General features: G+C 42.4%; 2 protein-coding genes across 20 annotated transcripts; one reads left to right on the top strand and one right to left on the bottom strand.

The window, feature by feature from the left end:
- Nucleotides 1–3,539: 3,539 nt before the first annotated feature.
- On the bottom strand, nt 3,540–30,366 carry TMEM31 (transmembrane protein 31). 6 transcript variants are annotated; one of them, XM_054676933.2, is made up of 6 exons: nt 29,979–30,283; nt 27,984–28,171; nt 7,924–8,005; nt 6,856–7,007; nt 5,200–5,324; nt 3,540–3,978 (listed from the first exon to the last, which is right to left on the bottom strand). In XM_054676933.2, exons 2-6 carry the CDS (start codon nt 28,087–28,089, stop codon nt 3,574–3,576), a joined length of 870 nt encoding a protein of 289 aa, XP_054532908.1. In that variant the 5' UTR covers nt 28,090–28,171; nt 29,979–30,283; the 3' UTR covers nt 3,540–3,573. The 6 variants fall into 6 exon arrangements, 2 of the variants coding, with proteins under 2 accessions (XP_054532908.1, XP_063659972.1); XR_010154643.1 differs by lacking the exons at nt 6,856–7,007; nt 7,924–8,005; nt 27,984–28,171 and adding an exon at nt 15,388–15,540 and having other exon boundaries at nt 3,854–3,981; nt 29,979–30,366; XR_010154644.1 differs by lacking the exons at nt 6,856–7,007; nt 7,924–8,005; nt 27,984–28,171 and adding an exon at nt 15,388–15,540 and having other exon boundaries at nt 3,854–3,981; nt 30,132–30,366.
- MORF4L2 (mortality factor 4 like 2) lies at nt 29,335–41,941 on the top strand. 14 transcript variants are annotated; one of them, XM_009439406.4, is made up of 5 exons: nt 29,335–29,476; nt 32,201–32,290; nt 32,732–32,780; nt 38,844–38,945; nt 40,390–41,941. In XM_009439406.4, exon 5 carries the CDS (start codon nt 40,414–40,416, stop codon nt 41,278–41,280), a length of 867 nt encoding a protein of 288 aa, XP_009437681.1. In that variant the 5' UTR covers nt 29,335–29,476; nt 32,201–32,290; nt 32,732–32,780; nt 38,844–38,945; nt 40,390–40,413; the 3' UTR covers nt 41,281–41,941.
- Nucleotides 41,942–58,863: the final 16,922 nt, after the last annotated feature.

Genomic DNA, 58,863 nt, shown 5'->3' with positions numbered 1-58,863 from the left:
GCACATAATAACTGCTCAATAAATGTTAACTATTGTTATAATTATCAGGTGTCAACGTTGAAAAAACTGAGTGATGAATCTCGGGCTAAAGCAGCTGGTGTTGTCCCTAATTATTTTTGAGTTGTCAGAAACCCTTTGAGGTGATCCAAAACCCTATAGGGATAAATGGTAACAAAACTCAGATCAGAATCACATGTCCCAGGAAACGTTGTTAGAGATCATTTTCTGTAAATGTGTTTCCTAGATGGACAGGGATATTGGCAAGGCTCTGAGAGGCAGGCTGGACTTAGGCAAGGGCTACACGGCCAGACCAGGCTGTGATGGTCATGTTTTGATAATGATGTTGTAAGGAGACCAGAAGCAGAAAAGTAGTTCAGACCTAAGAACCCTGCCCTAGTTTATTGCCTCTGCCATGCAAGGTGATTCATCTCTAAAGCAGGGAGGTACCGCAATTTATGCCTTATTCTTGCCAAGAGAACTTCCTTTTCTGGTTCCCTCCTGTGAGTGAACATAATCCATCTGCTCCCAGGAATCACTTAGTTTCCTTATTTGGAAAAAAAAAAAAGTCTCTGTTTGAGGGTTGTTTGCAGCATTTGGTACCTTCTTGTCAGATTTTAATGACTTCTTCATGGCCTCATTGGCCAGTAAGCAAAATATCCAGGCCTGCACCCTGAACTAAATAGCCTCATTAACCAGCCCCTCAGAGCAAGGGACTCAGTAAGCCAGGGACTGTCTGCTCACTCTTGAGTTTGTGCAACATTAAGTTTGGTGGGTGCCCATGAGGTCAGGCCAGGGGCTTCCAAAAGTCACACCAGTCTCACACCCCTAATACAACTCTAGTGTCCAGAATGAGAGTGGTAGAGGCTTACTTTGTAAGGGAACTAGATTGGAGTGGCCATTCCTCATGTTCCCAGGAAACAACTGTTACTTTGCCTTTATGGTGCCACCAAAGGCACTGATTACCATCTCTTTGCCAGGACTTTGATCCCCTCAACTGCAGGGAGCTCAAAGCAGAATGGAAGGACTAAATGGAAATTTATTCCAGAGGCTAGGAGATTAGACCTAAAGTTGCAGCAGGGAAGGAGCCACTTCTATCTAGATCCTATCATCTAAATGGCCTACAGCTATTGGGGCAGGTAGTGGAAAGGAGGGTAGAGAGCAAGCAGAAGCCAGCAGATATACACATCACATGTTGCTAAACCATCTATCTGTTCATTCATTCAAAAAAATATTTACTATAATCCAGAAACTCAGCTAGGCATTGGAAGCAGAACGGTGATCGAGATAGAAACAGTCCGTGCCATCGAAGAGCTCACAGTCTAGTGGAGGGAATGGCCAGGTATGTGATGGATGCTAAGAAGTTGTAGGTAACCTGAGCACATACAGCAGGACAACCAACACAGACTGGGATGATTAGGGAAGGCTTCCCAGGGGATGTGGTATCTAAAATGAGAGCTGAAGGATGAGTAAAAGTTATCCAGGTAAATGAGAGAAAGGTTAGAGGAGATTGGCTCTTTGGGAAACTACACCACAGCAGATTACAAGGGGAGTAATGAAACTGAACAGGTAGGCAAAGGCTAGATATCATGATAAGGGGAGCAAAGACTGTATCGTAAGGGTAATGGAGAACCACTGAAGGATCATAAAGGGGAGTGATATAATCAGATTTACATTTTGAAAACAACTCTGGCTACTGTTTGGAGAACAGATTGGAGGTGGCAAGAGTAGATGCAAGGAGACCATTCAGAAAACTTGCAACCCTTCAGATGTGCTAGGATAGCAAGTGGACAGATTCCTGAGTTTTTGTTTTTGTTTTTTTGTTTGTTTGTTTGGTTTTGTTTTTTAGACAGAGTCTTGCTCTGTCACCCAGGCTGGAGTGCAGTGACACGATCTCAGCTCATTGCAACCTCTGCCTCCCAGGTTCAAGCAATTCTCCCACCTCAGCCTCCCTAGTAGCTGGGATGACAAGCATGCGCCGCCACCACACCCAGCTAATTTTTTGTGTTTTTAGTAGAGACAGGGTTTGGCTATGTTGGCCAGGCTGATCTCGAACCCCTGGGCTCAAGTGATCTGCCTCTTGGACTCCCAAAGTGCTGGGATTACAGGCATGAGCCACGGCGCCCGGCCGAGATTTTTAAGATGTATTATTGACACACTTATCATTAACAGGACTTTCTTCCTAGTGCTTAAAGTGTCTTTTTCTTTGATGGTCTAAGGACCTTCATGGCCATCTCTTTATAATAATGAGTAATTACCTCATTATTGATCTTGATAGCAGGTATTTGATATCCTTGGGAGCACTGTGGGACTGAGGGATGGTGAATGAAATAGGATGCCCTCTTAGTAAGTGGCAAAGTAGAGACACCAAAGGATGCTTCATCAGGGTTGTCTAGTAACCCACTGCCACCATCTCAGTGACATTGCCCTAAAAGAGTTAGAGCAGGGTTTTTCACCCTTAGCACTCTTGCCATTTGGGGCCAGATAATTCTTTGTTGTGTGTGTGCATGTGTGTGTGTGTGTGCATGTCTGTATGTGTGTCTGTGTGTGTCTGTATGTGTCTGTATGTGTGTTTGTGTGTGCGTGTCTGTGTGTTGAAGGCCAGGCAGGGAGCTGTGTACTGTAGGATGTTTAGCAGCATCCCTGGCCTCTACCCATTAGATGTCTGTAGCCACCTCCTCCCTCAAAATTGTGCCACCAAAAATGTCTCCAAATATTACCCAATGTCCCTGGTGGGGGACAGAGTTGTCCCCAGTTAAGAATCATTGAAGCAGAGGATTTATTTATCCAGTGAAACTTGCTCCTTACCTGGGGTCTGCAGCACCCTCACTTCCCATCATAGCAGCGGCTGATGAAAGAAGTGGCCTGTCCGAAATTCTGTTCTTGCTGGGGTGCGCTATGTGGTAAGCTCAGCAGCTCAAAACTAAGTAGCAGGTAATTTGGTTGAGAAGATGAAAAGGTCTAAACCTGAGCTCTGTCCCCCACTCCTGGCCCCATCCAGCTGCAATGCCTGGAAGAGGCCAGAAAGTGGGAGACAAAAGTACTTAGAGGCTGCCAAGGAAAGCAGTGAGAGGAGAGTACAAGGGACTGGATAGGTGGATGCCAACCACATCTTGCAACTAGCAAAGCATCCTTAAAGGGGTGGGTGGTGTTCCCTCAGTATCCCTGCCCTGTTCTCTCCAGGGTGAGAGATGAGGCCCCAGCTTACTACTGAGCTAAATTTATCAGCAGATCCTTTCCAAAAGAGCAACAAGGAAAACCACAGGACCAAGGGAAGAACAGGGGTGGAGGAGGGAAAGGAAGGAACTCCTAGTTTGTCAGTGAGACCACAGCCTAAGTAAATGGCAATGCCACTGAATTGAAAGCCCAGAACCCTCAGGTCCTAGTGCCACCTTCTCACTGGGTAATCTTGGCTAAGACCATCTGCTCTGGGCCTTAAGTGTCCTCATGTGTCTCACATCGGAATTGTGAACGCTGCCTGACCAATTACCACTGAGGCTGTGAGGACCCTAGGAGATAACAGAGGGAAGACAAATGCAGTGTTCATGCTCATTGCTGTTTATTGAAACAAAAGAATCAGAAGAAGATCAGAATGAAGACAATAATAAAAAGCAGAAGCAGAAGTACAAGAAGAATAAAGAAAGAAAGGGAAAGAATTGTAGGAAGGAAAAACTTGTAGAAGTAGAGGGTGGAGAGTGCGAAGAGGTGGAGTATGATGGGCAGTCCGATCTTTTCCATCTGGGCTTTCAGACAATGGGATATGTCGTGGAAGGCTTCTTTAAACACCAGAAGAAATTCAGGATAAAGCTCAAAAAGAGCAGGCAATCGATAGGGGTTGAAAATCCACTCAGTAGGCCACGGAAGGACTTCAAGAAGGTTGATCGTTCTGTCGCTGGATGTTGTAGGTGTCCTACGTGAAGGCAATCGACATCTGGATGGCTGTGTGTCTGCTCTTTGTGTTCGCTGCCTTGCTGGAGTATGCTGCTGTAAATTTTGTTTCTCGTCAGCATAAAGAATTCATACGACTTCGAAGAAGACAGAGGCGCCAACGCTTGGTGAGTACAACTAGGGAGCGGCCCACTGCCTTTCTCCTTTGGACTCCTTCCTCCCTACTCCACCTCCCCACAAACCAAGACCCACCCCAGGGCTGCAAGGACTAGATAGGCAATCAGAAACCCTGGATTCATACGGGCGCAGTGGCTCATGCCTGTAATCCCAGCACTTTGGGAGGCCGAGGTGGGTGGATCACCTGTGGGCGGGAGTTCGAGACCTGCTTGATCAACATGGAGAAGCCCTGTCTCTACTAAAAATACAAAATTAGCCGGGCATGGTAGCGCATGCCTCTAATCCCAGCTACTTGTCAGGCTGAGGCAGGAGAATCGCTTGAACCCAGGAGGCGGAGTTTGCGGTGAGCCGAGATTGAGCCATTGCACTCCAGCCTGGTCAACAAGAGCAAAACTCCTTCTCATAAAAAAAAAAAAAAAAAAAAAGAAAGAAAGAAACCTGGATTCTAGTACTAAGCTGGTCACTGTTAAGCTAAGTACTTTAATCTCTTTGATTAATTTAATCTCTTTGATTACTTTAATCTCTTTGATTACTTTAATCTCTTTGATTCTGTAAGTCAGTATAGTAGATTGATTAAGGGCATGGGCACACTGCTTGACATAGAATAAGCACTGAAGATATGTTAGCTAGTAGTAGAACCTTACCAAGTTAGCTAATAAGAGATTGCTTTGCCAGGCACGGGGGCTCACGCCTGTAATCCCAGCACTTTGGGAGGCCAAGGCGGGTGGATCACAAGGTTAGGAGTTCGAGACCAGCCTGACCAACATGGTGAAACCCTGTCTCTACTAAAAATACAAAAATTAGCCGGTGTGGTGGTGGGCACCTGTAATCCCAGCTACTCAGGAGGCTGAGGCAGGAGAATCACTTGAACCTGGCAGTGAGCTGAGATCACACCACTGCACTCCAGCCTGGGCAACAGAGTGAGACTCCATCTCAAAAAATAAGTAAATAAATAAATAAATAAAAAGAGATTGCTTTGAGTAGTAATTGCTCCCCCACAACCGGGAGGAAGGTAGCCCAGGTTGTCATACACTAATTGGTGGTTAAGAATTCAACAATCAGGCATTGGTGTCTTTCTAGGGGAGCATTATAAGAGGACCCCCATAACTAAGTTGGAATTGAGAAACCACCACTTGCCTGTTCTGACTGTTGGATTTCTTCTTCTTGATCTTCATTGGGTGCATTAGAGTTGTTGGGCTTGAGTTGTTGTTCTCCCTCACTCTTTTCTGTTAACCTCATTTCTTCTACAGTAAAGTGATCACCTGGGGAAATATAAAAGAAATCTTGTCGTCATGACAACAGAGGCAGTTTACCCCCAATTGCCCAGACAATAGGTGCTAGGTAAGTTGTCATGACAACAGAGGTGCCTGGGCCAGCCTCACAGAAGCAAGTGTCCAATTATGAGCAAAGCTGAAAGGCTTAGCTGAGCTACATACTGGTTGCTTAACCATTAGAGACACAGAGTTCTGGTCTGTCTTCAGCTCTGACTCCATGTTTTCTGTCTAATCTGGAGGCTCTAAAGCCAGAGAGGCAAGAGCATAATGACCTCTGGTGGATGGGAAACAATGCTGTGAACCCACTCTTAAAATCCTGACTCTAGCTTGTCTGGGCCACACTAGCACAAGGAATGTTCTCTCCTCTTAACACACCACCTCCCACCTCAGCTGCTCCAGGGGCACCCCTACCATATGTCCGCACTAAAAATATCTCACAAACTACCTCCTTGGTTTCATGTCCCTTGCTAAGGTCCCTTTCTGCTGAGGGCAGGGCTCCTGTCTCATCTAGTGGTTTGAATTTATCAGTCCCTACCCTTTAGTCCTTTAGTTGGTCCCTGGGCAGTACGCCCTCTAGTGGACTAATCCACAACTACATGTCCTCGAGTAGGACTCATTCTTCAAGAAACCTAAAAGCATTTCCTAACCCATACCAAGGGTTAGAAAAATATGTGTATACACCTAGCAGAAGGGCAAGAAAAAAGGACACTCCATTTTCTTTTTTCTTTTTTTTTTTTTTTTGAGACGGAGTCTCGCTCTGTCGCCCAGGCTGTAGTGCAGTGGCGTGATCTGGGCTCACTGCAAGCTCCGCCTCCCGGGTTCACGCCATTCTCCTGCCTCAGCCTCCTGAGTAGCTGGGACTACAGGCGCCCGCCACCACGCCCGGCTAATTTTCTGTATTTTTAGTAGAGACAGGGTTTCACCGTGTTAGCCAGGATGGTCTCGATATCCTGACCTCGTGATCCGCCCGCCTCGGCCTCGCAAAGTGCTGAGATTACAGGCGTGAGCCACCGCGCCCGGCCAGGACACTCCATTTTCTAAGCTAACTGTCCCCACCCCCTCTTTAGCTGTGTCGAACAAAACTGCCTGCAGGTACCAAAATCTTATCTTTATAGGAGTTTTGATCTTGGTGCCTTCTCAATGCCTACCTTGGAAAAAAAAAGCAGACTGCCAACCAATCCAGAGTCCTTTCACCAGCTAAGTTGCCTGTATGGATGTCCCAGCAACAAAAAGGCTGCCATTGTTACTGTAGAGCTATTACAGGTTGACTCTAGTCCCACCTCCTTTCCTGAACTCCTGCAACCGGCAACTGCCTGCAGCCTGTCCCCTCCTGCTCATATATATAGGCTGATCCTGAGCTCATAATGGAGTCTGTCATGACCAGTGCTCAATTATTACAAAGTTACAACAGCAGCCTGGGCCTTGCTTAGGACTCTGGGGCCTGCCTAAAAGTGGGCTGAGGCTTTTTTTTAACGTGAATTATTATTATTATTAACGTGAATAAAACTGAAAATCAAACCCGTGCCATTCGTCATGTCCTTTTTTGAGTCTTCTAAAGTCACTGTTATCCCAGGACCTGTAGCAGGTATTTTGGAGGCACCAAGCAGGCTGAAAAAATTGTTGGAGAGTTCATCCATTTCTAGAACCTCTGTCCGGGCCCTACTGCTCCAGCTAGGGAAAAAGAATTCTTCAGTCTGAGAGGGCAGGGAGAAAATCCATGTGATCTCCAGGGAACCCTTAGCCAAGAGTCAGTTAGGAGTGTTCTAGGAACCAGCCAGCCATTCACATCTTTTCTTCTCAACTCTCTCCTCAACCAACAACTCCATAGCATGGTGGCCCCCTTTCATGTCACTGCCTAAAGTGGTTTACTTTTTACCCATGCAATCCTACACTGTCTTCCCGGCTAGTCCATAAGCTTCCCCAGGAAAGGGAAGCTCTTTTTCATCTCCTCAGCAGGCCTTAGCACCAGGCTCTGGCCACAGCAGTCATGTAACCCAGCTCACCAACTTTTACAGGCTGATTGGAGAGGACTGTCTTTCAAACTGGACAGAGCAAAAGCTTTGCCATGATCAATAGAATAACTTGATAACTGGAAGAAATTTCAAAATACTGCCCAGTCCTCTCAAGGGCTTGGTCCCAGAACCCTGCCCACCTCTCTTCATCCTCCAGCACCCTCTTCATTCCCCATTCTCTAATCCCTTTTTTTCTAGCCCCTCTCACTTCAATACAAATCACTCTTTCCCATCTCCACACTTTACCTCCTACACTGTGCATTCCCTCCTTAGCGTGGTTTTGAGATATCTTCCCTCTCTAGCTTCTCAGTCCTTCTCCCCTATAGATAGCCAGGGGAAAAAAAGTTCTATTTTAATAGGCATGTAAGCCACAAAGTGGTATTTAAGGCTCCAATGTTCCTTTCCAGCACACACACACACACACCCCACACACAAACACCCCTCAGAATTTGGCCTAAATAGAGAATACCCAAATGCAGGATGCCCCACCCCTGGATTTCAAGCCACTCATCTTTGCTCCTCCAGGTACAACAGATGCAGTATGTTAAAGTCACAAAAAGCCAAGACCAGCTTACTCTGTTGGCCATATTTTCTCTCCTGTGTGAAATGGCTTTTTCCAGCCTGGGAAATGTGTCCAAATAACTCCCTTTAGATTTACTATGATTGGAGAAAAGGGAAAATAATTAGATCTATAGAAACAGAAATAGCAGTTGGATCCAACTTTCCCCCTCAGAGCTTTTTTGCCAACATCCTTTGCTTACATCCTCTAGCCAGGGTAGGGCTCAGGGGATCAGGGTGAGTACTGGGCAACAGGGTCATCTGAGGGACCCTGAACTGGAAATCAAGGGAGAAAACCATTTTACTTACTCCCCTCATTTTAAAATTATTGCAAAATATTTTGTTTGCCTCTGGTTCTTCACCTCAAAAATGGGTCCAGCACAACCTCCTTTGTCAGAATAGTGTAAAAATGAATTACAGAGTACATGTGAGGTGAACCAAGGCCTGTCTTTATGATGACAGGTCAGTTTCTAGTCATGTCATTATCAAGGGTTACTAGGACCTACAACACCAACATCTCATACACAAAGTCACTTTTCTTTTTTTTTTTCTTTTTCTTTTTTTTTTTTTTGAGATGGAGTCTCGCTCTGTCACCCAGGCTAGAGTGCAATAGCGCAATCTCTGCTCACTGCAACCTCCACCTCGCGGGTTCAAGCGATTCTCCTGCCTCAGCCTACTGAGTAGCTGGGATTACAGGTGCCCGCCACCATGCCTGGCTAATTTTTGTATTTTTAGTAGAGAAGAGGTTTCACCATATTAGTCAGGCTGGTCTCGAACTCCTGACTTCGTGATCCGCCAGCTTCAGCCTCTCAAAGTGTTGGGATTACAGGTGTGAGCCACCGTGTCTGGCAAAGCCACTTTTCAGTGTGTTGCCATAGCTGCAGAGGTCCCACGATAAAGACCCTGTGGTGTCCCTCTAACTGAGAGAGACAGAGTGTTTAAAATCTACTTTATCCACATTTTGTATATATCTATGTCATACCTATACAATATACACATATTTTTTTCTTATAACTTATAATAAATACCTCAGGTAGCCACAGGATGACCAACTCTTCCTGATTTGCCTTGCACTTCCCCAGTTTCAGCCCTGAAAGACCCAAGTCTTAGGAACACCTTCCGTTCTGGACAAACCGAGATGACAGTTTGCATCGTCCTCCAAGAGGCCATTGCACTTCAGGTGATTTCTTAGATACCTGAAACTTTGACTCTAAAACCATGAATACTTTAAGAAATTACCACCATCTTTGAAGGAAGCATTTCTCAACCCTGTCCTTTAGAAGTAAATAAAATTAGGCTTGTTAGGGTTGCATATAAAATAAGACTAAATAGGCTGTGAATGGGGGCCTGAGGGCCTCATATAAGTAAAGCTCTCTCTATTGACACTCAGAGGTTTTGGTTCTCTCTCTCTCTCTCTCTCTCGCTCTCTTTCTCTCTCAACTTTATCTTTCTGTCCCTACTTCCTGGCTCCTAGCTGCGTTTAGCTACTAAAGGTTGTCAGCTAACTATTGGAAAATGGACTTTTGGCAGTCTGCCGCGTTACTTAGTGCTTATATAAAATTTACCCCTCACTGGGCATGTGTTTATCCTAATTTGGATAACTCATTGGGTTATTTAAAACTTTTGGAATTTTCAGTTTTAAGTTGAGATAAATTTTAAAAGATACGATTCAAAAGGGGAATGAATTCTGAAGCTTTTGAAAGTCATTAAAGTCAAGTTTACTAAGACTGAATATCTCAACTTCACTATCTAATAGTTTTGTTGTTTTGTTTATTACCAGTCAGAGATAACTTGACATTGAGATGTCCTCTCACAGTGGCCGGCACTTCACTGGATTTTAGATAGCTCTAAATGATGTTTTGCATTTTACATGGGTAGCTTAGAGCCTATCTGCCATGGAATCATGACATACACTATATAAAGCACGTAGAGCTGCTTAGCATACATCTATCTCATGAGTAGTGTTGTGACCATAAAAAGCATGCAATGGGCCTGTGTACCCAAGGCACCTTGTCTGCATAACATTCCCTATGAGATATTGATGGGTGGTCTGTTCTCTATCCCTCTGCCTTTGAGCTTTGACCTCAAATTCTGCCTTTTCTTCCTTGTAATTCCAGGAGGAAGATATCATCCAAGAAAGTCGTTTCTATTTCCGTGGCTATGGCTTGGGCCACTGCCTGCAGGCAAGAGATGGAGGTCCAATGGAAGGTTCTGGCATTTATAGTCCCCAACCTCCAGCCCCTCTTCTAAGGGAAGGAGAAACCACGCGGAAACTCTACATGGACCGAGCCAAGAGAATTGACACCATCTCCCGGGCTGTCTTCCCTTTCACTTTCCTCATCTTCAATATCTTCTACTGGGTTGTCTATAAAGTGCTACGGTCAGAAGATATCCACCAGGCTCTGTGAATAGGGTGGGAGCTATAGAGTCCTGCTGCTGGCCTCCTGCTTCCTCCTGGGTGGGCTTTCTCCCTCAGTTAGACTCCATTAGGGGTTTGGACAGTTCCTTCCTGATCTCCCACTCAGAACTTCAACTACCAGTCCCAAAGCTATGTGGGCCTATATTGCATGGTGCCAATGGTGGCTGTACTTATAAAGATGGCTTATCTACCCTAGTCCATATTTTCTCCATACTTTCCCATTTCTCATGAGACTAAGGTTTGGCCACATTCCTGGGGCCAGGATGACCTTCTGCCCTTGCTGGAGCCTCCCTGTTTTCCAATACTCCAGTGGAGAGTATTCAGAACACTGCTGCTAGATTCTGGCATTTGTCATCTTAATCTGCACCACTTCTCCCCCTGCCACCTCCCACCCAGAGCCTGGCCATTACTCTGTCCTCTGTCCCTCCTGCTGCAGATTCAAATGGTGAGTTTCTCCTATCCACAAGTGCTGCCCTGTGGGGCCTAGTCAGGTTTCCTTGAAGTGAGAGGAAGGCAAAGCTGCAAGTTCCCCACCTCTCGAGAGGGTTGGAACAGTCATAGGCTGCACTGGGCTAGCGACTATATGGCCCAACAGAGAGGTGTTCAAGTCTCTTGGGAAGCCCCACACTTTGTCTTCATCCCTTTTCCTATTGCGCTTGTCTGCTGTTTCCTGTTCACTGAGATACTCCTCTTGTCTGTCTCTTAGTTTTGAGGAGAGCGTTCTGAGCTGACCAGGGTAGCTGGTTCAGAAATTACTGTCAGAATTGGGGCAGAGACTTTGGGTTCTCAAAAAGACTAACCTTCCAGATCCACCTGAACATTCTGGTCTCAGAAATATTTGTTCCGTTCCCTAATTAACTAGCATGGTGGCAGGATCTGTTGGACAGCTGGGGAGTGTAAAAAGAGAAAAATACTTGTTCTTTAAGAAACTTACTTTATGATGCTAGAAAACTTTTGAGAAAAGTGAGATCCAAGGTAGTGGAACCCAGGAGGAGTAGAATAGAGAAACTATTCTCAGAGTGTCTTTTGTTGGCTGGGCTTTCATTTGTTTCTTCTTTCTCACCAAAGTCTATTTTCCAGGGCCCTTCATTTCCAACCTGGTCTTTCACCTCCTTTTGGTATGCAAATAAAGGTGCCGCTGCAACCTTGTTAAGGATAGAATGGGCTTCAGGTTTGCTGGGGAGGAACTAGGCATGTAGAAGACCCCTATACTAGATCAACATTGATTTGACCAACATCAGGGTAGCAGTTGTAGAAGTTAAAGAGCCATAATTCAGAGTTGTTTCTTCACCCTTCTTGCTCCATAAGGGGAAGCAGTGAGTAGGTGTAGCAGTCAGTTGAAGCTACCAGAAATGTCAGAATAGAGAGAGTTGGTGTGGAAGAGCCCACTTCAGGCCTGACATACCACTGGGACATGGGGAAGCATGTGCCTGGCACACTGAGACCTTTGAAGTGACCAACTGTGAGTAACTGAAACAGGAGAGATTAAAGTGTGGGACTGACACTGGAAGAAAGAAGTGATCAAATGATCTCTTAGACATCTTGTCCTTTTCTCTGGACCTAGAATAATTAAGCACATAAGTCCAGTCTCTCTCTCTGCTTCTCTCTTTCTCTCTCCTTTTCTCTCTCTCTTCCTCCTTCCCTCCCTCCCTCCCTCCATATGGTGATCCAAATTGAAAGTCAATAAATCCAATGGCCAAAGCTAATCCTATAATCAAACCAAGAGCTTGATTTGTCTTTATCCCTTTTCCTATTGCGCTTGTCTGCTCTTTCCTGTTCACTGAGATACTCCTCTTGTCTGTCTCTTAGTTTTGAGGAGAGCATTCTGAGCTGACCAGGGTAGCTGGTCCAGAAATTATTTTTATTGGCAATATTATAACTCTGGTGCCAAGCAGATTTAAAACAAAATAACTGGCATAAGGGAGCAGATTGAATTGAGAAGGGCAGAAAACCCCTGTTTTCCTATTTCTGCCCAGGTAGTGCCAATCAATGAGAGGCCACAAGCAATACTCCTTTGAAAGGAGCAGAGAGCATCTCTTTGATACTCTCCATGGAGGGGCTGGGGTGTCAGGCTGCTGCAGCCCGAAGGCGGGGGTAGCGGGGAGGGTGGACTATGGAGATGAGCTTATTGCACAGAGCTCTACTTGTTATAGATCTTGTCCAGATGGGCCAACTGCACAAATCTGCCCTGTTGGAAGTCTCAAGAACAATGCCCTGGAGACAGCTACAGCACTGAGCAATAGAGCCTGCCCAACTGGGACTCAGATCAGGGCATCAGCTGGTGCTGGGAGCCAAAGAAGCCAAAGTACCAACCAACATAATAGCCCACAGGAGCACACAAAGCCACTCAGAGGCAATGCCAGGTGGAAGGTGCTATTCCTCCCCATTGGAGCCCCCAAGCAGGGAAGGGAGATGCATGGTGTCAGAATCAGGTGCAGATGACTTTCATTTTCCTCACCCTTCCCACATATGTACAGGGGCTGGGAAATACTGGGTCTCACTGGGAGCATCTGTCACCTAGCAATCTCTCAATCATACAATAAAAATTGAACCCTTCTTACCACAGTGAATTGGCAGGAGGTCACAGGAGGCTCACTTGGAGGTTGCTTCCATTTATCATCATTCTTATAGTACTTACCCCTCCAGAGACCACACTACCTTCTGCCTAGATCACATCTGAAGTGATGTTGAGATTTAGAACAGCATTTTTTAAAGAGGAAAAACTTCCTACATAAATAAAGTGTTTTGGGTGTTTTCATTAATTCATTTTTAATATTTAATGCCAGCTAAATATTTTATACATATATTTTTCCAGGGAAAGCGCTTTATTTATTCAGTTGTTGTTAAGGCTATCAGTCCCTCCATCTTCCCTTTGGTTTGCTCTGCTCTCTGGAAAACCAGTGGTCTGTCATCTTTTATTACCTCATTCTACAAGCACAGCCTCTTGTTCTCCCAGAATTCACAGGCAAAGCAAAAAGAGCTTTCTACATGGAAGAAAGGTAGTGAAGAAAATTTATTCCTTTAGCTTTCTCCCATAAGCATTTTTCCCTACCTGTCACCAAAGAATGGGCATGCTTCTAGTTGAAAGGTTATTTGACTCTTGAAGTTATTTTCTCTTTTCACTGGGCCATGCAACTATCTCAACTTTGTCCAGAACATATCACCTCCTGGGAATCTTCCCGTGTGTTCCCACTTGCCTCTCTGCACTCTCAATGGAATATTATTATGTTATCTTTTCTTGCTATCAAAATCTTAAATTTGATTTCACTATGTTAGGATTAATGGTCTTCCTAGGCTGTGCTGCTAATGAAAGACAAAATCAACCAAGCATGGGAACCACCAGGGAATTAGGAAGCCAGGTAGCATTATCATCTGCTCAGTGGAGGAAATGTAGAATAAGCTCTTTGACGGCAAGGACTGTGTCTTATGCACCTTTTTTTTTTTTTTGTAGAGACAGGGTCTCACTCTGTTGCCCAGGCCGGTCTTGAACTCCTGAGCTCAAGGGATCCTTCCCCCTTGGCCTTCCAAAGTGCTGGGATTACATGGGTGAGCCACCATGCCTGACAATTATACAACTTTTTAGCTCACATAGCTCCTGGTTCCTAGCAACACTCAGTAGGTACATGTAGAATGATAGTGTGACTTCCCATTCGGTTTACTGTATACTACATTCATTCTCTTTCTGTGAACTTATTGGTCACAGAAAAAATAGACCAAAAAGAGACTTTATAAAACCAGATAGAGTTCACACACACACACATGCATGCATACATACCACACACACAAACTGCTCTTTGGGTGTAACAGAACCAAAGCTAAGAAGACAGCAGAACCTTGTAAATTGTATCCCTGAATTAAGAATGACAATGTTCTCAAGCGTACAACTTCCTAAACACACTGCACATGCTCACTTCCCGAGGGTAAGGAGGGCACTGTGCATGCAGGCAGCCCACCCTAAGGGAAGAATCATGGGAAAGGGGCGCAAGACACCGGAGGTGGGCCAGCCTATAAAGTCCTAGGATCATGGTTAAACGGGGCACTTGTTCTTCAAGTCGCCCACTTGGATCTCTTCAAAGTGCACTTTCCTTTATTTCCTGCTTTAAAGCTTTTTAATAAACTTCCACTCCTGCTCTGAAAAAAAAATGATAATGTTCTGATTAAACATTAGTAATATTCCAAATCTGAAGACTAGTATCAAGCTATATTTCAAAAACCAATCACCCGATAAAAGCCCTGGCAGTGACTAGTGAGTACAGTAGCAGGGATTTTGGCCTCTGCATGCTCCACACATTGCTCTCACTGGAAAGCCAGTCATCTCTGAGGGGATAGCAATTAAGCTGGTCTTCTCAGCTCACACTCTTCGCTACATGATGAGACTTCACAACTAGGATAATGCGTACAGTCTATGAACTTGGGCTGGTGGTATCAGAACAGCTTGTTAGGAAATCCTAGAAGGGCATCTGAGCCAGGGGCTTTCTCCCTCACAAAGCATTCTCTTCATGGAAGGATGATGAAGTAAATCTTATGTCAGGGAGCCACCTGAAGAAGTCACATGAGAACTCAGCTATTGTCACTCTGCCTGTGTAGCTCTGTTTTTCTCAGTCTCTGCTTTCACCATGAGGCTTTCTACAAATATCCTGGTTGCACTATACCGTATGGGGCATTACCAAGGAAGTACATGCTCTCACTATCAATTTTATGGAATAGGGAAAATTCTTACCATCATCTAAATTCAAGGAACATTTAGCCTTACAGAGCTGGATCGAGAAAAATGCACACATATTCTCTATTTTAATAGCTTCTATTCATGACAGTGTAGTGATTACTGGTGGCTTTGGTACCAGACAGAGCCTGGGTTTGAATTACAATTCCAGCACTTACTAGATATGGGTTCTTGGACAAATGACTTCACCTCCCTCAGTCTCAGTTTCCTCCTCTAAAGGGACATTTGAAGGCTCTGAAATATCCAGCATGAAGTAACTATGTGGCCTTGAGTAAATCATCAAATTTTTCTGTGCTTCAGCTTTTGCATCTGTTAAATGAAAGCAATAACAATACCTACCTCATAGGGTTGTTGTGGGAATTAAATGAGATAATGCAGTCTGGGCACAGTGGCTCACGGCTGTAGTCCCAGCACTTTGAGAGACTGATGCAGGAGAATTGCTTGAGGCTAGGAGTTCAATACCAGCCTGGGGAACATAGAGAGATCCTGTCTCTACAAAAAAAATGTAAAAATTAGCTGGGCATGGTGGTGCACATCTGTAGTCCTAGCTACTTGGGAGGCTGAGGTGGGAGGATTGCTTGAGCCCAGGAGTTTGAGGTTACAGTGAGCTGTGATTGCACCACTGTACTCTAGCCTGAGTGACAGAGCAAGACCCTGACTCAAAAAAAAAAAAAAAAAAAAAAGAGAGAAAGCAAGAGATAATGCAGGTAAAGTGCTTTTTTGTTTGTTTGTTTTGTTTTGTTTTGTTTTTTTGAGAAGGAGTCTCGCTCTGTCGCCCAGGCTGGAGTGCAGTGGCGCGATCTCGGATCACTACAAGCTCCGCCTCCAGGGTTCGCGCCATTCTCCTGCCTCAGCCTCCTGAGTAGCTGGGACTACAGGCACCTGCCACCACGCCCAGCTATTTTTTTTGTATTTTTAGTAAAGACGGGCTTTCACCGTGTTAGCCAGGATGGTCTCAATCTCCTGACCTCGTGATCCGCCTCCTCGGCCTCCCAAAGTGCTGGGATTACAGGCGTGAGCCACCGCGCCCGGCTGGTAAAGTGCTTAAGTCAGTGCTTGGCAAATAGTAAGTGCTCAATTAAAATTAGCTTTTACATGACCAGACTACATCATCATAATCTCTCTTCAAATTCCATGCTGTGAGTCTCACTTGCTAAGCCCACGCTCACAAAAAGGGTCAAGCTAAAATCACTTCTCTTTATATTTTGTTTCTCAACTGACACTAGGTTCTTCCTGCTGGCATAAAACGTGTTTAAAAACTATACAACCATGGAAAATGGCTTAATCTCTCTTAGCCTCAGCTTTTTCAGGTGCGGAGAAGAAGAGGAAGAAGGAAAAGGAGGAGGGAGAGGGGGAGGAGAAAAAGAAAAAGAGGAAGAAGTGAGTCTTCCATCTAAAAGAAAAAATAAGGAGACAAACTACTCTCCATTGGACCTTGAATTTCTCTCCATTGACCTAATTGACCTATTGCCCTCTTTTTATTCACCACCAAGTTTCTTTTTTCTTTGTTTTTTTTTGTTTGTTTGTTTGTTTTTTTTGAGATGGAGTCTCTCTGTTGCCCAGGCTGGAATGCAGTGGCGTGATCTCAGCTCACTGCAGCCTGTGCCTCCCAGGTTCAAGAGATTCTCCTGCCTCAGCCTCCCAAGTAGCTGGGACTACAGGTGTGTGCCACCATGCCCAGCTAATTTTTGTATTTTTAGTAGAAATGGGGTTTTGCCATGTTGATCAGGCTGGTCTTGAACTCCTGACCTCAAGTGATCTACCTGCCTCTGCCTCCCAAAGTGCTGGGATTACAAGTGTGAGCCACCACACCCGGCCCAAGTTTCTTAAAAGAAATGTTCTTACTAGCCATTTCCACATTGTCACTTCTACCATTTACTTCTTAACACACTGTAATCTATCTTCCGCCTTCTTCCCCCTACCCACCCCTCAAATGCTTTTCCCATATTCCTCATACTACCTTCTTTTTTTTTTTTTGAGACGGAGTCTTGCTCTGTTGCCCAGGCTGGAGTGCAGTGGCACGGTCTCGGCTCACTGCAAGCTCCACCTCCTGGGTTCACGCCATTCTCCTGCCTCAGCCTCCTGAGTAGCTGGGACTACAGGCGCCCACCACCACACCTGGCTAATGTTTTGTATTTTTTAGTAGAGACGGGTTTCACCGTATTAGCCAGGATGATCTCGATCTCCTGACCTTGTGATCCATCTGCCTTGGCCTCCCAAAGTACTGGGATTACAAGCGTGAGCCACCGTGCCCGGCCTCCTCATACTACCTTCTTAATCTCCATGTCAAGTCAACACTTTTCTGCCCTAACCTTCCATGATTTCTCTGTAACATTTGTCAGAGTTGTCACACCTTCTTTGAGATTCTCTTCTCCCATGGACTTCATTCTCTAATTTCTTCTCTTGACCCTCTGCCGTACCTTCTTATGTGTTCTTATTCTCCAGGATTTAATCTCCTGATTTCACTTCTCCTCACCACACGCCTACTGCTTGGCTGTTCTTGACTGTTTCCATGGTTGTGATAACCTATGTGCTGATGATTCTTACATTTCTGACTTCATCCCATGGGTACCTCAAGAGCCAAAAAATGGCCGGGCGTGGTGGCTCACGCCTGTAATCCCAGCACTTTGGGAGGCCGAGGTAGGCGGATCACCTGAGGTCAGGAGTTCTAGACCAGCCCGGCCAACATGGTAAAACCCCGTCTCTACTTAAAATACAAAAATTAGCCAGGCGTGGTGGCAGGCGCCTGTAACAGCTACTCAGGGGGCTGAGGCAGGAGAATCACTTGAACCCAGGAGGCGGAGGTTGCAGTGAGCGGAGATCGCTCCATCATACTCCAGCCTGGGGAACAAGATCGCAACTTCATCTCAAAAAAAAAAAAAAAAAAAAAAGCCAAAAAACTCACAACCTCCTTCAAACTTTCTCTGCCACTCTGTCCTTCAATTTTCCTAATCTTGATGAATCATCTAAGCCAGAAACTTGGGAGTCGTCCTTGAAAACTAGTTCTTCCACAGCCCTCAGATAAAATCAATTACCAAGTCCTGCTGTGTTTACCGTTCAAATATTTCTGAAACTCCTGCCTCCTTCTCTATACTCCCTGACTTCATCTTGGTTCAATCTTTGACTCCAGTGTGGTTTCCTATCCTCCACACTATTGCCAATTTGACCTTTCTAAAACTGTCTATTTATGACACTTCCTTGCTTTGAATCCTTCAACGGCTCCCTATTGCCTCAGGAAAAAGCCCAAGTGGCTTAAGTTGGCCTACCAGAAATTTTCTTCTCTGGCTCCTGCCAGTGACTCCAGCCTCTTCTCTCATCACTCCCCTCACTCCACTAAATGCATCCTTAATTTGGCCGTGCTGATCCACCCACAGATCCCTGAACCCAGCAAGCCGGATCCTGTCTAATGCTCTGTGCCTTTGCACATGCTGTTCCTTAGCCTTTCAACGCCTTCCCTTGACCACCTGAGGTATTCTATTCATCTGTCAAGGCTCTCGCCAGATATCATGTTTTCTGTGAGGCATTCTCAAACTGCTATGACCCTAACATCCAGATAGATTTAGGTTATCTGATAATGCCCTGTACATAGCTCTATATTTGTACTTGTAAGATTAGATACTGTTCTTTTGTCTATTTCCCTCACAGATAAATGAGTTTGAGGTCAGGGATTATAAGGTATTTATCTTTGTATTCCTCATACCAAGCTCATAGCAAGAAATGAATTAGTGTTTACTATATAAGTTTTTAAAAGTCATGAGTACTGTAGTTCAAAAAAATTTTTAACCACCCAATTGCTGTGCTAGTTCTCACTAACTATACTTTCTTTGCAAGGGTCGTGTCATGAAGTACTACACTATCAAGGTAACAAGTATCTTTGTGGTTTTTTTTTCCCCCTTTTCAAAGCTCTTACGTGCCATGTCATCCTCAAAGCAAACTTGAGGTAAGATAACCAGGTATCCATGTAACAGGTGAGGAAATGAGGCTGAGAGACCTTAAGGGACTTACCCAAAGTTACCTATTTCTCAGTACAGTACAATAATTTATCTATTTGGCAAAGGATTTTCAAAGTCATTTTCAAGGAGTCCTAGGGTTTCATGCGAAGGGAAGGAAGGACAGGCAGCCATACCCATCCCCCACACATATATACAGACGTTTCAATCTGCATAACTCCACTCTCAGTTTATATACTTGCTTTACCATAATATTTTCTTTGGAGTGAGGAGAGAGGATGAGAAGAGTTTACTGCTTCTTTAAAAAATTTGAAAATCAAAACTGCATCATCTATAACTTTCAATTTAAGCCATTTAACAGGTCAAGGGATGTTTCAGCTGTATTATTTGGCAATATTATAGAAAGATCATTTTTTGAGAATAGGCTAAAGTCAAGGGCTATGATGACAAAGGAATCTAACAATTGGGCATCTTTCTGACTCTAAGCCCCTCTTCAAGTTATCAACCTACAGAAGTCCTGAATACTTGTCACCCTACCTCCCCTTTTACTTACTAACAATGCCTGGCTAATGACCTCAGTCTTATCAGTCCTCAGTTTAATGCTAATCCTTAACTACTTCAGACAATGAGAATCATTGTTACAAAGACAGCCCTGACCATCAGAAGGGCAAGAATGCTTAAGACAATTGGCCACAGCAACACATTTGCTATCCTGACTGCATTTAACTCTCACCAATATGCCCATGCAGAGAAATAAACAGTTGGCTCTTTTAGAAAACAAATGTCTCATGGGATTTCCCATAAGACAACTGGCTCAACAGATAACAATGTCTTAGAATTTTAGAAACTGGCGGCTGAGCACAGTGGCTCACGCCTGTAATCCCAGCACTTTGGAAGGCCGAGGCGGGTGGATCACGAGGTCAGGAGATCGAGACCATCCTGGCTAACACGGTGAAACCCCTTCTCTACTAAAAATACAAAAAATTAGCTGGGCGTGGTGGCGGGCGCCTGTAGTCCCAGGTATTTGGGAGGCTGAGGCAGGAGAATGACATGAACCTGGGAGGCGGAGCTTGCAGTGAGCCGAGATCGCGCCACTGCACTCCAGCCTGGGTGACAGAGCGAGACTCCGTCTCAAAAAAAAAAAAAAAAAAAAGAATTTTAGTCTAGTCTGCTCATCAGACAACATGGGGATACTGAGGGCTTGATTGGGCAAAGCTCAGGCCCTCAGTGTAGTCCCCCTTTTTTCTCAACTTAGTTGAAGCTGTGAAAGGAAAGAATAGAACAGGAAGGGAAAGACTAGAGTGTGTCATCATTTATTAGCTCCAGAGGCTCACTTCTGGGACGGCTCTGACTTGTAGACAGCAACAGATTCAAGGCCAAAGGTAATCTGCAAGGGAAAAAACTGTTTCTGTGATGAACATTCAGTTCCCAACCTCTGCCCTGTTCATCTGTTGACGACACTCATATTAGATATTCACAGTCCCCACAGAAACGGGATATAGCAAAAATCTTGGCAACAGTTACAATGATATTACAGGTGTGAAATGGTCATGCCAAGCTCCAAATAGCAGAAATTCAGGATTTCCTTCACCAGGGTTTCTTTGTGAATTTGTTAATCCCTTAGACTTATACTTCTTTTAGTCTTTGCGTAGCAGAAACACAACCTGTTATCATCATTTGATTGGCCTAAGCTTCAGGTTGGTCTATTAAGGAAGGAGACAATATGGTTTCTCGTGAATGTGTTGTTATTCTTCTACGAAATATACTTCACTGATTTTGGAGTTAACCCTTCCTGTCCCATCTCATTAGGATGTCAAATTCCAGGTGTATGAACTGTCTTCACCCAAGGCTACCTAACAGGCAAAAGTAATGAATCATGGAAGTTAATCTCATTTGTCTCCATCTGCTACATATAGTCTCTCTCCCTAACATCCTGGTGGTGGATTCATGTTTAGGGTAAAGGATTCAAGGGGGAAAGAGAGGGTCAAAACTAATGACTGTATCTTTAAAGTGTCACTGATACCATGTATGATGTTATTCTTCAGCCAAGAGATATCCAGTTAGGACTTCAGCTACAAAATAGTATCTATTTCTTTCCTTCACCCTTCTTTGGGGGTGGGGGGTGTGAAGGGGTGAACGTGCACTGGCTCTCTGATGTCTTAATTTGCTACCCCCTAATTAGCTGGGAACTGAATCTGAGATGAAAAAACCATACCCTGGCATTAAGGGCTACCCCAGGGTGAGTGGGTGTCCTCTGATTATCTTTGGAAGGTTTCTTGGAGTTGCATTCTTATTTCAGCCCCCCTCAAAGTGCAAGGCAGTGCCTCTATTTTTAATGAGAAATCCAATTCTTTCTCCTGTCATTCCTTGAGTTTTTCCATGCTGCTTCACTCAAGAGGTGCACTTTGGTGGCCTGTTTGCCTTAGTAAGCCCAACCTAATAAGGTTAAGAAATGGCTGATGCCTAACCACCCTTCCAGATATTCACCACCCTGCCATTTAGCCTCCTCACAGAAAGGTAACAGTCTAGTGTAAACTGATATAATTATCCATCCTCTGAGTCTCACTGAGTCCCCAGTTTTACAGATGGTCCTGAAACTGAGGTCTTTTGCAGGCTCCAGTACCCTGAAAAGTCTCCATCACTGAGCCCAGGTAAAGCAAAGCCCTTCACTAGAAATTTGAAGTCACGAAGTGAGTGGTAAGTGTAAGGGGTTCACTCAGTTGCGAGCACCATCGAGGTAAGAAAAAAGTCTCCATCTATAGCTATGAGCACAGCACTTGGAACAATGGAGGTGGGCAATAAATGCTAGCCCAACGAACAACTACAAATGTGGAAGTAAGTGTATTTGGCCATACTGCCAAATTTCTCTGGTTGGAAGGATCAATAAGTAAGTTTTCTTGTGTTTTTGGAGGAGGGAGTGGTGGGGGAAACACAAAGGAAGAGAACATGAGTCTACAAGATCATTGGGAGGCCGGGTTTAGGGTAAGCTGAGGTTGGAGTTCTCTGGGTTTTGTTTGATCATTTTTTGCTTTGTTCTGTTTGTTTTGTCAGAAGGCAGGGTTCTCTCATGATTTTTTTATACCCCTATTTAAAAACTTTTAAAGATTTCCCTTTGCACAGAAGTGTAAGATTAATCCTTCAGTTGGCTACTAATATTGCCTTATCTCCCTTGGATTTATTCACAAATTTTTGTGGAGTGCCTAACACAATATGCCAGGCACTGTGCTAAATACACAGATACATGGTGAGGAAGAAACATAACTCCTGCCCTCAGAGGGCTGACATTCTGGCAGGGGAGACAAACTTAGATAGAGACATTTAAGAAGTGACCAGAAGGAAAAGTAAGATGGAAAGAAGCAAGAAGGACCAGGAAGGCAAAGGAGAAGGAAGATGTTAGAGGTAGGAGAGTTTCCAAGAGGGAAGTGATGTAACAGATTTGCATTTGCAAAAAAATTCCGGCTGCAGAGTGGAGAACAAATTGTAGGGAGACATGAGTAGGTCATCAGGTGAAAATAGTGGTGTCTTAGAAAGGGGAAAGTAATGGGTGCTATGGGAACATAAAGCAAGAGTACTTAATCTGGCCCTGGAGATCAGGGAAGGCCTCCCTGAGGAAGTGACATTTAAGTGAGTTTTGAAGACCGGGTTAGCTGTGGTGAGGAACATGACGAGGTGAAGACTGAAGAGAGTCTGTGTCATACTAACTTTCTGCCTTCGCAAAGGCAGGCCTCATTGTTACTAACAATTTGGTCCTAGCCTGGAATGCCTGGTATCTTTTTTTCCTTGGCCAAATTGTGTCTATCTTTCTATAGCCCTCTCAAACTCCATTTTCTCTGATGATGACCAGATATGACTACTCTCGTTTCTAAACTCTTATTCTATGTCTGTCACTTAGGATTTAAAGTCTTACTATTGGTATTGTGACTTAAGGTTACACGTTTACAAACTTCTTGTAAGTTCCTTGAATTTACGAGCTGTCTTGTATTACTTTGGCATCACCCAGAGTATCTAGCCCAGTGACAGGCACATGAGGTATTCACTGAAAGAATGAATGAATGAATGAGGCACTAGAGTCCCTGCAAGCCTCCTTTGGTAGTTCACTATTATCTGTGAAGCTGACAAGGAAAGGGGTCTGCTTTCCCTATAAGATTTGTACTAAGTACTTGGATGCACAAACCTAAGATCTGAAATTGACAGCTCCTTCCCTCTGGTCACTGATTCTCACCCCCTTGCAATACTGCCCACCCCTACCCACCACCTTCTATTGTTTCTTCTGTCTTCTGGTTCTCAGCCAGGATGAGAAAATGGTCTAGCTGTCCTCAGAGACTTACGCCAGCCTGGACTGCTCTGCAGTGCCATGAAGGGCCAGGACTTTTGTTTACAGCTGGGAGCATGGTGAGGTGGTGAGCACAGCTGACAGCCCCACTCTGGAGCAAACATCAATCTTCCTCTGTCCTCTCGGCCAAGTTTCACAGACCAGCTCTATTGAAAGCTGGCTGTACCGGCCTGGGTCTCATTGACGTCCTACCCAGAACTCTGGCCTGGAAGCAGCAGGGTGAATCTCGGCTTTGTACCTTTTAGGAACTGCCCTTGCTCCCTTCTCTGTCCCCAGTTTCAAACCATTTTATCTCAACCTCAGGACCTTGAGAGAACATGTGCTCTGATTTCCCCATGCCCTAAACAGTGCCCCACCTCTCCAACCATATCTGCTCACTCCCAGCAGTGTACAAACCCCGTCATTTGCTTAGTTACACAGTGAAAACACAACAAAGAACGAACAAAACCACATAGTTTTCAATGGGTACTCTATGGAACCCGCCTTTCCAAGCAGGTTCAGGTTGGACCTGGAACAGTCAGGTTCCAAGTCCTTGAAAGTGTGTGTGTGTGTGTGTGTGTGTGTGTGTGTGTGTGTGTGTGATCTTTGCCTTCAGGCAGCTTTCCCATTGTTTTATTGTTGTTGTTGATTTTTGTGTATGGTGAGAGACAGGGATCCACCCCACTGTTTTAAAAACTGCAGGTCAGCTGGGCATGATAGCTCACGCCTGTAATCCCAGCACTTTGAGAGGCCAAGGCGGGCAGATCACCTAAGTCAGGAGTTCAAAACCAGCCTGCCCAACATGGCGAAACCCCGTCTCTACTAAAAATACAAAAAGTTAGCTGGGCGTGGTGGCCGGCGCCTGTAATCCCAGCTACTTGGGAGGCTGAGGAAGGAGAATCGCTTGAACCCAGGAGGCGGAGGTTGCAGTGAGCTGAGATCCGCCACTGCACTCTAGCCTGGGCGATAAGAGTGAAACTCTGTCTCAAAAACGAAAAACAAAGAAACAAAACAAAAACCTGCAAGTCAGATGGGGCCCAGAGCCTTCCAAGAATACCCTGAGGTCCTCAGTGAGGACCTCTTTGCCACATATTCTGCTCCCTGGTGTCCTCTGTCATTAGCAGCTTTGTCCTCTCCAGCACTCACCTGGGGTGAGAATGAAGCCCCATTACACTCCAAGTTCCATCTCCTGCCCCAATATTCCCTTTGCCTGTGCTTCTCTTCCTGCTGGCTAACAGTTTTTGCCAATTAGCTGAGGTCTGTTTCCATGGTTTTCAAGCTCCCTCCACTCTCAATCGCCCAAGGGATATGATATACTTCTTTCACCAATAGTGGTTCATTACAGCAAGACTTACTTGTGGGGTTTGGTGGAGGGGGATTGCAGGCAGAAGGATATTTCCCTTCTAGAAGACCTAACCAGAATTTTTGGCAAAGAGGCTTTTTCAATCTAAAACGCCCCCCTCCCCAGATTTTTACAGGGTATGTCTCTACTAAAGGGTGTACATTCTACCCAACCCCTTGGTTAATAAGTACTCTTCTAAAGAGAAACCCATGTGCGTTCTCTTCCTCAGGACTGATGAAGCACTTTAAAACATTTTTTGTCTTTTTAAATGTTTTATTATGGAAAACTTCAAAAATACACAAAAGTAGGAAAAACAGTCTAATGAACTCCCACGTAACAAGCTTCAACAATTTAGATGCAGCACTTTAACTACTACTGGTTTGTCATCTTTAATAATATGACAGCTTATATTTTCAAAAGGCATAGTTTTTATCATTCCCAGTGTAACGGGGACTGTAGGTGGAGGTTAGAAGCATAAGCAAATTTAACTCTGGAAAAATGACTCAAGGCATCCTCTTGAAGCAGTGCTCAGATTGTAGGACTCAGCATACACTGGAGGAAAGCGGTCCTCATTTCTGTGGGTTGGTATGTAGCATGGATGACTTTATATGATCATTCCAAGTGAAGTCTGTGGCTCAGGAAACCACAAATTTTGGTAAATTGTATGCTAAACTATTAACTCAGGAAGGGGACAACAAGGAATTATGTGTGAATCTGGCATCCCAAGGTCATCCAAGGACATTGATTAGGTTCAGGATCTCAGTGTTTTGGGTCATTTGAAGAAGTAATCTCATTCTGTCAAATGGGTAGGTCAGTCTCGGGGTGGGGATTTGTCAAAGGAGGAGAGAGGAACTAGAAGAAGACAGATACCCCTAAAAGGATAAAACTTTCCCATGACTATTTTCATCTTTGCCCTGGTCTCACAGGCTAGCAAACTAGATTGATTCAGACTACATTCCTGGACTGGCTTTATAAAATTCCTATGGAATGAGGCAGGTATAAATAGATAGAAATACATCCTTATTAAAGAAATACCATTTGCTTAGCTGAAATATTAGGTTTTATTTTTAACCTTTACATTAATCAAACATTATTCAAAAAAATCCAATAAGCTAGTCAGAATCAAAATTTTAAAATATCAAATTAACCTTAGAATAGACCAATTTTATCTACTACCCAGAAACCATGGGAAAACACTGGTGTCCCTCTCCACCCTCCAGAACAGACTGACTGCTACCTTCCAGACCTAGGAAGGCTCTCTTAGTCATGAGGTAAGACAGGGCCAGCAGAAAATGTTGGGCAGGTTGCACCCTCCCCAAGGGTGCCCAACTAATAAGGTAGAGTCCAGGCTGAAATTCATTCTTCAGCTGTTCTGGTGAGGTTGCAACAGCCTACAGAAAGAAAAGTTATTTTTCTCATTGTTCCACTGGAATGGGCCCTTCTCTACAATTTGTCTGCCCCCCCAGGTGGCATGCTTTTCTAATTAGCACAAAAGCAAGGTATGAGCTAATGGTGGCCTTGAAAATTAACACAGGGTTCTCAGAGCATTGCCTGTCCTTTGAAGGCTGGGACCATAAATATTCTCTGTCTGGCCTTGCAGCCAAACAAACATTGACCTAAGCTATTTTTCCATTCCAGTTGAAACAGACTGTGAAGACAGCGGTTCAGCTATACATTCAAAAGAGGAGTAATTCCCATTTTCTGAGGACCCACTAGTAAGTGGAGGTGGCAGGGGAGTATTCACATTTGAGGGAGTAGCATGACATAATGGGAAAAAGCCTGGGCTTGGTCTGCCATTTACTTGCTGAGCAACTTGGGGTATTTATTCTCTGGGCTTCACTGAGGATTTGCTAAGATACCAGATGTAAAAAGCTGGGCACAGTGCTATGTGGCACACAGGAGACATTCAGTTCCTATGCCTTTTTCTGCTACCACCCTGATTCCAAAGTTAATTCACACTGTTCACATGCTTGGCCTTGAAACCTCACTCAGTAGAGTAAAGCATAAGGATGGGTATACTAGACAGAATGTTAGAGCAAGAGTTAGGAGATGTGGGTCCCGGTGCCAGATATATCCCCTATCACACTACCTTGGGTAAGTTACTTCCCTCTCCCAACCCCATCAATAAAACAGGAGAACACCCCTAGCTCTGATGCTGAAAGAAAAAAGCAGACGAGATCACTTTTCTCGGGCATCTGCCATGAGATATGCACCGTGTTAGGCCCTTTTATATACCTTATATCCTCTAAATCAGCACTGTCCAGTAGAACTTTCTGTGGTGGTGGAAATGTTCTGTATCTGCACTGTCTAATATGGTAGCCACTAACTGTAAGTAGCTATCGAGCTCCTGGAATGAGACTAGTGCAACTGAGGATCTACATTTTTAAATTTTACTGCATTTAAATTTAAATAGTCACATATGACTAATGGCTACAGTATTGGATAGTGTGGCTCTAAGATTATGAAATAGAAATATTTGTTCCTATTTAATATGTGACACTGAGGCTTAGAAAAGTTAAATAACTTAAAGTCACTTAACAAGTAAATAACTAAACCAGCTTCAAAGCCAAAAAGTAGAAAGCTTAGTAAAATAATATGGGCAGATATGCCAGGAATTATCCAGGTTCCACTATTTACAAGTTATATGACCAAAGATAAGTAATTACACACTGCAGAATTCACTTTCATTATCTATAAAATAATGATGATATCACCCAATTTGCAGGCCTATTGTTGAGATTAATGGGTGTATAGAGTGTGTGGCCCATAACAGGTTTTCACTAACTGTTTCCTCACCACCCTGATAACTTCAACACACATAGAAGAGATTTAGACATATGGCTGGGTGCAGTGGCTCACGCCTGTAATCCCAGCACTTTGGGAGGCGAGGCGGGTGGATCACCTGAGGTCAGGAGTTTGAGACCAGCCTGGCCAACATGGTGAAACCCCATCTCTACTAAAAATAGAAAAATTAGCCGGGCGTGGTGGCACATGCCTGTAATCCCAGCTACTCAGGAGGCTGAGGCGGGAGAATTGCTTGAACCAGGGTTGGGGTTGGGTGGAGGGGAGGGCGGAGATTGCAGTGAGCTGAGATTGCAGTGAGCTGAGATCTCGCCACTTCACTCCAGCCTGGGCGACAGAGAGAAATTCCGTTAAAAAAAAAAAAGAGATTTAGACATAAATAAAAAAGGCAACTGCAGAGTAAAGAGAACATTATTTGGGGAATTAAAAAACAAGAAAGAAAACATTTAGAAGCCTTGATGTGATATCCTATTATAGAATGGAGATGAGGAAGGGTATGAGAATGAAACATCGAAATATTTCCACTTACTTGGTTTGTTTTCCTGCACTCTTCTTGACACTCCAGTCAACATTAGCCAAAGCAGGGAACAAGATATTTCTAATGTATTTTGAGGCTTGGAAAGACAAGTCATCATGGTTAAACAACAGAGTACTATTAGGGGCTTGGGCTAGAGGCAGGTGAAGTTCAAATCCTGGTTCCCATACTTGTTGCGTACACTAAGAAAATAATTTGACATATCTACACATTAGTTTTTAATCTGTAAAATAGGACTGATAATATGGAGGGTGTCTGAAAACATATACTGTGCATCATTTATTATTTTGCTTTACATTCTGTAGCACCCTCTAGTGGTGTGTACAAAAATATGCATTGCATTTCTACTCTCCAAAGCAGTGGCTCTCAAACTTCAGTGTGTGCTGGAATCACTGGGATAGTTTGTAATAACACAGATTACTAAACCCCACCCTGCGAACTTCTGATTCATTAAGTTTGAGGTGGGACCTGAGAATCCGAATTTCTGACAACTTTTCAGGTGACGCTGATGTTTCTGGTACATCCAGGAAACACACCTTGGGAACCAGTGCTCTAAAAAAATCCCTCCTGTGTGGTGTACAAGTATATAAGATAGATAATTGAAAGGGGTATGATTTTTGTTGTTTGACTTTGATCCAGTAGTGCTCATCTAATAAGGACTTGGTGATGAATAAAAAAATAGACGTGAACGATATAACACAGCATCTAAAATATAGAAAGCATACAAAAAAACTGAGGATCACAAAACATAAATCATTTGCCCAGGGTACTGAGACTAGTAAGTGGTGGAATGAGGTTTACAATTAGGTCTCTTTCTCTTACTCCAAAGACACAATAAAGTTTACCAATACCACTACAGAAAATAGGGTGCAAAAACACATATCTGATACAAATTTCAAGAGAAAAGGAAAATCAGTTTTCAATACCAGGGTCCAGGTTTTACTGATGAGTTCTTATCTATCTTTACTGACGGAACAGCTATCTGTATTTTCAGTTTGGGTGAGTTGCAAGCATTTGAAAAGGTGAGGAAAAAGGGTTAGGATCTTCAGCATCAGTGCTTGGGTCATTCATTAACTCTTTGATTAAACAAGGCAAAGACAAAAGAAGAGAGGGATGGAGAGGGGCCTTTTTTTTTTTTTTAACCCAAGGAGAAAAGGAAAGAAATGAGCAAAATTATTTGGATCTTGGGTCACAGTCCCCTGCCTACTAGTGCTATTTACAGAAGTTGATTTTATTTTTTCCTAGGAATGAACGATATCCATGATGCCTATAGATATTACCGTTCAGCAAATCAGAAAGGGGAGGGGGGAGGGAAACAAAATCCCAGAATCCCAGGGACCAAACAGCCAATCCTTTGCTGGGATTTGGCGGCATCTAGTGGCAGACTCGAGAGGTATAAACCTTACCCACAGAACTTTCTGGAAAATTAACAGTGCGTATTTGCCTGAAGAAGGTTAGTGTGCTTGCTTGGAGATCAGGACGCAAAGGTAAGAGCGCCTCAGTCGCCACAGAAATCCGGAGTCCCTAACGGAGGGGAAGGCTGTCGTAGATAGATATCCTCATAGGAAAATTGTATTTGTGCCAAGAGAACTGCACGCAACCTTGAAGGGAGGGGGGAGGTGTGGAGGAGGGGAGGGAGGACGATACTAGAGAACTTGAAAGAAGCCTCCCTTTGGAGTTGCTAATGCGGCGATGGAAGGGTTTGGCTCTGAATCATTGGAGGGCTGTGGTTTACGACAGGATTTTGGCACAGAGGAAAACGTAGGAAGTGTATTTTTAAAGTAATTAAATCAGTACGGAAAGCCAAAATATTTCTGACAGTGCCCCTTTATCTGTTATTGTCGCCTTTCCTTAATTATTTATTTTCCTTTTCATTAGAACATTTTCAAATATAATACAGAAATAGATAACAACCTGCGCGCAGTAGCTAACCCCTCCCTGCACCGCCCCCACCATCACGCACGCGCGCGCGCCCGCCGTGGCTCTCACCAGTCCCGACGCCAGGGGCGCACGCCTGCGCAAACACAGCACCTCCCGAGCCACGAGGGCCGCTCACACAGCAACCCCAGGACCACGCGAGCCTGCCCGCGCACTAACACACTGGCCTTAATGCCTTGCGCCCGTTGCACTCACGACCCTCACTTGCAAACACAGCAGAACTCCCACTGCGCCTTTTTTTTCCGTGTTCGGGGAGTTGCGCCACAGGACTGGGGGCGTGGCCCCAGATTTGACCTCGCGCTTCCCCACTCGCGGGAACCTTAGCTCATTTCCGCCTATCCTATTTCCGCAGGCCACGTAGACACTTCCTCTCCCAGTGGGGGGGGGGGGGAAAAACACAAACCCATAATGCCTCCCTGCAGGAAAAAAAAAAAAAAGGAAAAGGAAAAAAAAAACCCTCTGGTCAGAGGAACTCTGGGTCGTGAAATAGGCCACGTGAACATTCTGCCCTGTAGACTTATGACCCAACGGCTGTCACTCTTTTGGAGGGCGGGCTAAAAAAAAAACCTAAGAGGGCGAACGTCATTGGCCGGAACTCGCACTAACGGAGGAAGAGGATTGGTTTGCTGTAGACCTTAACAGTGAAGAAGCAGGTTGCTAGCACCCGCCTTTACTGCGGCGAAGTGTCATTGCTGACGTGGGGGTGGTTGTCCAATCATTTGGTTATGGAACATTCTAAAACTTAGACAAGACGATTGTGATTGGCTGAAGGGCATACGCCCTCCTCCAGGGTGACGTGTCTGCCTATGGATATCAGTTGCCAGAGAAACCTGGCTTTACTATGGCGGTTGGAGGAACGGCAGTGATCACACGTCGGCTGCTGGGAAGATCTGGATTCTCGTTTCAGGTTTCGGGGTGGGAGTGGGGAGAAAGGGTCGATGATTTCCTTTTTTCGTCGGGTATAGACGGGATTACCTAGTGCCTTCACAATCGGTCAGAGCTGGATTCAGATTCCTGCTCGCCAACGCCCAGCTTGGGCAAGGCTCCTGTTCTTTCTGTGTCTCGGTTTCCATGTTTGTAAAATGGTGATAATAATAGTATCTACCTCAGAGACGTGTACTGTATAATAGTGCGTATAAGGCACGTAATGTGAAGCCTGGCCCCTGAAGATATTAGCTATTGTTATGGAGATAAATAATACGCGTAATAGAATGAGAAAAATTATAAATTATATAAATTCGCTAATTGTAGTGCCCTTTCTGCCATCAACTTCTTTCCTAGAATAAATTAAAGATAAAATAGATATATCAATTTTTACCAATGAAATAATTTGTTATTTGGGAATTGCCTCAAAATAGCAGGGATTGTAATTTTCCTATATTGAAAAGTTAAATAAAAGGTGGGGGGGGGAGTGCAAGAAAGAAAGAGATGGAGAACGAGAGCGAGCTGGAGATGAACCACATGCGACGAGTAGGCCTTGTTTGGATCCTGAATCGAACACACAAACTGTAAAAATATGTTTAAGACGCATCGGGAAAATTGGGACACGGATTCGATATTTGATGTTTTTTAGGGAATTGATGTCAGTTTTTTAGGCGTCACAGTAGTATTGTGATTATGTTTTCAAATTGTCCTTTTTTGTAGAGACATACGAAAATATTTACGGATTAAATAATGTCTGGGATTGGCTTCTAAATACATTAATGACTAGGATTTGCTTCAAAATAATCTCAGCGGTAGGGGGAAATGGGGAGGGGTATAGATGAAACAAAATTGTCCCTAAATTAATAATATTTTTTTGCTGAGTGATAGGCAGTGGGTTGCGTATATTAATCTGCTTTCCTTGGTATACGTTTAAATTTTTCTATAATAAAATACAGAAGTCAGATATTCCGGTGAGCTTGAAAAAGTCGGGGGTGGGGGGGAGCAGTGGGTGGGGTTATAGATGAAACAAGATGGCCTTCAGTTGGTAATTGTTGAAAGCTGGATGATGGATTCGTGTAGGTTTATAATACTATTTCTTTTTTATTTCATCCATTTGAAATTATATTTAAGGAAAGTTAAAAAACAAATTTGTCAGAAATTATACAAATGTACAATAAATTAAATTTGAAAATGTGGCCACAAGAAAGGAAAAAGAAACCCTTGTACATTATTTATCAGCTTTGGTGTCCTTTGTGTGTGATGAAATTGCATTGGCTGATGTAGAAGAAAGCCATATCTCATATCTTTTTATTTTATGTTCTTTCTTGTCCTTTTGTTTGACCTTCTAGGTCACCATCAGAAAAGCTAAGTTTGCTGTATAGTGAGGATCAGGAGATCTGATCCTGATTGCAGAACCTTCCCTGATTACAGAATCTTCGGTAAGTGCCTCCCTTCTGGCCTCAGTTCTCAAACAGGATAATACCACATAACCTTCCTAACTGTCCAGGAATATTTTGAAAATTAATAAGCTCCTATCTGGGAAAGTAGTCTAAATTCTGAGAAGGGAAGGGTGGAGCTAAGTCCATTGATAGTTCCAGTATAGAAAGTGCATAAGCAACAGAGGGCTTTGTAATCTTACATCCCTTGATAAAAGATACTACAGTCAATCCCCTGTAGTAGTTCCACAGTTCCATATATTACATTTTTCCTTGGAGCATCCTATATGCAGCATAGTTTAGTGGTTAAGAGCAAATACTTCCTAAATTTAAATCCTGGCTCTGCCACTTAACTATGTGATCTTGGACAAGATATTTACTCACTTTATACCTAAGTTCCTCGTATATGAAACAGAGATGATAATAATAGTTCCTACTTCATAGGATTGTTGAGAGGATTACATGTAAAGTACCAGGACAGTGCATGGCACATGTAAGTATTTGCTTTAATAATAATTATGGTTCTGTTAGTCCTGATAATCTCATGTTTTATCTACACATTTACACCTACTTCTAAAAGCAGTGGATATATTTCTTTTTGGAATTGTGTAAAAAAAAATAATAATTAATACCGTTGGTTTCTCTTCTCATTTTCCAGAAGCAGCAGTTACCACTAGAACTGAATTCCGAAATTATGACTTCTGGCTTGTCTTAACAATCTAGAAAGGTTTTAAATATATTGATCATATTTATTTATGAGGGAATTTCCAGGAGCTATAATTTTAGCTAGCAGTTCAAACCAAATTTATAAATAAGCAAATCTTTTCACTGAATATTCAGTCTGCTAACAGCTTTTGTATCATTCCTCCTTTGTCTCAGACTTAAAAAAAAAAATCTATTACATGTAATGGAAATATTTCAAGATCCAGAAGAGAAAATTGATACGAATGTAACTGATATGGTATATGTGCATTTAAAGGTTTATTCCAACAAAATGTTACTCACACTCTTTTCTGACACATGCATACACAAAAGATGTTAGCATTTGCAGTCTGATTCCCAAATGGCCCATTGCTTGTGTGGAGAGATGAAGTAGGGTTTGAAGGTTTTTCAGCCTTTTGACAGCTACATATGGAGTCACTGTAATTTCCTTTTTTTTCTCCCTTCTGAAAAGTAGGTTTCGGAGGAGGGCACTGCCCTCCTGGAAGAGATGCATTAGATCGGTAGGCACAGAATACCTTTACATGAGACCATTTAGAGAATGATTAGGGGCCAAAGGTAGGGGGTGGACTGTTAAGCCAACAGGGACTCAGAGAAAGCAAGGGTCAGGGTGACCTGAAATAGAGGAAAAAAAGCCTCACAGAGGAAGAGGACCTTGACCTGAGCCACAGAGGATGGGTAGAACTTAGAAGGAGGGAATGAGCCCAGTCTGAATGATATGTCTACAAAGTATACAATATGCAATGATGATTAACTGAAAAATTGGGCTGGTCATTTGTGAGATCCATGAATAAAAGTAGATCAGAAAGTCAGTGTGAGTTTTAAATATATATATTTTATTATAAAATGTTAATCACATAATATGTGAAATCACTATTGATAACCTTTTCTATTGGTCCTAGTGTTTTGCTATTTAAAATAATACTGCATCAAATATTCTTAGTGTAGCCATCCATTTACAAGTGTTATTTTCAAGAGCAAAATTTATGCCTTTAAACTGTGATAATTAAATTAATACTGGTGAGAACTATCAGATATACCACTGTGACAGAACAGATGGCCTAGAGACAGTGATACCTTTAAAAGTTAAATAATTGCTGAGCGCGGTGGCTCACGCCTGTAATCCCAGCACTTTGGGAGGCCAAGGCGTGTGGATCACGAGGTCAGGAGTTCAAGACCAGCCTGGCCAAGATGGTGAAACCCCGTCTCTACTAAAAATACAGGTGGGCGCCTATAATCCCAGCTACTCAGGAGGCTGAGGCAGAGAATTGCTTGAACCCAGGAGGTGGAGGTTGCAGTGAGCCAAGATCGCACCACTGCACTCCAGCCTAGGTGACAGCGAGACTCCGTCTCAAAAAAAGAAAAAAAAAAAAAGTTAAATAATCAAAAATCATTCAGAAGAGAGTACCTTAAAAGACCCATATACCTCTGAGAATTTAGAATGTTACAAAACCGTATTTCATACCAATGGGGAAAGGATAAACTCTTCAGTGACGAATATTAGAAAAAGTTAGTTATACATTTGAGGAAAACTATAAAAGTACCAATAATGAGTAGGAAATCACTTCTGCAGTATTTTTGGAGCATTTTCCTTAAGCATGACATAAAAGCCAAAGGTCACAAGGGAAAAAACTGATAGATTTGTCTGTGATATTGAGAGATGTATGCACATATACATACAACAGTCATAGTAAGACACCATTAGACAAAAGAAAGTGATGGTTTGGAAAAAAATTTCCAACATAAAATAAAACTAATATTTAATTATTAGAAAATAATAGCAAACAACCTGGTAGAAGAGAGAACAAAAATATTCATATAAGATAACATGTGACCATTGAATGTGTGAAGGATGATATCACACAAATTCAAATGAAATTATCTTACTACATGTTAGATTGGCCCAAGAAAAGTCGCTCTCCTTTTTTTTTCAAAAAGATGTTTTTCCAGTGTTCTTGAAGTCATGAAAAAATGAACTTTTATATTTTTGTTAGGAGTACAAATTAAAACAGTTCTTTGTGAGGTGAATTTGGCTCTATCTCATCAAAGTTATAAATAAGCAAATCCTTTCGCTAAATAGTTCCTCTTGGAATATATCCTTCAGAGGTACTTAACTAATGCTCTAATATTTGTATACACTGATTTGCATTGCAGTATTTTTGTAATAATGAAATATTGGGAACAACCTAAATGTTCAGAGACTGGTTATAGTACATAACATTATAGAATGTGTTATGAATATTAAAAAGAAGAGGTAGGTATGTACTGACATGGAAAGATGCCCATGAGAAGTGAGCAAAGCAAGGTGCAGAGCAGTATGGATCTCACCTTTGTCAAAACAAATTAAATAAATGCATGCTATCTATTCACATACCTATGTGTATAATATACACATTGAGTCTTTACATTTTATGTGAATGTGTACATGAAAAGATTTGAAGGCATACATGCTCACTCAGGATACTCCTAGGATTGGGGTGGGAGAGGGGGAGGTGATAAGGGAAGAATGTTCACATCTTTATATAATTTGTTATCTATAGTTATAAAAAGGAAATATAAATGGTACCACAAGATCTAATTACTTGAGGTGAATGAAGATTGTCAGTTCATGACTTGCAGACTACTAGATGGATTAAGGAGTTAAAATATAAAAGAAATCTATCAAAGTATTTGTTCTTAATTTTTAAACTTAAAAATGAAAGGAAAAATTTTTTAAATGATCCCCAGTACTGGTCAGAGCATGAGGCATAGTAAATATTTTTACACACTGCTTGTGGGATTAGAAATTGGCACAACTTGTGCAGAGGGAGTAATTTGGCAGTGTATTGAGAGTGTTCTATCTCTTGACTCACTAAGCCCGCTTCTGAGAGTCTTAAAGGAACAATAGGAAGCGAGAGCAAAAAAATGTTTACACAAAATGTTTTCATTGATTATTAAAGAATATATTGGTGGGAGGTGTGCACTGGATATTTCCAGGGAAGGAGTGGCTAAGTAAATTAAGGTATGCTCATTTGACAGAATATCTATTATATGACTCAAAATGGATGCATATAATAACCTTAACATGGGAAGATTATTGGTTATCATAGTAAATTTTTTAAAAGGAAAAATCTAAGATTTGATAGCCCTTATGAGCTCACCTCTGTTTAAATGTATTATTTATACAGAGATTAAACTGGTGTAAAATTAAAGATAGAAAACTAAGACAAACATAAGTACAAATGTGTTTTCTGAATTTCTGGCTTACCCTAGAGCTGACCTGTAGGGAACAGGTGGCAAAATAGTTGGTGACTGTTGTCCCTAATTTGTGCCCTCATTTTCTCCATGTGTTGAGTCACAGCCCCCTCCACCCCAATTCACAATTATATACCCACCAGGGACCAATGTGACTTCCAGAATGGTTTTTGTCCAGCTTGGCTCTACTTAATGTGTTTTACACAGTCTGGTTGGCACTAGGTCATGTTGCTTTCTTTAGGTGGTATTTTCACTATCATCCCTTTGTTTTATGGAACCTCTGCACTATGAGCCCCAAGATGGGCTTTCTGGATTTACTCATGCAGGTTCAGTAACCCTAATCTGAAATGCTCCAAAATCTGAAACTTTCTGAGTGCCAACATGCCACTAGTAGATGATTCCACATCTGACCTCATGTGACAGGTGCAAAGAAATGTTTAAAATACCGTATAAAATTACCTTCAAGACCATGTGTATAAGGTGTATATGAAACATAAATGAATTTCCTGTTTAGACTGGGGTCCCATCCCCAAGATATTCTCACACATATGCAAATATTCCAATATCTGAAACACTTCTCGTCCCAAGCATTTTGGATAAGGAATACTCAACCTGTATTAACAATTCTCTGAAGTCTTCAGATACTGTATCTGGTCTGTCCTGGTCACAAAGCAATTCTTTTAGAAACATTATTCTGGAAGCATGATAGCTTACAATTTAATGCCATGATACAGTGGCCACTATCACCACTGTCTGATCCTTCACAGGATGTGTCTCCGTGTCCCTCTCAGCCAGAAGGTTTCTGATTCCCACAGGGATCAGTCTCCATATTTACAGATTTTGATGCTTTCTGAAGACTGACTTTACCCTTGAATTTCTGCTCAAAGCTTTGTGCTTTTTCAGTTAGAGGATATTGTTTGCTTAGTGAAAGTACTAGCATCCAGGCCTTTCTTCCCAATAACTGGCTTTCCTGGTTCAGGGATCTAGTCTTCAAGCATGCATGCATGCATATTTATTTATTTGTTTGTTTGTTTGACAGAGTCTCACTGTCACCCAGGCTGGAGTGCAGTGGCACGATCTCCTGGCTCACTGCAACCTCCATCTCCCAGGTTCAAGTGATTCTCCTGCCTCAGCCTCCCAAGTAGCTGGGATTATAGGTGTGCACCACTATGCCTGGCTAATTTTTGTGTTTTTAGTAGGGACAGGGTTTCACCATGTTGGCCAGGCTGGTCTTGAACTCCTGACCTCAAGAGATTTGGCCACCTCGGCCACCCAAAATGCTGGGATTACAGGTGTGAGCCACCGTGCCCGGCCTTATTTTCTTTTCTTTTTTTTTTTTTTTTTTTTTGCCCACAGGTGCTACTAACAAACATTTCTTATCTCTGATTTTCTTCTCAGAGCCTCCCTGACACCTGCCTACACAGTGTTAATGCCTACAGAATGGCTGCTGGGCTTTTTCTGTGGGTGAAAGTTGTAGTTACTAGAGAAACCTGGTTTAAGGCTAGTCTACAATCATCCCTTTCTCAGAGGTTACCCTGATTTTAACAGGCTGGTATTTATCTGTCTAGATATTTCCGTGCATATTTATAGACATCTGTTTAAAACACACACACAAATGACAGCACACTCTTCCTAAAAACTATTTCACACTAATGCTTATTTCTCTACCTGTACTATCTTTTTTTTTTGGAGATGGAGTCTCTGTCGCCCAGGCTAGAGTGCAGTGGTGCGATCTCAATCTCAGCTCACTGCAACCTCTGCCTCTCGGGTTCAAGCGATTCTCCTGCCTCAGTCTCCTGAGTAGCTGAGACTACAGGCGTGCACCACCATGCCCTGCTACTTTTTTTTTTTTGTATTTTTAGTAGAGACAGGGTTTCACTACGTTGGCCAGGCTGGTCTCAAACTCCTGATCTCGTGATCTGCCTGCCTTGGCCTCCCGACGTGCTGGGATCACAGGTGTGACCCACTGCGCCCGGCCTTATCTGTCTCTTTAAGATCCTATTGCATTTGGGATCCTGTAGTATTATGCCACCTGCCTATTTACCTAATAATATATATTGAACATCTTTCCATGTCAGTACACAGATCTCTGCTTAATTCATTTGAATGTTCTTCTGTAGTATTCATACATAATTTATGTTATCATTTTCCTGTTGAAGAATAGGTAGGTGTTTTCCAGTTCTTCAGTATTGCAAACACCACTACATTGAACATCTTTGTATCCATGTGCAAATATTCCCGCAACATACAGTGCTAGCTGTTCAGCCACATCACCTTTATGAAATTCTCACAGGAACCTGTGAAGGCTATAGGTAATTTGCCACATTCCACAGATGAGAAAAAGGCTAAGAGAGCTTACATGTCTTGCCTGAGGTCTCACAACTCATAAATGACGGAGCCTAATTGAAGTAAAGATCTGTCTGACAGCAGAACTCAAGTATTTTCTCTGATACCACGATTTACAATTGTGGTATATGATTCATATATGTGTTTAAATGTAAACATATAAACCACATGTTTATAAATTACTCATTTTTTTTCTTTTTCTTAGATGATTTCACAAAAGTTCATCTTCATTGCAGATACCTGCCTTTCTTTCTAGGTTGTATCTCCCACTTCACCCTTCTAGACCATCCCAGAAGATCTATAAGATTTCATCTGGGAAATCACTAGGAGTTCTTGGAAGGGAAAGAAGGAAGATTGTGTAAGTCAAAGGAATTGTTTCCTCTGTCACACCATAAGAATAATGGAAGACTATTTTTTGCATCCTTATCTTTCTAGCACTCCCTGCTGCACTTTACACTGTAGATTATACCTTTTTCTTTTTGGAACGCTCATCATCTTTGGCATCCAAAATAACATTCTTCTAATTCTGTTATGGCTACTCTTAACATTTTTGTTTCATTTGTGGTCTCTGCGCATCCCTTAAATGCCTTTCGTCCTTAGGTTTTCCAGAATTCCATACTTGAAGTTCTTCCTCTCTTCTCCCTGATTTCATTGGCCCTCGTAGTGTCCACTACCAGCTATGTGATGTTACTCTCAGATCTCCATTTCTGGCTTTTACTTCTCACCCGAGCTTTATTTTTTTTTTTTGTTTTGGGTTGCGGGGTGGGTACCCAGTTAGCTGGACAAAACTGAGCTTTACAATTTTATGTTTAACTGTACATCTCACACACAATAGGCCCAACACAACTTTTCCTCCAATCCATTTTCTCCACCTGTAAATGGAGGAGTATTATCATTTGGTGATGATACTAATGACCTAATCACCCATACCTGGGAGTCATCACTGACTCCTCCCTCACCAATCTTTTTTTTACCTTGTTAAACAATCACTGACGGTGGTGTCATGTACCATTTCTTGTGTCTGCTCCCAAACTATTTGTGCCTATAACTGTCATTATACTAACCTTACCGTTTTATAATTGTCACTTTAGATATTTGGATCTCTAGCAACTACCATAGTACTTGTCCCAAAGCAGATATGCAGTAATGTATAATGACAAACTGAATAGATTAATGAATGGATGAATTACCTATGTTCTGTCATTTTATTTCTGATTCCAAACTAAACCCTAAATTCAGTGCTTTTATTAAGTTCATTAATTACCCAGGCTTGAAATTGCAGATTCCTCCCTCCTTTGGTTACTATATTCTTCATGATTTCTGTATTCTTCAGTTTCTCTTGACTCTGTCATCATCCTAATTCAGGCCTTTCTGGACTGATACAAGAACCTTTACTGTTACTCATTTTGCCCTTAGTCAATTAAATATAACCTTCCCTATTCCATATTGTCATTTCTCCTGTTCAAAAGTCTTAAATTTCAACTCCACTGTCTTTTATAGTTTTTCATTTAATTCCTTCTTTCTTGAAAATTGCTTTCCTATCTTGTGAGTGGCATCAACAGAGTAATTATGGGTAGTTGTGATGAGTATTTGGGTGAGATGAGAGTAGTGGCTGGTAGTGAGGATCAGAGAGAGGGAAAGGAGGTAAAAAAATAAAAAATCACTTATAAAGGGTCCTGAAATAGGATTTGAAATCCAGATTTTAAGGGAGTTAGAATGTGTTATTCTCTGATGGGCCTTTAAGAAACATAGTTAAAGGTTGCCATAGAAAACAACCAAGTAAAATATTTTATATATTACAGTGGTTGGAATAAAAACAGGGTTGAATGAGTTCCAGAAAGCAGGGTTCTCAACCTCGTGGACAGCAATCTGCAGAAGAAGAGAACTTCAAAAAACCAACTAGAAGCAACATGCAGAGAAGTAAAATGAGAGGGGCCTCCTCAGGAAAGAAGACAGCTGGTCCACAGCAGAAAAATCTTGAACCAGCTCTCCCAGGAAGATGGGGGGGTCGCTCTGCAGAGAACCCCCCTTCAGGATCCGTGAGGAAGACCAGAAAGAACAAGCAGAAGACTCCTGGAAACGGAGACGGTGGCAGTACCAGCGAAGCACCTCAGCCCCCTCGGAAGAAAAGGGCCCGGGCAGACCCCACTGTTGAAAGTGAGGAGGCGTTTAAGAATAGAATGGAGGTTAAAGTGAAGATTCCTGAAGAATTAAAACCATGGCTTGTTGAGGACTGGGACTTAGTTACCAGGCAGAAGCAGCTGTTTCAACTCCCTGCCAAGAAAAATGTAGATGCAATTCTGGAGGAGTATGCAAATTGCAAGAAATCGCAGGGAAATGTTGATAATAAGGAATATGCGGTTAATGAAGTTGTGGCAGGAATAAAAGAATATTTCAATGTGATGTTGGGCACTCAGCTGCTCTACAAATTTGAGAGGCCCCAGTATGCTGAAATCCTCTTGGCTCACCCTGATGCTCCAATGTCCCAGGTTTATGGAGCACCACACCTACTGAGATTATTTGTAAGAATTGGAGCAATGTTGGCCTATACGCCCCTTGATGAGAAAAGCCTTGCATTATTGTTGGGCTATTTGCATGATTTCCTAAAATATCTGGCAAAGAATTCTGCATCTCTCTTTACTGCCAGTGATTACAAAGTGGCTTCTGCTGAGTACCACCGCAAAGCCCTGTGAGCGTCTACAGACAGCTCACCATTTTTGTCCTGTATCTGTAAACACTTTTTGTTCTTAGTCTTTTTCTTGTAAAATTGATGTTCTTTAAAATCGTTAATGTATAACAGGGCTTATGTTTCAGTTTGTTTTCCGTTCTGTTTTAAACAGAAAATAAAAGGAGTGTAAGCTCCTTTTCTCATTTCAAAGTTGCTACCAGTGTATGCAGTAATTAGAACAAAGAAGAAACATTCAGTAGAACATTTTATTGCCTAGTTGACAACATTGCTTGAATGCTGGTGGTTCCTATCCCTTTGACACTACACAATTTTCTAATATGTGTTAATGCTATGTGACAAAACGCCCTGATTCCTAGTGCCAAAGGTTCAACTTAATGTATATACCTGAAAACCCATGCATTTGTGCTCTTTTTTTTTTTATGGTGCTTGAAGTAAAACAGCCCATCCTCTGCAAGTCCATCTATGTTGTTCTTAGGCATTCTATCTTTGCTCAAATTGTTGAAGGATGGTGATTTGTTTCATGGTTTTTGTATTTGAGTCTAATGCACGTTCTAACATGATAGAGGCAATGCATTATTGTGTAGCCACGGTTTTCTGGAAAAGTTGATATTTTAGGAATTGTATTTCAGATCTTAAATAAAATTTGTTTCTAAATTTCAAAGCAAGTAATTTGTAGTGTGCCTTTCATGTTACTGGTTGGTATTCTGGTTATTGTAGAAATAAGGTTGGTATTCTGTGGTTATTGTAGAAATTTTAGAAAACATAGTAAGAACAAATGCAAATAAGAATCATGTAATTCTACTGGATCATTCAAGGTCCCAGCAAATAAATGGGACTCAAAAATGGGTGATTTGAGGAGAGTTAAAGAATTTTTTCCCTGAGTTGCCACCAGAGGGGTAGGGTTGTGGTGTATATTAGCTGGCTCAGGCTGCCATAAGTACCTCAGACTGAGTGGCTTAAACAATAAGTTTATTTTCTCACAGTTCTGGATGTTGGAAGTCAGATCAAGGTGTTGCCAGAGGATTTTTTTGAGGCCTCCTTGGCTTCTACATGGCCGTCCTCCTTGTCATCACATGGCCTTTTTCTGTGTATCTGTATCCTAATCTCTTGTAAGGACACTATTCATTGGATTAGGACACACCCCAGTGACCTCATTTAGTTATCTCTGTAAAGACCCTATTTCCAACTACAGTCACATTCTGAGGTATTGGGGATTAGGACTTCAACATGAATTTGGCGGGTGTGGGGAGGGGTGGGTGCACAATTCAGGGCATAACAGTGTTACTACCCCTCTGCAAAGGAGACGAAGCGGGGAAGGGACGGGAGGAGCAGAGGGAAGGAAGGGAGGGGTTATGGAATGGTATACAGCTGTGTGGAAAGGTCCACCTGACAGTAGCTGTAATCTTCAGGATGCAGTCAGCTCACAGCGACCCTGAGAAGAGAAAATGCAATGAGAGGGCATAAATGCTTGACTTTGCTCTCTTCCGAACATCGCCTGCTGGGTATTTCCCTTTGTCCAAACTGGAAGCCAGAGGGCAAGGAAGACCTTTTGTATAGTCTGTGTTGGTAAGTGTGGGGGACACAGAGCAGGAAGGAAAGTAGATGGTGGGGAGGGGGGTGGAGGAGGGTGGTTGCAGGTGGTAAGTGGGAGGAGGACAAATGGGAGATACCTAGCACACACCTGAAATAGTTAATACTTTACCAGATATTCTTGGAATTATGTGTATATGTAAATATTTGTAATAAAGATCATACAACATTTTTAAAACAAATTGGGATCAGATCATATGTATGGTTTTCTTTTTCTCCCCAAATTGATATACAAAGGAAGTTCAAGGCTAATAAAACTAGTTTATTTTTAAATGACTTAATGAAAATAAAACATGAAAATGGAAAAATTCTGAGAAAGAAAACTAAAGAGAAGTTGCCACATAGAAAAATTTGTTATAAAATGGTACTCTAAAAGTGTATTTTGGGCACCAAAACAGATCAGGGTAACAGAATGGAAATATCTGTGTCTGTGTATGTGTGTTTAACTTATTAGTTATGTTAGAGGTAATATTTGAATTAGTAGTGAAAGAATGGGATAGTCAAAATATTGGAGGGGAATGTTAGATCTTTTGCATTACACTTTATTCCAAAGTACATTCCAAACGAATTAAAGATTTACATTTGATAAGTGAAACCATAGATTGTTTGCTTAAAATGAAGGATATTTTATCATCTTGGCTCAGATGACCTTTCTAAATATTATTGACAGGATGCCTACAGGAAAAGGTGGATAGATTTTAATACATAAATACTTTAAATAACTTTATTATAAAACAACATGAAGGGAATTATTAGGCATGCAACACAGTAGAATAGTCACAACACATAAATACAAATTGTTAATATCTTTAAAATTTAAAAAGAGACAAGGGAGATAGGCCATAGATGCACATAGGCTAGTTGTGAAAAGAACTGCAAATTGCAAGTAAACAGGTTCATTTTCCTTAGACATAAATACTTAAAATAATGAAGTATTTTCTATCACTGTTGTCATCCTCCTTGCAATAGGTGCTAGTAAGTTATTGAACATGCTTTTAGGTGTCTAGTCAATATATTGTCAAGAGTAGCAGAAACCAGGCTACATTGTAGGCTGGCTGCATTGTGACCATCACACCATCATGTGATGACTAGACCCATCAGGTGTCAATTATTCTTCCCCAAATTCTGTAGTGGGAGAGTGGCAGGAGAAAGGATCAATGTAAAGAAGAAAGGAGGTTTTATAATTATATGCAGCCCATTGATTACTGAACCTAATTATCAGATCTCTCTAACACTGGTACTTAGCATGTAGAAGTTGCTCATTAAATGTGTATTCAATGAAGACTACTTAGACTTTGCGTCTTAGTGAATACTTCATTTAAGTAGGCAAATCCCTGGTGTCAGATGGCTGAAATGATTCAAATTTTGCATTAGTGAATGATGGGTGACCAGATGGGCAGGCTTGGGGCCTCTCATCCTCATGTACTCTGTGGAATCTAGGGCCTAGCCAACTAATTGAATTCTTGACTCCTATCCCATTAAGAAGACAGTTGTAAAATAGCCCACAATACTCATGAAAACATTCCAAAAGAAAATAAGGATTTGTTAATGAAATTTTGAATAGGAGGCCTACCAAACAGATATGGATCTTAGTTCACACCCTTGAGCATATAAGAAATGTCACATTTTCAAAGCGCCTTTAAATGAACATAAATATGACTGATATCCAAACCCTAGCATGCTAGTGGGAAATCCACATCACTTATTACTGGGGATTCCTCATCTCCATTAGTTGTACAGGCATTCTATGGTCTTATCTAGCACCAAAGCCTGAGGAGATCCCTGCTGTCTTCAGCTGTCTGTCCACACTGGTTAGGGATGAGGTGCTCATTTACTGAACTGGCATGGTATCTTCAGATCCTTTGTCCCTGCTGCTTCTATCCAACCCTCTGGGTAGTGGAATGTTTGCCAAGACTAGGCAACCAGCTTCCCCCGGCCCATCACAGAGTCTTCTTTGGGTCCTGATATGGAGAAATGCTCATGTCTCTGCCACTGAAAGGAAGTATAGAACCTGACCTCTATTCTCTTGCTGCCCTAAAATGCCCTCCATTCCCATCCAGGGACATCTGGCTTGATTTCATCAATGAATATAATCCTTTTCAGAATATATGGGCTGGGCACAGTAGCTCGTGCCTGTAATCCCAGCACTTTGGGAAGTCGCAGGAGGATTGCTTGAGGCTAGGAGTTCAAGACAAGCCTGAGCAACATAGCAAGACCCAATTTCTACAAAAAAAAAAAAAAAAAATAGCTAATGTGCGCCTGTAGTCCCAGCTACTTGGGAGGCTGAGGTGGGAGGATCCCTTGACCCCAGGAGTTTGAGTCTGCAGTGAGCCATGATTGTACCACTGTAGTCCAACCTGAGTGACAGGGCAAGACCCTGTCTAAAGAAAAAAAAAAACATCACCGGCTTCAAGCAGCTTCTACTTCCAGATCTGCCACAAATCTCCCTCTCTTGGATCTCTGCTGGAAATGAGAGGAGAGAAAAATATAAGAACACAATATACATGTTAATATATATTTATCTTTCTTTTTTTAGAGACGGTGGGGTCTCACTCTGTCACCCAGGCTAGAGTGCAGTGGTGCCACTATAGCTCGCTGCAACTTCGAACTCCTGGGATCAAGGGATCCTCCTGCCTCAGCCTCTCAAGTAGCTGGAGCTAAAGATGTATGCCACCAAGGCTGGCTAATTTTTTTGTTGCTGTTGTTTTGTAGATGGGGGTCTTACTATGTTGCCCAGGCTGATCTCAAACTCCTGGCCTCAAGCGATCCACCTCAGCCTCCTACGTAGCTGGTAATATTTCAAAAACTGATAATTTAATATGTCCCAGTTAAACATATAGGTAGTTTCTTTTATTTTGGATGATTTCTTTTTGTTAATTGTTTCATTAAAAAAAATCTTAGGAATATTCAGGAAAGTCATAAAGTACTTTATTAGATCCAAAACTGGGCCATCCTATTGATTTAAAAAAGGGGGCAGTTATCATAAGTGGACACATGGACACAAATTCACACATGGACTCTGTTGATTCTGCAAGTTTCTCTATTTTAACACTATAGAGATGATGTCGCTTTATCTATCCAGACATCTAGATGGCTTCCCTTCTAAAACTGAAGGGCAGTTTAAAGAGTATATTTACCCCCATGACATTCAGTGCCTAGCTAACAAGGTGGGTCCATAACAAATAGCTATTATAACTGTTATTTATTATTGTTATCAATGTCTTCATCATCAACATAAATAAGCCTGTTTTCATTCAGGAGAATGTATGTGGATTGGTACGGAAGCATGTTGTGAAATAAATTGCATGACACTCATGAAACACCTGAAAAGGAAAGTAGTTAGTAAATGTAAGGTTTGTCTTGCTTACAGCAAGTTTTTGACACAGAATAAATGTTCAAAAATTACAATTCTCTTTCCTTCCTCCCTTTCCAAAAGGAAAGGGTAAAGAATATATTCCCAAGATCTGTAGTTCTCAGCCTGAGGTCCCCAGAAGATACCATTAAGAATTGAGGAGCTCTCTTCTCTTTCCATCTTGTCTCTTCTTTCTTTCTTCCTTTTTTTCTTCCTAATTCATTATGGAGGTAATACTTAGCTGAACTTTTTCTAGAATCAAATGAGATAATATATTTAAAAGTGTATTATTAACTATGAATTGTAATAATAATGATTAATAGTTAGCTTGCTTATACAAATGCCAATAATCAGAAGTTGTATATATATATGTATTTAAGTTGTATATATATTTTTGTATATATATTTGTATATAAGTTGTGTGTGTGTGTGTGTATATATATATATATATATATATATCTCCAAAATGTAAAAAATATGTATAAGGAAGAGGATAGAAGTTGGAGATGCTCTAAATTTTGTTTAAAAAATATAAAGTTAGATAAATAATTTAGAAAAATCTGCCAGATGTGGTGGTGTGCACCTGTGATCCCAGCTGCTTGGGAGGCTGAGGCAGGAGGCTCTCTTGAGCCCACCAGTTTGAGTACAGCCTCGGCAACATAGCAAAACCACAACTTAAAAAAAAGAAAAAAAAAAAGAGGCCAGGCGCGATGGCTCACGCCTGTAACCCCAGCACTTTGGGAGGCCAAGGAGGGTGGATCACCTGAGGTCAGGAATTCGAGACCAGCCTGGCCAATATGGCAAAACCCTATCTCTACTAAAAATACAAAAACTAGCCCGGTATGGTGGCATGTGCTTGTAATTCCAGCTACTAGGGAGGCTGAGGCAGGAGAATTGCTGGAACCCAGGAGGTGGAGGTTGCAGTGAGCTGAGATCACACCACTGCACTCCAGCCTGGGCAACACAGCAAGACTCCATCAAAAAAAAACCAGAAAACAATCTTAGGATAAGCACTACAAGATTAAAAATGGAACATGTGTCTTAAGCCATTTTGTGCTACTATAACAGAATACCACAGACTGGATAATTCATAAATAGAGATGTATTTCTTACGTTTCTGGAGGCTGGGAGGTCCAATATCAAGGTGCTATCATCTGGTGAGGGCCTTCATCCCATGGTGGAAAGCAGAAGGTCAAAAGAGCAGGGGGTGGGGAAGAAGGCAGCAGAACTCATCCTTTTATCAGGAACCCACTCTTGAGATAACAAACCTACTCCCACAGTAACAGTGTGAATCCATTCATGAGGGAAGAGCCCCATGACCTAATCACCTCTTAAAGGTCCCACCTCTCAACATTCTTGCATTGGAGATTAAGTTTCCAACACATGAGCTTTGGGGGACACATTAAAGCCATGACAATGTGTAAATTCCAAAACTCCAAAGAAAACTCCATTGGTCTAACGAGGCAGGAAAGGAGGGGAGGGAAACATGCAAATAAAAATACATGGTAAATAGAAAACACAAAGTAAAAAGGTAGAAATATATCTATAATAGATCAGTAATAATAAATATATGTGGATTAAACTCACATATTAAAAGAAAACCTCAGATTGTTTTTTTTTTTATAAGACACAGAATCTAGTTTCATGCCTTTTCTCAGAGGCACACTTAGAATTATCCAGAAAAGTTCAAAATAAAAGGATGGAAAAAATATACCAGGCAAATACTAAGCAAAAGAAAGCTGGTGTAGCAAAATTAATGCAAAAACAGTAGTAGTATTCATCCACAGGAGTTTGGCACATCACAAACAACGCACCAAGCAAATGTAGTCAGTATATTGAACAAGAACTACTGGTGAAATACAATCAAAATGCAACTTTACTTTTGTCTCTAATATTGTACTTTTAAAATTACATTTCTCTCAGGCCCCATGGCTTTCCTGCCACCTTACAGTCACTTTAAATCACAAATTGAGCCTGAATTCAGTGATTAGAACACGAAGTTCCAAATAATAAAGGGCCACTGAACTTGATTTAGAGTTAAACCTTCTCTGCTCGCCTAGCATCAACTTCAGGTGACCTCTCATATTTGAGCAAAGGGATGCACTGAGTTTCTTCTCTTTGCCCATCTTCCTTCCCCAGCTTGCTAATTTTGACTTCAGGCCTGTCCGCGGTTAGAGTGAAGGGAAAGAGTAAGGGGGAAAGGAGCAGAAAATTATTGTCTGGTTATATAGTAAGTTGGCTTTACTCTCTACGGATCTAGCTGTTTAAAGGGGACTCTCATCAGAGGCTCCCTTACTGCTACCTCTGTATCAAAAATGAAACATGCAGCCGGGCGCGGTGGCTCATGCCTGTATCCCAGCACTTTGGGAGGCTGAGGTAGGCGGATCACAAGGTCAGGAAATTGAGACCATCGTGGCTAACACGGTGAAACCCCGTCTCTATTAAAAATACAAAAAAAAAAAATTAACTGGGCGTGGTGGCGAGCACCTGTAGTCCCAGCTACTCGGGAGGCTGAGGCAGGAGAATGGCGTGAACCTGGGAGGTGGAGGTTGCCAAGATCGCGCCACTGCACTCCAGCCTGGGTGAGAGTGTGAGACTCAGTCTCAAAAAAAAAAAAAAGAAAGAAAGAAAAAAGAAACATGCTATTGCTGTTTCTCCTTCAGCTCTGAGTTTTTCAGCTGTCCATTCCATAGGGTTTTTTCAGCTGGAATCTGTAGCACCCCCAAACAGCTCTCTTTGAGAGCAGCTTGCTCTCCTTCGTGGCCCACTTCTTGTACATGGGAAACACCTATCTATCTTTTGCCCCCAACAAACTGGAAATGCGGACAGATCACAATACAGTTACCACTCCCACCATCACCACAGCCACATTCTCTAGCCAGTAAGATTTTTCAGTCTGGAGGTAGATCACATTCCACTGTGCCTTCCAACTCCAGGAGACACATATCAAGCTTTAGGGGGTCCAGTTGAATCCATGGAGTGAAAAGGAAAGCACCTCAACTCTTCCAACTTGGAAGCTCATCCCAAAGAAATCTTCCTCGCAAAACTTCCTTTTTCATATCTCCTCTCTTGACTCTTTTAATCCTCCTTGTGGGTTTTAGAGCCGCTTAGTTATTTCCTTTGGAAACCTGGCTTTGATTTCATATCTGTTATATGTTAATGCCTAAGAGGAAACTTTTAATTTAACATCCTGTCATGGAAATTTAAACCAACTAGTCCCTGAGTCCTGGAAGATCACAGTATAACATTAGAATTTTTTTTTAAGGTAGAGTGGGGGAGAGTGTGGGTTTTGGAGTGTGACAGACCTGGGTTTGAATCCAAGCTCTCAAACTTACTAGATTTAGGGCCTTGGAATATATACTCAACCTCTGAGTTCCATTTACTTCTTCGTTTAGGGAAGATACGGCTGCCTACCTTGGTAGAAAACAATTCTGCCTGCCTACAGAATTATGACAATTAAAGAGAGAACCAACTTAAAACATGAAACCCTTCATCTGGCCCATAGTGGACACTCAAACAAATATTAGTTCCCTTCCTACTCTGCTTCCTCCCTTCCTTGAAAGTTATGCCTTTGACATTCTTTACTTTATAAAGAACATTTGCAAAGGTAATAACAAGAAGGGGAAAACGCAGGTATGATCTTCAGTGCCATTTCTGTATTCCAGAATGAGCTGTCTGATGGATCCTACAGGAAAAGGAACAATATCATCATACCATTTTCATTTTGGGAGTTACACATCCAGTGAAGTTGAAAGTAGGGGGCAACAATAATCAAGCTATTTAACTGTTTCATGTGTTTTCCTGAAACTTAATTTTAGCTTATAGGTTAAAAATCAATAAAGCATATGTACTTAGAGCTCCAGAACTTTAGAATGAGAGTTCCAGTGCCAAACCCTTTAATAGCTACTGGACCTGGTGAGATCTTTCCCCCTTCTCTGACTTCACCTATCAGAGATGGAAAAAAAACCCACAACAACAACAACAACAAAAAACAGCTGATATTTATTACTTACTATGTGTTGACATTAAATGGACTACGTAATAATTTGTGTAAACCTCACAACAACCCTAAGAGTAAGTAATGGAATTATCCCCATTTTACAAGAGGCACAGAGGCCAAGGACACACAGCTAAGAGTGGCAGATCTGGGATTTGAACCCAGTTAGTGACTACTCTTGACAGCTGTTAGCTACTGTACTATCCTGGCTCTCTGAAAAGGAGCAGGTTTTGAGAAATGTGAAACATGAGATCTCATTTGTGAAAGCACCATGATTGTATAACAGGCCTACCTAAAAGCTGATGTCAAAACAAGATTAGACATAAATAGATTTACTGGGGAAACACAATAGATAAAGGGAGAAAGAGCAAGAGAAGATGGGGAGAGCCTTTAGACTGTGATCCACATGTCACATCTGTGAAAGCAGAGGGAAGGAAGAAGAATTAGGTAGAAAGAGTCCCAGACTTCAGTTCATTTGAGAAGCTATGGACCAGGCCAATGGGGAGTACAAGCAAAGATTAAAAGTCTCCCATTGAGCAGAAATGGCATGGCTCTAGTGGCTCAGCTGTGCTAAGTCATGGTGTGGGAGCAGTCTGGGAAAAGTGTGTCCTTAGCATGAATCATGAATGTAAGGGTAGACTGACTCAGTGACTGCTTCCTTGCTGTCCACTTACCTTCTGCTGACTGAACCCTGAAAATTTTGCAAAGACCCTGAGCCTGATCCCTTCTATGCTGCCCCACCAGAGGGGCTCACACTCTTTTGCACTGTCTCCTAAGAGCAGGGGGATCCTGGTTAGCACAGAGCTCTCTCTCCAAGGTTCTGGCTGTTCCGTGCTTTCTGCTCTGGAATTGGCCAGGTAAGTCACTGCTTGGATATGCGATTGACATACCAGCCTTCTGTGTGGGTAGGCAGGTGGTGAGGGGCCCACAGAAGCAGGCTCTGGATGCTGCTGACCCTCCACCACCAATGCCTTAAAAAGCATCTTCATACGAATTCACAGCTTGACTGTCCTGGCTCCCAAGTCATGAGCTGGGCCTGCAGTGCATGGGGATTTTCAGATAGAAAGTGACACCCCTTTTCTCCTGAGTTGTAGGACCACATGTCTTTGCAAGTTCCCTTTATCTGGGGTCTTCTGTATTTCTGGGCTTGGGATGACTGAGGCATCAGATGCACTGCACCAGGCAGACACAGAGCTAAAGTCCTTGCAGAACCAACCAAATAGGCCAGGGCACATCAAAGCCCTTCTGGGAGTCTGAGCAAGGTGGGTGGGAGAGGGATGGGTGAGGTTTTGTGTGCTGTCTAACTCTGTTTTTGCCCCAGTCTTCTTGGGGGCTAACTGGACTCTGAGAGAAGGGTCAGCCCCTTCTGCTTCAACCTCAAGTTACCTGGTCAGATCTGTTCAGACATCTGCTTGCTCAAAGACTATCCCAATGAATGTTTCCTGCCAGGACACTTTGGGGCTTTATCTCCTCCCCTACAAAATGTTCCCCAAAAGAGAGAGGGAAAAGGAGGGAAAGGCAAAGTGCTCTGACCTGCAATAGGGCAGTCAGTTCTCCTCCTCCAGGTGTGTCTGTGCAGGGCAGCTTGGCCATTAGCCTAAAAGGGCCCTGTGCCTGCTGCAGGCAGAGAAACAAAAGTCAGACCCACCCCAGAGGGGAATGTGGCCTGAGTGAGCCCTTCCACCTCCTGCCTAAGCACCACCACTCTTAGCGTTAGGGGGATGGATTTATCCTCTCTTATAAAACTAATTCCAGTGAGCCTGGAACCTGATCTCACTCCAGACAGAATTCCAGTTTGACTAACACCCATCACGCTGCCACTGGCCTTGAAGAATGGTCTGGAGACATGAAGAGCTCCCAAAATGGCATCACAGAGAAAACCAAAAGCAAGGTCACATTCGTTCTTGCTTTGCTCCATAGAAGCTTAATTTTCTTATATTACATTTACTACTTTTTCTTCAGAACTTTTAATTTTTTGTTTCGCTTTAGTACTTTAGAAAGGCATTCTCCCCTTGAATTCTTATGAATATTTTATTATAGTTTCTTTTTCTCACTTTACACCCACCCTACACAGAAAACTATACTTTCTAATCCCCTGTCCCCTCTATCCCCTTGCTATGAGGTGAGACCATATGATAGTTTTAGCTAATCAGCTGTGAACCGCAGTAACATGTTAGTTCTGGACTAACCTATAGTGGGATGAGAGATTTCCATTACTCTCTCCCCCTGCCATAGTGATCAGTGATGTTCCAGGCTGTAGAGCTTCTGTCAGCCTGAGGTCCTGAGAGACTGGGGACCAGGGCCCTTCCACCCCACACCTTCACCAACACATGTTCGGCATTTATTGTGAGCTAGAAATAAACGTTTGCTGTGTTAAGCTGCTGAGATATTTTTTTCCCCAAAAGGGAATGAGGAGGCAGGGCAGGAGTGTAGAGAATGCAGTTTCAGAAGGGCACCCGACCCCACCCACCACTCTCATGCCCACCTTCAGGGATCCGGGGTGCATACCTCTTTTTCTATGTTTCACTCAAAACTCCCACATCCTCTGCAATAGGAAGCTAATACCTATGCAGGGTTTCTGCTCATCTCCCCAGCATTCCCCACTGCCCACCATTTTCTGAATCAAAATGGGCAGGGGGCGTGGCTGTGGGAACTGCAGTACAAGACCCGCTGCGGTGTCCGTTTTCCATTCCAGAGGTTTGCAGGTGATTCCTACCCTCACACCGACTTGGCGGGGGGCCAGGACATTTTTCTCATCTCCTTTCCCTAAGCGAGAAGCCAGCTTGCTTTCAATACAATAGGGGCACGGTACCCAAACCTGACCGCCATCCCCATCCCAGATCCCTCCCCCAAGCCCACCATTTTTTTTTCCCCTAAAATAAATCGGAGTAGGGGCCGGAAAGGGGTATAGGCAATGTAGTCTTGCATGCGCTATGATCTTCTCCTTCGCCTTCAGACAGCCTTTAATCATTCAAACCTTTTCAGATCCGCAGCCAACAGTAGTCTCCTCCTTTTCTGTTTAGCAGCAAGAAGCGCTCCCGCCTGCCTCTAAGGCAATAGGGAGATGGTGCTCAGGATGGAAAGAGAACTCAGACTACATACTGACTTCAATTCACGTCAGCCCTTTGTCCAGTGAGGCCCGTGTGTTAACAGTGAGCTCGGATCCCTAATTAATCCTCCCAACAGCACTTCAGCAGAAGCCGGGTTGCCCATCCCCAGCCCAACCTAACAATCCGAAAGGGTATCATCTTCCTGGAGTATTTATTCGCCTTTCTCAGATTATCAGGGAGGATCAGCCTTTTAGAGTTAATCGATCCTGTCTTCTTTTTTCCTCTCCTGTCTCTAAATTCTCCAACTCCCGTCCCCCAAGACCCTAAAGTCTAGCAGTTCCCTGGCAGTTCTGTCCAGACGCTGAAATGGGGCTCAGGAAACAAGACTGGGAGTGAGAGTGAGAGAGGTTTTCACCAATTCTTTTCAATATTTATTTGTATGTTCTGTTCCTTATAGTTATTATCTTTACTATTATTACTAACAGCCTACATCCTGTTTGTCACTAGAAAATAGAAAAGAGCTATTTATTTTCAGATGGGAAGCAGGAGGTAGATTCAAGTATGCATGTGGGTAAATAACCCAGCCAACTGTTTTTGCTGCTCAATGGTAATACAAATATAGATACTCTAGGCGCCACTATTTTGGATGTTTGAAATGTACAGAGCAGCTGGAGGCTCCCCTTATGAGGGGCCACTATGTTGTGTGAGGCTTTTCCATGAAGTCAGACACCGAGGTCCCATAATCCCGTAGTACTGAGGACACCTTGGATTTTCAGATTTCAGTAGCTGGTCATAATGTTGTGGTCTTTACAAATTATATTAATTCAACTTCCACAATTGCTATATTTCCCAGTTCTCAACCACATCCACATCCCTATTAACCCTTTGCAATTGCAACTCAGAAGCTCCTACTTTTTATGACCTCAGGGACAGATTCGGGTTGTGGGTAATGAAATTTATAATTCGGAGGACTCTAAGAAAAAGAATATTAAAAAGTATGAGCATTTCAAGCAACTATGTACGAAAGTCAACATTTACTTATTATGAGAAATCACAACAAATTACAAAATTGAACAGCTGACATATTTTTTAAAAATTTCCAGAAAAATAACATTGTCTTAATTAACTGCCTGGCATACCTCTACAGTGATTTTTTTTTTCCCTACAATTTTTGGCTACGAATTCTTTGATCTTTTCTTCTTATGACATTTTTGTAATAACATATTTTCTTTTTTTTTGTAATAACATATTTTCTAGAAAAAAAAGATACTCCAATCTTTCCTTTGGCATAGTCAATTTTAAAATTATTATTGATAAAAGTTTCAGCTTTACAACTTATCATTGGCGATGGATGAATTTTTAGTTTTGTCAAATTTGTGGAAACTGCTGTCAACCTCTGTCAAGTTTAAGAATTCAGAACACTTCAAGTTTTCTTGTGCAGATACTAATCTTAAATATACTCAATAGCATACACAAATCAGTGTAATGTTAATGTCCTCATTGTAGTGGTATATTTTGTGTTTTATGGTATTTTAGTCAGTGTCAGTACTTCATGCCAATTCATTCAAGAAATTAATATGAACTAATGTAGATGTGATTGGACAAAGCCACAGGCATGGTTAGTGTAAAAAAAAAGGCCAATAGTCAATTTTTGATTAATCATATGATACTTACTTATTGGGCAGCAGTGGGAACTAAGACTAAAAAAATCAGGTAGGAAATAGGAAATAGTATCAAATGCTGCCAGGAGGCCGATGACAGACCACCATGCTTTTAAAGTGAGGTCTAAGATTTTTCAATGGTTTACTAAGCATATGAAAGACAATAGAGTATAGTGTTAGGCTCATTATCATTAGAGTCTGACAACCCTCGTTTGACTCTTAGAGCTTCCACCTGCTACCTTGAGAAATCTCACTGGTAATTGCCTAATTATACATGAGATTAAGAAACAAATGAGTAAATTATCCAACTAAAATCAAACTAAATGTAATTCCAATCAACTTTCCTCTTAGCTTGCTCTCTAACATGCTGGCATCCATCTCATCACCAAGAAGAGGAGGGGTAATTGGAGTAGAAAGAAACAGTAGTCTTTTTTCTTTTTTATTTCACTCAGATTAGAAAAACCTTCTTGTAGGAGCTCCAAGAATTTTATTTACCTTGAGCGTCTTGCCTTAGACGGTTTTTAAAACACAAATGTCATCCTAGACCTGTCATGCCCACCAATGTGCCAGGTCAGTTTACCATTGCCATGGCAACACCTGGAAGTTACCACCCTTTTTCTAGAAATATCTGCATAATCTGCCCATTAATTTGCATATAATTAAAAGTGAGTATAAACATTACTGTAAAAATTACTGAGCTGCTACTGTGGGCACACTGCCTATGGAGTATTCCTGCTCTGCAAGGAGTAGTACCTATGCTGTACTATGTCAGAATCTTTGTTGCTAGGGACTCAAGTACTATATTTTCAAAAACATGCACAGATGATTCTGCTAAGCATACCTTGTAATGAACTGTATAACAGACTTTATGAATTCTATTCTTGCCATCCTCTGAGGAGTAATTATTTTTCTTCCAACTTTTATTTTAGGTTCAAGGGGTACATGTACACATTTGTTATATGGGTAAATTGCATGTCATGAGGGTTTGGTGTACAGATTATATCATCACTCAGGTAATGAGTTTAGTACCTGATAGGTAGTTTTTAAATCCTCTCCCTCCTTCCACACCCCACCCTCAGGTAGGCCCTGGTGTCTATTGTTTCTTTCTTTGCGTCCATGTATACTCATTGTTTAGCTCCCACTTATAAGTGAGAACATGCATTATCTGGTTTTCTAATTTGCTTAGGATAATGGCCTCTAGCTCTATCCATGTTGCTGCAAAGGACATGAACTTCTTTTTTATGACTGCATAGTATTCCGTAGTGTATATGTCTCACATTTTTTTTTATTCAGTCACCTCTAATGAGCACCTAGGTTGATTCCATATCTTTGCTATTGTGAACAGTGCTATGATAAACATATGCATACATGTGTCTTTATGGTAGAATGATTTATATTCCTTTGGGTATATACCCAGTAATGAGATTGCTGGGTCGAATGGTAGTGTTGTTTAAGTTCTTTGAGAAGTCTCCAAACTGCTTTCCACAATGGCTGAACTAATTTACATTCCCACCAGCAGTGTATGAGTGTTCCCTTTTCTCAGCAACCTTGCCAGCATGTTATTTTTTGATTTTTTAATTATAACTATTCTGACTGGTATAAGATGGTATCTCATTGTCTTTTTCATTTGCATTTCCCTCATGATTAATGATGTTGAGAAGCTCATGTCCTTTGCAGCAACATGGATAGACCTAGAGGCCATTATCCTAAGCATCCTGAACTAGGAGGTAGGACTTGACTCTGGAGGTGGGGCTCAGACACTGGACCAAATTGAGGACTAGCTAAAACAGGGACAGGGTGGAAGTAGCTTTCCATAAGAGATGCCCACCAATGTGCCATGTCAGTTTACCAATGCCATGGGAACACCTGGAGGTTACCACCCTTTTTCTGGAAATATCTGCATAATCTGCCCCTCAATTTGCATATAATTAAAAGTGAGTATAAACATTACTGTAAAAATTACTGAGCTGCTACTGTGGGCACACTGCCTATGGAGTATTCCTGCTCTACAAGGAGTAGTACCTATGCTGCTCCTGTATGCTGCCACTTCAATGAAAGTTGCTGTCTAACACTACTGGCTTACCAAGAACTTTCCCTGGCTAAGCCCCAGTTTTGGGGCTCAACTGCCCTGCATCATTTGGCAACCAATGAAGGGATAAAGACAGTGAAAATGGCAGCAATGGATGGAGAGGTGAGATGGCAAGACAACAGAGTTGGTGGCAATCAGTGATCAGCTGAGAGGTGGTAATTGGTGAGAGACAATGACGAGAGATGGCAGTCAGTGAGACAAGTGGAGAAATGGCGAGAGATGGAGAAGCTGCAAGAGCTATAACACTAAAGCTGTAACAATAAAGAGCTGCTAACACTACAGAGCTATAACACTAACCAAAGGCTCTTTTCAGAGATATCATTTTCCCTGGCAGGTGGTGGACCTGAGCAGATGAGCCAGTGGTCATAGTGCTGCTGTCTCATGTGAGACCCACCATTCTGACCAGCAGGCTGGTGGGTTACTGGTCCATTCCAGCCCCCATGTGGCAGCCAAGCCCACCTGTATTAGTCTGTTCTCACATTGCTATAAAGAACTACCTGAGACTCAGTAATTTATAAAGAAAAGAGGATTAATTGACTCACAGTTCCACAGGTTGTACAGGAACCATGGCTGGGGAGGCCTCCGGAAACTTACAATCATGGCAGATGGCAAAGGGGAAAAAAAGCACATCTTCACATGGCCAGGAGGAGAGAGAGAGAGAGAGAAAGAGAGAGAAAGAAAGAAGGAAAGAAAGGAAGAAAGAAAGAAAGAAAGAAAGAAAGGAAGAAAGAGCGAGGTACACACTTTCAAACAACCAGATCTCATGAGAACTCACTCACTATCATGACATCATCCAATCACCTCCCACCAGGACCCTCCCCCAACATTGAGGATTATAATTCAGCATGAGATTTGGGTGGTGACACAGAGCCAAATCATATCACCATCCAAGCTGAGGAAACCTGGAGAGACCTTCACCCGGGTCCCACATAGAACATTGGTCATCATGATTTTGGCTACTGTGCATGAATGACTGTTCCCTCCACCCTCTCCCACAATATTAGGTAAGCTGGGGAATAAAAGCCTTTGGCTATGTGTTCAGTTAAAAGTCGCCCATTGTTTGATTGCCCTGAAACACGTCCTTGTCACCCCTTCCCCTAGTCTTTTCTCTTATGACTTCATTTTGTTGCTCCACCAGTTGTTTTATTTTCATTTCTGAAATGTGTGTTTTGTTTGCAGTCTTATGTTTGCTTTGATTTTCTGATAACTGTATATGGGCATTTGTTTAAGGCAGGACACTTGGTTGTGAGAGGCTCCCTATTGTGTTGACTCTGGGAAACCAGAGTCACATTGTTCTGTGACCCCAACTTGGGTTTGGGTTCACTGTTGGCCACCCCCTGGATGGATGCCCCTGGCATTTGGTGATGGGACCCTCACTGGCTGAAACTCCGGTACTCTGGGTTTTCAGCATTTGCATTTTCAGCTGCCTTCCAGATGCTCTGGGGTTTTCAGCATTGACATTCCCTCTAGGATTGTGGGTTATAATCCCTCGCCCTAGGGGAATAGTGGTCTTGCCTTTTTCTGCCCTGAAGTTAGAAGTTATTATTTCCCTAATAGGCAGTCACAGACTCCTTCTTGTGTGCTGACTTGAGCAACTGTCTTGCTCAAACCTCTCTAAGCTGAAGGAACACGGAGTTCCTAGGCTCCTGGCCTGACAGACAACCACCTACAACGGTAGAAAAGTGGTTGCCTGAACATTTATTTTGGTGTCTCCGCTGCTGGATAGGTTCTCCAGCAAGTCAATACCTCTGAGGTGTCCCCTTGGGTAATACTGTTTCCCTCTTCCCCTCCTCCCTTCCCATTCACCATTTGTTTAGCCCTCGTCTCTGCTTAAACCTCACTGTGGAT

Source organism: Pan troglodytes, chromosome X, assembly GCF_028858775.2.
Source record: "Pan troglodytes isolate AG18354 chromosome X, NHGRI_mPanTro3-v2.0_pri, whole genome shotgun sequence".
Taxonomy (NCBI): domain Eukaryota; kingdom Metazoa; phylum Chordata; class Mammalia; order Primates; family Hominidae; genus Pan; species Pan troglodytes.
Note: the sequence above shows the minus strand (reverse complement) of the source record. Positions and strands in the feature narration are given on the sequence as shown.

Bases quoted from the DNA above. Each gene is read 5' to 3' on its own strand.
- MORF4L2 (XM_009439406.4), top strand. From the start codon at position 40,414: ATGAGTTCCAGAAAGCAGGGTTCTCAACCTCGTGGACAGCAATCTGCA.
- TMEM31 (XM_054676933.2), bottom strand. From the start codon at position 28,089: ATGATGACTTGTCTTTCCAAGCCTCAAAATACATTAGAAATATCTTGT. The intron at 8,006-27,983 runs GTAAGTGGAAAT...CTCCAATCATAG, and splicing joins AGTGCAGGAAAACAAACCAA to TAAATCTAAAGGGAGTTATT. The intron at 7,008-7,923 runs GTAAGCTGGTCT...CTTTTTCCCTAG, and splicing joins GAGAAAATATGGCCAACAGA to CTGGAGCAGTAGGGCCCGGA.